We start from the raw sequence: 72,089 nt of genomic DNA, 5'->3' as shown, positions 1-72,089 counted from the left end.
TAGATATATGTAAGTCTTCAACTCAGGACTGAGCCCTCCTTGAAAGAACTTTAGGAGTTATGCTGATGAAACTTAGGAACTCTATACTTTAATTGAAATAATAGTGTGAAGATAGTTGTGAATAATTGAATTAATAGTGTGAAGATAATTGTGAATATATATGGATTATAGAAAGTTTAGTCTTTAATGGTGTCTTACAGAGATGAGAGTTAAATTTTGTTAGAAGGAAAGAATGGAAATTACTATCTAATGTGTTACAGGAGATTAAACAATCATAAGTGAAACACATTAGATAATAATTTCAATTCAACTGATGTGTAGAAAACATCAGTTGAATTGAAATCAGATGATATTTTATGAAAGTAAGAATTGATTATAACATGTATTATGTCTATTCAGTGTATTAAATGTTAATTTCTTTTGAAATGAAAATGAAGACTGGCCTCATTTCCATTTTTACTGAACCATTCATAAAAGTTCGAACCTAAGTGGGAGACAAGATTGACAAACATAAATTAAGGGGCTACGACTGCGAGATAAATCCTAACAGTGAGATTGTTTAAGAATTACAAGACAGTGTTTGGTTCCATTAATAAATATTCACCAAGTGAATTTTAGGGTGGTGCGGTATAAATATAAAAATTTTCTCTAAAATTAAGAAGTAACCAGTACTTGAATTGAAACAGAGGAATTGGCCAATTAATGACACTTCCTTTGTCTTCATAACTGATGTGCACATCTTGTAAGATTGCTTATCAGCTTAGATTGAAGGTTAGGACTTGAATCATTGATGATGGCTTAAGAAATTTCATAAAGGGGAAGTCAGAACAGAGTATAAATAAGAGAATAAAATTAGAAGATATATAATTGAAAACAAGTATTAAAAGTAAAATAAAATTAAAATAAAATTGTAACGAAGAAAGCAAAAACCCCAAGATATAAGAAAAGACGAAAATATAACAAACCAAGCTATAACACTATCCAAGTCAGTTAATATACAAAATAATTAGTCACAAATTTTGGGACATTGATTGTTCAGTGTGAACTAATAAATGGCTTTAAAATGGCAGTTTCAAAAACAGCTTACCACAAATATGTAAAACAATTATTTTTACTGATAATGAACTAATAAATGTATCTTCAGTGAAAATGCCTTTCCACAACTGTCAGTACAGAATCATTTTCTTGAGCATGAACTAATAAATGTCTCTTTAGGTTACTTGAGTGTGAAAATGCCTTCCCACATTTCTCACAAAAGAATGGTTTTTCTTGAGAGTGAACTAATAAATGTCTCTTCAATTTACTTGAGTCTGAAAACACCTTTCCACAGCTCTCACAACAGAATGGTTTTTGTTGTGTATGAACTATGAAATGGGTTTTCAAGCTACTTAACTGTGAAAATGCCTTTCCACAACTTTCACAAATGAACAGTTTTTCATGAGTATGAACTAACAAATGGGTTTTCAATTTACATGACTGTGAAAATACCTTCCCACATCTCTCACAGGAAAATGGTTTTTCTTGAGTATGAACTAACAAATGAGTCTTCAAGTTACTTGACTGTGAAAATACCTTCCCACAACTCTCACAACAGAATGGTTTTTCTCCTGTGTGAACTAATAAATGTCTCTTCATGTTACTTGAGTCTGAAAATGCCTTTCCACAACTCTCACAAGAGAATGGCTTTTGCTGCATATGAACTAATAAATGGGCTTTCAAGCTACTTGATTGCAAAAATGCCTTTCCACAACTATCACAAGAGAATGGTTTTCGCTGCATATGAACTAACAAATGGGATTTTAAGCTACTTGACTGTGAAAATGCCTTTCCACAACTTTCACAGGTGAATGGTTTCTCTTCAGAGTGAACTAATAAATGTCTCTTTAATTTACTTGAGTCTGAAAATACTTTTCCACAACTCTCACAACAGAATTGTTTTTCTTGTGTATGAAGTAGCAAATGGATTTTCAACTTACTTAACACTGAATATGCCTTTCCACAAATTTCACAAGAGAATGGTTTTTCTTGGGTATGAACTAGCAAATGAGTTTTCAAGTTATTTGACTGTGAAAATGCCTTTCCACAACTCTCACAAGAGAATGGCTTTTCTTTGGTGTGAACTAATAAATGTATCTTCAAGTTACTTGAGTGTAAAAATGCCTTTCCACAACTCTCACAAGAGAATCTTTTTTCTTGAGTGTGAACTAATAAATGTCTCTTCAGGTTACTTGAGTCTGAAAATGCCTTTCCACAATTCTCACAAGAGAATGGTTTTTGATGAGCTAACAAATGGGTTTTCATGCTGAAATTTTCTTCCTACCACTCATAAGAGAATGGTTTTCATTGAGTATGAACTAATGTTTCTTTAGGTTATTGAGTCTTGTAAATGCCTTTCAAGAAGTTTAATATCAGAATGGGTTTTGTTGAGTGTGCACACTAACAAATGTCTTCAATTTACTTGATATGAAGAAGTTAGTGCCACATATTGCACAAGAGAAAAACTTCTTACTGTGAACTATGAGTATGGACTAAGAAATGTCTTTTCAAGGTATCTGATTTCAAATCCTCTTTCCAGAAATATTACAAGACATCATTTTGAATGAGCATAAGCTATAGGTTTTCAGGTTTCTTGATTTCAAAATATGGTAGAGTAAAATTGAAAATAGAAAGCCTTTTCTTCTCTTTGATAAGGTTGTGTTTAGGTGCTCCTACTTCTAAAACTTTCCAATGTTTCATACTTTAAATATTCCCATTGCATGTAATAATAAAGTAATTCTTGAAAAATCAACTATTACTATATAATTTGCACTATGATATGTGTGTTTAAAAAAATATGACATATTTTTTTAGATACTTAGTTTTTCATAAGTGACTTTGAGTAGTTGTTTTAGTGAATTATGTGATGCTTTTTAATACTGTTTTTCAAAATAAGAGAACTATGTGAGGAATAATTTATAACTTTTGTTGACAGAAAGGATGCACCTTCAGCATTTCTTCTTTGCTTGCATCAGTTAACTTTGAATTTATTTCTTTTCCTAGAAAATTAAACATTAATTATAATAAACAGTTGCAGCAAACACATAATTTAGTTATAGCAAATTTTTTTTATAAAAATGTTAAACGAATGACTATGCAAAATTTTCTTTTTATATGAATTAATCAATGTATTTTTACAGGATTCCTTTTGCAACTGAAATTATTTTCATATTGATTTCTTTACTGTTATGTACAATGCCTTCATAATCATAACTTTTACACTTTTGGACATGTAATAGGGCAATACTGTATGATCTCTAACAAGTGTGAGGTAAAATACACCCCCTGTCCAAAGAGAAACCACTTTTCAAAAATAGAAGAAACTAATGGTGCCACCTGTTGTATCTTTTTGTTGAAAGCAGCGACCTTCATTAGTGCTGTTTCAACTGTTTATGTCATTTGTTTCATTAGAAGTCGAGTTATAGTGCCAAAACCAGTGTCTTTTCAGAAACAGTCAGAAAATTAGTTTCAAACAGAGAGCTGCAATTGACTTTAGTGTTAAACTAGGTAAAAGTTTTACCAAAATGCATGAAATGCTTCAAAAAGGATACGGCGATGAATGCTTATCCCGTATTCAATTTTACGAGTGGTCTAAGTGATTTCAAAGTGGTCATGAGATGCTTGAGGATGACGAAAATCCAGGCCATCCAAAAATCATCCGAGATTGATTGAAGAATTGGGGATTCCAAAATCAACTGTGCACATTTTGACAGAGAGCTTGGACCTTCATAAATTGAATTCATGATTTGTTCCCCAAAAGTCCGACAAAAAATGTATTGAATTGAACACTGCAAGGACCTCGTTAAAACTACTCATAAGGACTCAGACTCCCTTGAAACAATCGTTACTGGTGATAAAACATGGTATTTTTGAGAATGAGCCCAAAACAAAGCAACAGAGTGCTGAGTGGAGCCATCAAAAGAGGGGCATCTGGAAAAAAGTTGCTTGGAGAAGTCAAAAGTAAAGACAATGCTGATTTGATTCTATGATTCCAAGGGCATTATCCACAAAGAATTCGTTCCACCTGGCCAAATGGTTAATGGTGAGTTTTATCTCGAAGTTTTGAAGCGATTGATAGTGAGAATTCGTCGCATACGGCATGAATATCTAGGCAGCTGGTCACTTTTGCACAATAATGCACCATCTCATCATTCGAACATTGTGACAGTTTTTTTAGCGAAAACCAAGTTTGTGTGTTGGATTATTGGCTGTATTCACCTGATTTAGCACCCTGTGACATCCTTCTCTTCCCACGACTTCATTTGCCGATGAAAGGAAAGTGATACGATACCACTGAAAACGTTCCAACGGCAATAACCACGACCCTCAACAGTATCCCAAAAACCGATATAAAAAACTCATTTAAGAATTGACTGTGCCAAATGCTGTATCAAAGCAGAGGGGAGTATATTGATTGAAATAAATTATTTGAATAATTATAATTGGCCTGTATTTTATTTTCTATCAAATGTTTGGTTTCTTTTTGGACAAAGGGTGTAGCTCTCTGATATGTGCATTCCTATATCACAAAATTGGAAATCTCAAACCACTTCTCTCCAACGTGCTCAATTTGCTAATTTTTACTAATACTAGATGACATCTCTAGAGTCCAAGAAATCATCACAATAGGAATTTCCACTCTATGCAGTCTGCCCACACTACTTAACTTCCATCTAACCAGGCCAAATTCCAACAACTATACCATCTGCTGCCATTAATATTATTTACCACTAGGTATGAATCTCCCTGCATGCACATTTAAAAGAATATAGAAAAAAAAAAAATAATAATAAACACTACTTCTGTATAAGATTTGCAAAATCACATTCGTTTCAGAAACCCACTAAACTATTCTTCTGTTTACTAGAAAAATTGAAGCAAGTCTTTTCATCAAAGAATACAATATTGTAATAATTATTGTAAAATATTTTAAAATGCAAAATAAAAAATATTGGAAATATATTTCCAATATTTAGTACTCAAAACTAAGTACCAAAACTTGGTACTAAGTACTCAAAAGCTTTATGAAAAATTTGTTTGTTAACCTTGGGAACTATATTACTTACAAAGAAATGTTTCATATTATTCTTTCATATACTATACTATTATATAAATAGTTTCTATTGCAAAATGTTAAGAATGGGAAACAGGACACTAGTTGATTATGCAAAGAAATTAGTAATGGCTATAGATCTCATTATTCTATTTTGTGTTCACATGCAAGGACGAAGATCGTTGTAGTAATCTCCACTAACAGGTGTACCATACTGAATTAAAGAATTTACCCGTGAATAGTACTGCATCTTAATATAACCCATTAATTCCAAATTTCAACTGATTTATTAAAAATGAGATATGGGAGTTCTATTTTAGGTTGGCTGTAGATAAGGAAATCTAAATACTTTACTGATTTTTTATTTATTTTTTATTAGGATTTTTTTTTCTTCTTTTCTCAGGTGACTCACAATATATTCCTGTAAAGTTTCGCAGCATTCAGATCACTGGATGGCACTACACCCTAAACAGCGATATTTTTAATTTTCACCCTGTATACTGAAAATAGGTAGGTACTAGCACCTAACTTTGTCAGACTGAGTATTTTATTAGTTTTGTTGCACAATAGAAGATGGCATAGCTGGTATATTGTTTTATCTTATTGAAAGAGGATTTGAACAAATCATTAACTTCTCTAATACCATATCTACATATTTTCAGAAAGAATAAGAAGTGATGCCCAGCCTTGAATGCTTTAGATATATCAAGAAAAATGACTGTTGTGTACGTTCCTTTATTTATCCTGCTAAACTGTTTTATGGAACACCAAAAGCACTTTTTTCATATGAAATCTGGATCAGGAAACCAGTACTGATAAGCACATAAAAGGATATGTAATTTAGGTATACGTAATTAATCTCAAAGAAAAATAAATATACATTCTCAACATTTGCATTGTAGGCTGGAAAAATGTATTCATACAGTAACATAAAGGAACACTTTTTGAGTAGGAGATGGGGAAGTTAGAGAAAAGATTCAGAGGTGAGTGGCCAAGTTTGTGTAAGGAATGTTCTGTAAATTGATAGATGGAGAGTTTGTGGGTTACAGAAGTTTGATGATGATGGAGAAGAGGGGATATGATAGAAGCATTTAAGCTGTTTAAAGGTTTTATAGGATTGATGCAGGAGAAATATTTCAGCAGTGGACTAGTGGTGGAAGATTGAAGTAAATGTGTAGTTAACAAGCATATGAGGACAAGATTTTTCACTTGGAGTCCTGAATGAATGGAAAGAGTTGTCTGACTCAGTTGTGTGCTTCATCTGTCAATGAGTTCAAGATGTATGATAGATATTGTGTACAGGTTTGGGTCTCTGCGATGAGTCTACTCATTCCATGGAGATGCCCATATAATAATAATTTTTAATGTTTCTTAACACCTCCGAGGACTCAGCGTAAAGGTGCTCTACTCCACTCAGTGACACATCGTCTTCCCTACTACTTAATTCTCCCACTACACACACTACAAGCCATGCCATCTACTATCCATCACCACCAACAGAATTTATAATAATAATAATTTGTCTGTGTTTTTGGAGGATAAAATCCGGCTACCTGTATGACATCGGCGTCACCTTCAACTGAAAAAATATAATATATAAAATCCTCACATCACTACAAGTCGAACTTATGCTTTTTTCAATCTAAAGATGCAATGTATGGTCATTCTTCCATTTGCGTTACAGACATACACATTTTTATTATACGTTATATGGAATCAGAATACTAAGTGGACATGTTTGTTCATTAATCATAGATCCAATCAGGAAATGATTACTATTTTCTTGATTAGATTTGCATGCACACGTGCTCTCTCTCTCTCACTCACACATACACACACACACATACACACAGTGTATTCGAGAAATTAACATATATTGCTTTCATATTTAAACACATAGAACTTCCCTAGTTTCTCATTATAGTGCAACAATTTATATTCCTGACATCTGATATTCTAAAGAAATGGCAGATTCCTCCTATGATGAGTCCTTCAGCTTAGTGCCATGTAATAATAATTTATAAGAAACACACAGAATTATCTGAAATAATGACAGTAAAAATGAACCTCCATAGCTCAGTTGGTACAGACAAAGTCCTTTGGTCAGAAAGACCCGGGTTAAATTCCTGTCAGTGTGAGGAACTTTTATCTGGTCTCTTTCGACGAAAGGAGAGTTAGCAGGTCTCATATGGTGGTGAGGGTTTTTTCCGCCCAGAAACTCAGGTTGTTCTTCCCCTAGAACAGGCATACCGAACCAATGAATACAAACATCTACAGACATAGGACACTCCAGGAGACATAGGGCTAACCACCTTATCCTCGAGTTATGGTTGCAAAGTCCAAGATTTCTTGGAAAGGTCGTGGGCGCTTAAGTGCCTGTTAGGATCACTGATAGAAGAAAATGACAGTAAAAGTAGTATTCAGTGACAAAATCTTCCCAGTTGTAAAATAATTTATTTCATCCACTGATAACAAGTGCCACTGTAGTGCAATTGGATGAAACACAGTACATTTCATAGTTTGACTGGAAAAGAACTGAGTTCGATTCTTGTCACCACAACAGTATTCCTTATGTGGGATTGTTCAATTGTGTTGTTAGATGAGTTAGCATACTCCTATAGAGGTAGCAAGATTTTTTCTCCTAGAAATGTGGGTGTTTCATCCTGTATGTAGGGATATAGGCCTTTAGAACAAACACAATTAATATATACTGTAAGTGGTGGTAATGAGTTATAGATGGCGTTGAAGATAGTAATGTGTAGTATGGGAGACGGTGAGATGTGGAGTAGAGTGCCTTCTGCACAAGTTCTTGGAGGTATCACATAATATCATTCTTGAGTTTTATCTTTACTTCATCATCCTTAATTATTATTTTTTATTTATTTATTAAAACTGTAAATTTTAGTTTGAAGTTTAATTAATAAACAATTTCCTAACTATTTAAATCCTTCCATTGTATCAATAAAATTAATATAATTTTACACTATTTTTATATATTCTCATACACTGCGCAGTATTATACTGCACTCCACATTAAAGTTTATTTTTGGCTTAATATTTTTCTAAACTGCAAACACATGATGTTATAGCAGCACTGCAATATCCCAGACTACCACAAATAAACATTTCTCCAACTTATCCAAATCTTCCAACAGGTGATGCATATGTTGCCAAGGGGATATAAAAATATGTCTATAGAGTGTATTCTCTATAGAAATATTCGTACCATGTAGTATGCAGAGTGTAGGAAATGACAACCATTTCCAGGTAGTTAATGACTTTATGAGTTAATTTTGTTTCTAGCAATGCTGCTGAATTGAAGACTCATAATGTGGGAATTCATTTCCAATTGAAGTAATGTTAACCACAGGGATTACGATTCCCCACAATGGGCTTTGACCATAGTAATGTTTTAGGTGGTAGGTAGGTGAACAACATCAATGTTCCCGCAATTGGTGCGGGAACATCGCACTGTTTATTGAAGGCTTGAAGTGCCTTCAAAAAGTAAATGTTTAATGTCTAAAGCAAGAGTTCCAGATTATGTAAAAATAAACTTAAGAATACCAAAAAAAAAAAAAATATCCTTAGCTCAGCTATGAACTGAGAATTGGATTATATGAGTAGGTTTTTTGTACTCATGGTACAAATGTACTACAGGTAAAGCTATATAAAAATAAGAAATAAAGGTTAACCAAACAAGAATTATGCTTAAAGCATGATTTATTTATCCAAAGAAATGAAAACTTCGATTATTTTTCAGAAACATCACAGGCGCTCGCATTGGTGAGTACAGTTGGTGAGTGCTATTAGAGCAATTTGAGGGAAGGAGGTGACTCTTTCCTCTCAAACTGTAGTTTTTCCTATTTACTAAAAAAGGCAATCCAAGTTGCCTCAAGGTGGCAGTCCCACCACCAGGATACCTATCGTCATGGTAGTAACTTCACATAGGGAAATATTACTTTCAAGCCTCAACAAAATCTAAACCAAACAGAAAACTTGGGAAAGGTTAAGAAACTGAAAAATGCAGTGAAATATACTACACGGAACATTAGAATCATGGCATAAAGAATTAGATAAAATTTTAAATGAAGAAAATAGAGAAATTGCAGAAACCAAGAAAAAATCTCAAAGGAACAAAAGAAACAACTAATTATCATATCACATATAATGGAGTAACCAAAGAAATACGTGCAAAAGCTGGTGTAATGATTTGGATACAAAAATCAATTAATGTAAAAATCTCATTGTGCATACTGGAACGAAAGAATAGAAGTCTGATTAAAATTAAATAAAACAGACAATATAATAATAGCTGGAAATCTTAATGCCAGAACAGGAATGGAAAAAAATTAATATAGAAAAATTTGGAGAAGAGCCTGTGTAGCTCAGTAGAAGTGGTGTTTGCACTCTACAGCACTTGACTGCACGACGAAAGGCATTCGAATCTAGTCGCTGACTAGAGGAACTTTTTCTACGCCTTTTCGCGACTGGTTCCAGAGTTAGTTGATCTCTGGCATGGGCTAGCGGGTTTTTCGTCCCATAAACCAAAGAAAATCGGCTGTCGAACCCACACTATTTTCAGACATTAAATATATTGTTAGGGACCACCAGATGGCGGCACTTACTAGCCACCCTCTTCACTGCGTGCCGATTAATTAGTGATAGTCTTGGGCTAGCTATCTCTGATTGGCTACCAGTGGAGATTGAACTGTCCACTCAGTCTCCAAAAGTTAGATAGGGCGTAAAAACGGCCTTGCCTACTCCCTATATGGGAACAAAAAAAGCGTTAAAGGATTTTTTTTTTTTTGAAATTTCGAATTTTTTCATTGATTATATAATATATAACAATTCAAAAAATAATGAATACATTCTGTAAACATAAAAATATATGTCATGTTAAAGAGGATAAAAATCAATAATAGATCACTTTACAGCCAATGAATAAGCAGCAAACCTCTTCCTAGATATTAAAGTTGGGAGAAGACTAGAAACAGATACAGATCATTATTTAGTGCAGGCAAATTAAGCTTTCCACCAAATTGGATACAAAAAAAATACAAAATAAACAAAATCTAATTACAAAGTAAGACTACTACATGATTCAAGTATAAAAAATTTATATCAAATTCAGTAGATTAATAAATTAAAAACTACTTAGAAAAAATAACAGAAAAATCAAAACATCGAGAAAGAACGAAATACAAGTAGTCCTCGACTTACGACGGTCAAAAATTATTAAAAATTTTCTAATTTAACTTTGCCACCAAAGTTAAATTAGACTTTGCCACCAAAGTAGACTTTGGTGGCAAAGTCTACATATATCGTTGCTACATATATCACCTACATATATCATTGCTTTTGTATACATATAGCAGCGTCGCCATTAGTCGACAAGCAAAGCCTATCACCAATAGGCAATAGCTGCTGCTATGATTCACCCACTTCTAACTTATCATAGCCTTTGGTATATTAGTTGCTAATCAGCAGTCGAAGTGTTCGTTTCTCACCGTAACCCTATCATGTCCATTAAGAGAAGTAATACTACTGATGAAAATTCCAACATAAAAAAGAAGGCGAGGAAGGCTTTAAGTTCAGATGTTAAAATGAAGATCATTAAAGCACATGACAAAGGAAAGAAAGTCGGTGAAATAGCACGAGAAGAAAAACTATTGCATTCAACTTTTTCAACAAATATAAAAGATAAATCAAGAACAATGGAGGCAGCTAAAGGGGCAGTTAACATGAAATGTACAATTTTAACGAAAAAAAGAGAAGGGCCAATTCATGAAATGGAGAAGCTTTCAATGATATGGATAGACGATCAAATCAACAAGAATATTCCTCTGTTTGTTTATGATTCAAACAAAAGGACGCAGACTATTTGACAATTCAAGGAAACAACAAGAAGATAAATACAGCGAGCATACATTTAAATCTAGTAGTAAAGGTTTTATCGATTCAAAAGCCGATTTAACTTATATAACATACGGATAACAGGAGAATCTGATAGTTCCGATTTTGAAACTGCCAAAATTTTCAAGAAAAATCTGAAAGTGATGATAAAAGATGAAGGCTATTTGCTAGAGTAGATTTTTAACGTAGACGAAACCAGACTGTTCTGGAAAAGAATGCCAAAACAAACTTACATTCACAGAGAAGCAACATCGGTGACTGGTTTTAAGGCATTTAAAGATAGGATTACGTTTCTTCTTTGGAGGAAATGCTGCTGGTTTTCAATTAAACTCATTTCTTGTGTACCATTTATAAAACCACAGAGCTTTGAAAAACATTGACAAGAATAAGTTGCCGGTTTACTGCAGGAGTAATCCTACGGATTGGATGACAATTGTTTTAATCGAAGGCTGGTTCTTAAATTGTTTTATTCCAGAAGTACGTGCCTACTGTCTTGAAAAAAACATTTCTTTTAAAATTCTATTGTTGTTGACAATGCGCTCCACATCAGCAATTTGAATGAAAATATAAATGTGATGTATCTACTGCCCGTATCTATGGATCAAGATTCGATTGCTACATTCAAGAAAAATCTGAAAACTACATTTTCTCAAGAAGGAAGTATCGGAACAATGTATGCAAGGAATTTGGAAGAAGTTTCTACTGCAGGAGACACTCGAAGAGTACAATGCGCATAGTATGTTAGAACAAATTGGTGAAATCGCAAGAAAACTGGATCTAGAAATCAATATTACCAATATAGAAGGTGAACTGACTGATCAAGACTTGATTTTCCGAAACGAAAGAGTTGTAGAAGATGAAGAGAAATCATTAAAAATATTTATTGTAAAAGGATTAGCTGAAGTATTTTCTAAACTATAGCTACTCGAAAATATGGATCAAGACAGATCGCTTCGCCAAAGTCAAAAAGCAAATTCGAGAAGCAATCAGATGTTATCGCGAAATATACGAAGGAAAAATGAAAAAAAAAAAAACAACAGAAACATTATCCAATTTTCTGATTACTATTATTCCTGACACCTCCAAGGAGTCTGAAGACTCATCGCAGGACACCTACAACTGTCTCAACTGATACAACGGTATCAAAAACTCCACCGAACCTCTACTAAGAATCATCTCCATCAACTGCCCACCTCCACAACTAGTATTCTCTCTGTAAATTGCATGTGTTCTGAAGGGCCGCTTTGTCTGTATGCGGGATGAAAAACCCGAGTTTTCGGGAGAAAAAACCCTGCTACCTCCATATGAGATTGGCTAACTCACCTTCGATTGAAAATCGTCCAGATAAAGATTCCTCCCGTCACGATGAGAATCGAACTTAGGCCTATTCCAATCGAAGGGCACAACGTACCATCGTTCTTCCAATTGCGCTACGGAGGTGCTTAAAAAAGCAACTCCCGATTGTGTGAAATAACCATATCGTCCAAATGAGTGACAGTTACTCATCTGTTTAATTAAAGACACCATTAATAAGTTTTTTGTTTATGTCAACTAATATTTAAAGGAATTTTGAATTAAAGTAAGTGCACCATTTTTGATATGTGTATGATTTTTCTTTCTTAATTTTGTATTTATATGTATATGTGCTAATAAATAATTTATAAATGTTTATGAAAGTTTATACATTTTAACCATTTTAATTTCAATAGAAACCTAATTTATGAAATTATTATAACAGAAATTGAACAAATCAAGAATTAAAAAGTCCTTGACTTATGTCAGAATCTACTTAAGACGGAGACGTTGGAATGAAACCCCCATCGTAAGTCGAGGCCTACCTGTAATATAAAAGAAATTATTCCATCAAAAACATAATTGCTGGCATTTAAAAAATAAGTTAAATAGCAAAAAACGAGAAACTGAATATAAAAAAGACATGATAAACCAGAAAGAGAGACAGAGACAGCTGGGAAAAATTTGTATCATATCTATAAAATGATATATACAAAATAAAACTCAATGCATATAAAATACTAAACCACATGAATACTGATATAAAGGAAACTGCTAATATAAATTGTGAAATAGATTTAAAAGAATTCTTTGATTACTTCACAGATCTTTGGACAGATAATACTGTTATCAAAAAAAAAAAAAATACACCAAAAAGCCTATAAAATGCTTTAAATGATATAATAAATGAAAGAATTAAAGGACAACCTAATTAAAATAAAAAAAATGATGTCTTTGGACTCCTTGGAGGTGTCACATAAATGTAATAATATATTACAAAGAATAAAATTACTGAGATAAGAGTCAACAGGCTTCACTTCGGCAAAGTAAAAATGATTACAATTAAGTGGATATTGAATCCCAGATTATTTTTTAGCCGAATAAGAAACTCAAAGATAGGAAATCTAAGAGTATCATGCTGAATATAGAAAAGTATAAAAGTTCGGCGAGTCCAAGTGCAAGCCAACACCTGGTAGAATACTAGGGCAACTCGTAGTAAAGGTGGAGTAAGCTCCAATCACTGTCCTTAGTATTTTCCCATAATGTAAAACACAACTCCTAGGAGATGTATGCTGCTACACATTATGAGGTCACTACCCAGACCAGTATCGACCTTTTTTGAGGTCTCATCAGCGAGTAGGTAGACCCAGATGTAGATACTGAGGTTACAGTAGTGCAGAGCTTATTTCTTTACTGTACAAATTGCCAAGAGGTGCACTAATACAATTACTGAGATAAGAGCCAACAGGCTTCACTTCGGCAAAATAAAAATTATTCAAATTAAGTGGATATTGAATCCCACATTTTTCTTATTTACATCTGAGTCTACCTACTCACTGATGAGACCTCAAAAAAGGTTGAAACCAGTCTGGGAAGTGACCTTCTCTCATAATGTATGACAGCATACATCTCCTAGGAGTTGTTTTACATTATAGGAAAATATTATGGACACTGATCGGAGCTTACTCCACCTTTACTATGAGTTGCCCTAGCATTGTACCAGCTGTTGGCTTATGCTTGGACTTGCCAAACTTTTAGTTTTCTATATTCGGCATGAAACTCTTAGATTTCCTATCTTTGAGTTTATTTGGCTAAGAAATAATGTGGGATTCAATATCCACTTAATTTGAACAAAGAATAAATATACTTAATATTTTACTACACGCAAGATAGAATATTATTATCTGAGACCTGGGCTCATTGAGGGAGGCTATAAATCACTCGAACCAGCCATCATACCTCATACCTTCCCTTAAGTTCATTCACACTAGATGCACTCACTATCCCTAAAGGCAAACTAGTCCACTCACTGCTCTGTGAGATAAAAACCTAGCTCTTATCCCTTTCTTGACTATGAACAAACTCAACTTCCATGGATGCTCCCGTGTTCTCTCCCCACCTTCCATATAACAAAATTTCATCAGATGCTATCCAATAATACACATTTAAAAGTTTATAGACCTCTATCAAATTATCATCTTTATCCTGTTATTCAGAGTCTGTAATCTACATACTCGCAATCTGTCCTCATAGGTTAAATTCGTAGAGTATAATCTTTGCAACTCGTCTTTGCACCCTTTCCACACCTTATTTATCCCCTTGAAATCCAGGAGACCAAATCTGACCATATACATACAAAAATAATGATATAAAAATAAAAGCAAAAATATCTGAAAAACACTCTATAAACCAAGAAGCAAGACAGGATGACCTTCTTTCTCCAACACTTTTCAATGGATATATTAATGAAATATTAATACAATTGATGAACTTAAACAATCCAGGTATAGAAATTTCCTGAAATAATAACACTATTATTTGCAGGTGATCAGTAATAACATGATAAGGAAGACAATTTACAATTTAAAAACAATGCAGCAGAACAGCAGAGTCAGCAAAGGTTGGTCGATTGGTAGAGCCTCTGCTACTAATGGCTCACACAAAAAGTTAAGCAAGTTTGAGTGAGTAGTTGGGAGTTCAATCATTCGAAGCTGTTGGCACACTCTCCCTTGATGAGCCATTGGACTCATCAAGGGGACTCCCTGCAGGTGTTACATAATAATAATGGTTTGGAATGAAAATATCAACAGATAAAACTAAAGTAATGCCATTTTGTGGACAAACTCCAATTAGAAGTAAAATAGTTATTAATAATAAAATAATAGGAAACAAATAAATACTTTCTCAAATAAATAATTATCTCAGATGTGAAATATCATTAAGGAGAAAAAGACAACAAAACTATTCTATATTATTTTTGACCATCTAATGAATGTAAGAAATTAACATTAACTGGGGTGTATATTGGCTGAAGGATTTTAATAATTGACATACTAAGTAAAAAATACCAACAAGTTTCACCAACTTAGTTGTCTGGCTTCGTCAGGGTGTATAAGAGATACAAAACAACTTAAACTGTTCGTGAAAGAATGAACCGAATACAATTGTATTTTTTTACAAATATACAGATGAACACGTACATCAATCGCATGGATGCATGTATGATATCAACTGCTGTTATACAGGAATGTTCTGTGATTAGCAGCGAAATTTAACTCTGGCATGCTTAATGATCTTATGAGGTCTTCCAAAGTCTTCCTGTCTTCCAAATATCAGCTAGAATTAATCCTTGATTTCTATTGAGGTTGTGTTTAGAACGGATGACTGTTATAGCTTCTTTTATGTTTTGGGAGCGGAAATCTTCGAAACAGGACATGGAACTTTTGTCCCATTAGATGGTATGGTTTGGCCTCGAGAAATGAAGGGCTAACCCAGAGTTGTCTTCTCTGTTGTTGTTTACATCTCCGACATTTTCTCTTTTTTATTTCAAATCTTCTTGAGGTCTGACGAATGTAATTTAATCCACATGAACATGGGATGTTGTAGACACCAGCATATTTGAATCAGGCATAACTGTCTTTCGATCTTAAAAAGTGACGGATAGTCTTTAAAGGTTTAAGTCACTCGTATTTCATGAGGCTTGGAGGCATGTAGCAATATTTTTAGAAACTGTTCTAGCATAAGGAATGGCAATAGAGGATTGTAACATGTTTCCTCAGATTGTTGTTGTGGGGGTTGCAGAAAAGTATCTTATCGATCAGTTTTTTTTTTTTTTTTTTTGGATAACTATTCTCTATCAGGTTTTTGATATATGGGATAATTCATCTTTGAGATCTTTTTCTACTGTTGTGTGCGAGTGGCCCTATTTTTGAGCATGAGTACGATGCTCAGTTTTTGAGAAATGTGAAGTCAAATATCGACCTGTGTTGGTTGGTTTGCGACAGACTGCAAGGCTGATATGTCCATCCATTTCTTTTTTAATTAAGGTATCCAGGAACGGCAATTGTTTGTCCTTCTCAAGTTCCAAGGTGAACTTTATTTTGTGATGGAAGGAGTTAATCTTGGTTAGAAAAATCAAAAATATCTATTTCTGTTTTTCCATACAATAAAGATGACATCCACGTATCTCCAGCACACTGTGGTTTTAGGGCCTAATTGAGATTTTTCCAGTTTCTCATAAAAAAACTGCACAAGAGGGAAAAGAGGGCTGTTTATTGCAAGGCCTGTTAATTGTTTATAAATCGTTCCATTCCATAAGAAAAAATTAGATTTTAGGCAATAATGGAAAAGTGAAGCAATATCTTGAGGGAAAATGTTGTTCAAAATGCTGATTACTTCTTCTACTGGAACATTAGTAAATAAGGATAGTGCATGCAGGCTTGCAAGAATGTCTGTTTCAGAGATCGAGATGTTCTTCAATTTATCAACGAAATGTAGTGAATTTTTATGTAGGTATCCGAATTACGAATGTGTACCTGTAGGAGACTGGCGAAGTGTTTCGATAATTAGTATGTGTGAGAATTAATTCCATTTTTGTGCACTTTGGGAGATTCAGTAATAGTCCTGTCACTATGAACAAGATCAAGATAAGCATTCATGACGTCACTGGCTAAGATCAGTGACGTCATGAGTATGGAATGTTTGAAATTTTGCTGGGGGACACATGTCTGTGACATTACATTGTGTCTTTTGGTCCGAGTATGACATTCCAGGTAATTGGTCAAGAGTATGAAATGTTTGGAATTTCGCTGGGGGGGGGGGGGGGGACACATCTGTGACGTCACATTGTGTCTTTTGGTTCGAGTATGGCATTCTGGGTATTTGTTTGCATATGGAATTCGGGGCAATGTTTAGAGTACGGAAACCTTGAAACTTCCCAGGGTGACACATCCATCATTCCTGTCACGTTGTGTCTTGGGTTCGAGTATGGAATCCTGGGTAATGGTTAGAGTATGGAATTCTGACAAGTTTCAGATGTAGATAAGAATTAGATAAGTGGCATAACGCTGTGTGTTAAGTTGAGTGTTTGTGTGTAATGGTCAGAGCATGGAATTCTGGGATGTGGCTGTTTGTCATTGACACGAGATGAGCTTTTTGTTCGTGTGTGGCATTATGAGTAATGATTAGGGATTGGAATTCTGGGAGGATATTTGGTCAAGTGTTGGAGTCTTTGGCTCGATTGTGGAACTATGGGAAAATATTTGTCTATAGGTGGAAGCACGAATTTTCCAATATAAGTGTGGTATTTCGTTCCTGTTATTGACTATGGGGATTTTTAGTTTAGAGTCAAGAGATGGCTCCAGCAATGTTTATTTTTCTTTACATTCACGTTTCTTGTTATTAGGTACCAGTTAGACATTTTCTAAAATAATTAACTACTGGATATCAGTGAACCCACCTCAAAATCATTTTTTTTTTTTTTCATGTTCACATTTTCTAAAATAATTAATTACTGGTTATCAGTAGTGACCCCTCAAGCGTACACACATTGTTTTTTTTTTCATTAGGAAATTTTTCTGAATATTTTGATTAGTCTAAATTTTAAGATCTTAAAGTTCATTACTTTTTTTTAATTAAATGTTATCTTTATTACAAATTCTAAGCAGAATAACTGAGGGAAAAAAAATTGTGCGAATTCACTGAGTTCAAAAATAGACGTGATTTTCTTAATTATAGAGAACACGACACCAATTTGTGCATTTAAGTTTTCACATTTTAATTGACTGAACTATTATTTACAATATTGTATTTTCTGAATCTAACATACAGAAATAGGTTTTCCCTGACATCACCATTGCCTGTGGTGTTTTTTTTGTCATAACATTTCACTGATGAGACATGTCCTATTGGTTGTTTTTGATATGGCTTCCCATTCAAGAATAGATATTTCACAGTACACTAGCATTCGCAGTAGTGCTATAAAAACAACCAGCTGGCTGACACTTTTGTGATGGTTCTTGATTTTCACCTATAAAGAAAAAAAATCTTATTGTTGGTAATAGAAAAGTTAGCAGATTTTACTAGAATCATAATGCAGTAGGTGGTTTTGGCAGTATCAAAGCTTTACAGAAAAATACAAAATTGCCACATGAAATGGTGAAAAATTGGTTAGCAACACGGTGTACTTATGCGAGACAAAATCATTAGAAGAAAGTTTAAATGCAATCAAATCAAAGTCCCAACACTTTTCAATGAAATTTGGCAGATATGTCATTCCATGCAAAAGAGAATGGTGACAGGTTTCCTTCTTGTATACATTGATTGTTTTTCCCGATGTCTGAGAGTTCGAACACTGAAAAAGAAATCAGCAGACGATGTTGTTAATGATTTAAAGTCTATTTTTAAAGTGTCATGTTACATAAACACAGATCAAGGAAAGGAGTTTTGAAACAAGAAAGTACGTGCATTATTCAAGAACCATAATATTAATTTCTACACGACTAGGAGCAAAATAAAAGCACTTATTGCAGACAGATTTATCAGAACATTGAAAACAAAGATCTACAAATGGATGATGTATACTAAAAGTAATATGAATGTATTGCCAACCCTTTTACATACTTATAACCTCACACCACACCGCACAATCGGTATGGCTCTTTCGGAAGTTAACATTCACAATGAGGATAGTGTCTGGAAATATTTGTATGGAATGCAAGAAGAGTCTACCAAACCAAAATGTTTTCACTTAGTTGATAGTGTGGTTTTTAAGCAATGATACCCACAAATTTAGAAAAGTGTTTTGGGGTAACTGGACACGAGAACTGTTCACTATTTCACAGGTTACTAATAGAAACCCTGTAGTATATAGAGTTTGCGGTCGGGACGGAGAGATAGTGGAGGGAACTTTCTAATAACCCCAACTGCAAAAGGCTGATATACCCAATGAAAATTCAGGAAGACATGTAGTACTTAAGCAGCAAAAACAGAAAGGAAAGCTCCAGTATTTTGATAAGTGGCTCGGTTATAATGTTTTCGCAAAGTCTAAAAAAGGATTTTACAAAGTGCACAAGATTCCCTATGGCAGTTACAATTCAGCCTCTGAACTTCTTCAAGCAGTGTTTGATGCGAGTTCTGTAATTACTGGAAAAACGAACCCAAACAACATCATTTCTTTGACAGTCCCAAAAGATTATAACCTGTTGTTTCCCAAGGAGTCCCCAGAGTTGGGCCTTCTACTGGGTTTTAATCATATTAGTGTAAGACTGAAAGGCACATCACTGGGAAATATCAGATTCAGCTGCATATTTTGTTTATTCTGATTTAATCCAAGAGCTGGTGATACATTTGCATCACTGTTACGAGTTGTTCAGTGCAGCACCAAGTATTCCTATTCCTTCGTTTTTGCTCACCCTGATCATTACCTGTTATGAAAACAAACATTTCAGTCAATCAACATTGAAATTCGTTCTGACAGTGGCGAACTGTTTCACTTTCTTGGCAGCAAGACAATAGTTAAATTACAGTCCCCCCCCCAAGTGAAGGATGACTGATTATCTCAGATATTACACACTGCAGCTCAAGTATTTGCCGGGCCACCAAAACAGCGTGGATATAGATTAGATAGCATTTTCAGAAGTGCCATCTCCTTTTCAAGTCCACTTTTAAAACCTGCCGCTCAATCTGTCAGTTGACAAGCCTTAAACACTGATCAGCAAATGATAGGAGATGTATTGGAAGGGGTACCCATACATCGTGCCTTTATAAACAAGGCATCAGAAGCTGGGAAAACAATTGGTGATAAAGCTCAGAGCCGATTACTTCAGAGGTCAAGGAAGCAAGAAGACGAATGTTAAAAAGCATAAGCGAGATGATATCTTTTGCTGAGGATATGATGTCACAATTAGATCTTTTTTCTGCCCTCGTGTCAACTTGTGTGTGGAAAGAAGTTCTCATGTCACCTACCAAACCAATATTCAGTACTGACAGTGGAGGTCCTGAGGAATTTTGCATACCAGGTATGCTTGAATACTCAGATTTGGGGAAATCATACCTACGCATACGTGTGCACACCACTGACAATGATGGTAAACCTACTGAAGATTTTTTGGTGGGTGTTGTAAACAATTTTCTCCACCTGTCAGTTAAACTGACTTTTCCCTCCAAGACAAACTAGTGAATGTGGCATCGGACACCTATAGCGTTTATATTGAAAATCTGCTCAATTATGACAGAGATGCTAAATAAAATACAGTCAGCTCACATGGCTGATGTTAGTGATATGTTTACCAAAAGTCATGTGGGATGCGTAGACGACAAACTCGGATCGACCAATCGAAAAGTTTTGCGATGCTTTGGCGAATACACACTGACATCATGCTTCAAGACCGGTACTTGATCGACAATGTTTCTGTTCGTATTTCTCCAGAATTTTGTTTACTGACTGCAAGTGCTGATGCTAAGGCTAAAGTGCAAATTGAAGAGGCAACACTTTTTTTGTCCTCAAAGATTCAACTGGATTACCTGTCTGTGGTAGACAAGTCAAACATGGCATATCCCATCATTTGAGTGCAAGTGTCTTATTTTTTGGTTCCAAAGAGCATGTCAGATGCCACACGAGACCTGTATCTAGGTGAAAGACCATCTAGATTAATTATTGGGCTGGTCGCTAGTGATGGATTGAATGCCGCTTTCAACAGAAATCTATTTAATTATCACCATTTTAATCTGAATTTTCTTGTGGTGACAGCTGATGTTATTCAGTATCCATCACAATTTTCCATTGACTCTGAACTACAAAGAGTATTATAGCAGATGTTACGTCACTGTTCACATCGCTTGGTAAGTGGAACAGACTGTGGTAATATTTCTTATGAGGAATACAAAACGGAAACAATCTCTATGGATTTGACTTATCACCAGATCAAAATGCTGCCCCACTCCCCACATGTCAGCCTGTTAAGAAGAGGAAGTGTGCACCTTGAAGTTAAATTTGCTCAACCTCTTCCTGAAATCACAATGGTGCTTTATGCAGAATTTCAGTGTACGTTATCCATAACAAAGGATGGTTCTGTGTTACTAGACTATATACACTGAACAATTAGTAAGCATACTTGAGTTAGAACCCACCACAAGAAAAGTGGGTTTTGGAGTTTGTGCTCGTGACGAATTGCCATTTCATCCAATCAGACAACAAGTTGATGTTCGTCGTGAACAGAGATCAGACCTGGTTGCCAGGACAAAATTGGCAAGCTATAATGGGCTCGCACGTGCCCTTTGTTTAATTTTTCTCAAACTTCCGAGCCCCTTGTTCTTGTTGTTTAATAATCTCTTAGAACTCGAAAATACCACTGTGGAATGTATACACACTACTTTAAATTCATATGGATTTTCTGATAACTCTAAAAAATTATCTCATTGCATTTTGTTCTGATGGAACTAGTGTAATGTTAGGAAACAAATCAGGTGTTGCAATCAAACTTCTACAAAAATTTCCCAAGATTGTGATTTGACATTAAGTAGCTCATCGTTTACAATTAGCATTAGACGATTCGATAAAAAACATACAAGAAATAAATCATTTTGAAATATTTATGGATAAATTATATGCTTTTTATCATCAATCACCAAAAAATCAACGAGAATTAAATACGATTGCAAAAGACCTTGGTATTGAAATTTTAAAGATCAGCAGTGTGTTTGGACCACGATGGACAGCTTGCTGTGTGGAGAAATTACCCACCTTTATGCAAGCATTTTGCATCGAGCAATAAATATAAAAGCTTTTTAAACCGACTTTTCAATTTGGAATTTTTAAACGATCTAGCATTAATGATTGATATCTTACAGAAATTATATCTGTCAGAAGCTCTACAAAGTTGCAATATAAGTATTATAAGGGCTAAGTTAGCCCATCCCCTTTTTTTCTCCCTGGGATGCGAGCCCTTTGTTAAAATTTCCACAGCTCACCACTAGCTATCTATGTCAAAGACAAACAGCGATTTTTTCGATAGCTTTGGTCGTCCACCCGAATGCGGCATTGTTAACTTTCTGAATATCCACATTAATATATGGCATAATAGTGTACCTGTACAAGCTGGGGAATCTGTCGCATGTGGTTTGTACTGTGTATATTTTTTAATATTGAGATGTCGTAGTCTTTCTATTATTAATTATTGCAAAATATTATTAACAAATGTTATTCTAATGATTTGTGGTTAAATGACATTGTTGTCACCTATGCTGTAACAAATCATTTACTGAAAATAAAAAAATATTTAAAAAAAAATTTTTTTTTCACTTACCATTTTTTCCACACCAGTTTCTTATTCCAACGCAGTTTTCAAGGAGAAAAAAAGACGAATTTGGCATTGGTTCTCCGAGTTATCCTCCGGATGAGTGGAATGGAAACATTTTGCTCACTGGGAGTGACTGATGTTGATGCCTGAAGGGAAAAGGGCTGGATATTTTGTTTGCACACTGTAGGAGCCGGATGCTTTTTCCCTGAATGCGAGTGGCAATGCTCCTGTTGCTCTCCTTCTGTGTGAGCCAGTTGGTTTTTCAAAACCTAAATAGTTCTGCATAAAATTTAAATGCTTTTACTTTTTCATCTGGATTTTCATCAGACCTTTTTAAAATGGCACTCATTTCATCGCCTAGATTGTACAACTCAAGCTGCTATGGTGGTTGGAGAAGCGTAAATTTTATAAACACACGATTCATTTTCTAATAAGTGAACTCAATAAAGGAACAATGATACTGCCTAATAATGGGAACAGTGCTCCCCTGTGCTGTAAAATCAGTTTCCTTCTAGTAATGAATATAACCAATTTGTTGCTTAGTGCTCTTGTAAGTTTTTTTTTTTTTTTCATAGGTGTGCCTTCTGATGATTATTTAGTGGAATATTGCCAGATTTCACAGAACATTGTGATTTGGTGGGAGGTTCAGTGTTTTAGAGCATCATTTGTCTGTTTGGGAGAGGAATGAGATATACATATCATTTGAGTCGATCAACCGTTCTGGAATGTAGACAACATTGGGTTCTTCCTCAGACAAAATGCATGAGCGCAAGCATAAATTATCTGGTGTTTCCTGTCTAAAATTAAATGAGTGGGGTTCTCGTGTTGCATCTTTATAAATGTCTACCAACACACCCAACTCTCCTGGAAACACTTGAGCAGCAAGATGAGAAATTTGTAATGAGTCTCAGGGATTTTTAAATGCAATAACATAGTGGCTATCGAGAGAAATTGTCCGAAAATGTGTTCCTTAAATTTTGTCAGCAGAATTGACGCTGCGGTTAAGGTGATGTGAACCCTTCATGAAAACATCAGCTATTTCCATGATGTCCTTAGCCTGGTGAACCAAATCATCGATTATGAGTAAATTTCTCACATTTGAATCAAATTCAGGTAACTTCAAGCCATTCATGAACTCTATGTTGGTAATTTTTTAAAATTTATCCCGATTTCCACTGTAATAGTATATGATTTGCTCCAGTGGTGGGTTGATTAGATGTTCACAATGTTCTATGAGAGACAACATGAAGGTTGTTTTTCCTGAGTAGATACCCAAAATAATGCATGCAAATATACATGAACACAGCGAAAATTGTAACATAATTAGACTGGGATTATTTTTATGTAATCAGATATAAGAATAGATACGTACTTGTTCTTTTTAATGCCAGTTAAATCTTCCCATAAAGATTATTTTGTGTGTATCACAGTTACCATGTAATTATTCCAAAGTGAATTTTTTTTAATTCTAAAAAAAAAAAAAAAAAAAAAAGCTATCGTGGAATAATAGTAATAATAACAGTGATGTGTAAATTGAACAAGAGAAGGGCAACACTACAGATTATCATGTGGGAAACATGAATGGATTTTTTTTTTTTACCTACCAGGTAGAATGTTGTTCTGTTTTCTGTCCCATAGATCAGTGCTTCCCAAACTTCTAAATGTCAGGCCCTCTTTGCAAAAATTAAAATATTTCACAGCCCCCCGCCCTTGAAAAAAAAATCGTAATAGAGAGATATATTATAATATTTATCGTATTTATATTCAATACAAAACATACACAGCGAATATTGCAAAAATCAAATGCATATATTACATTTTTTGCCTTTTACTGTTTGGTTCTGAAGATGATGCAGGCTGTTCTAGTAAAATATGAACCACTGTCCCTTTTTTTTTGAGTGTTTCTGCTTCTTCTGATTGTTCATGGGAATTTTTTTTATATTTTTTTTTTATCAGCCACTTATCCATCTCAGGGTAAAATTTTTTCACGTAGAATAGATCAAATAATATCACCACTTACCGATACTGGCACACCACAGACTGATAACATGAAATTAGTGAATATTACCTGAATAAGGGAATCCCCAGACTAGGAACATTTTTCTCTTTTGTGACTTTTCTCCCTTTACGGTAATTAAGCCTAACGCGAAACAGACAGCAAAGGCAGGTTATTAAAACGTGCATATGATTGGTGTGGTATTAACAAAAGATCATGCAACTGAAAGATAAAAGCATAGCTGACAATTGAGTTGAAATGCTAACTCTCTTCAGCCGAATTCCATATGTGAAACTGCCATAACATTCATTATATATATATATATATATATTACTTAGTTTTAACATTTTTACGAATTTTAACACATTCGGTTGAATTTTATTGCTGCCCTGGGGGGAAATCGAACTCTCACACACATTTAATTAATAACAATAGTTTTTAGTTAGATACTGTGTTTGCCCATGCAACATATGGTTTTGTTTCAGTCTATACAGCATAATTTCTGTATGAGGGGAGATGTGATTCATTAATTAGTGAATTTGAAATTTTATCCCAGTTGTCTCTAATTGCACTATTTGTTGAGAAATATATTACACAGACTCCTCATACCTTATTTACTGGCATAATAAAAGTACTTGTTTTTATTGCCTCTGCAGTATAGTGGCTGTTAGAGGGGGCATGTTGTTTACCACTGCAAGCGAGTTACTATCTCCCCACATGAACTTGTTTAAGTTTTTTTTCATGTGTGAAGTATGTGCGAAACTTTTATTGGTAACAGAAAACTAGCTCGGATGACAGTGATAACATAAAATGAGTTTTGATATGTATATAAAGTCAATATCAACAGTTCCTGATTACGAACGTGTGATGAAAGGGACAGGAAGATTTGGAGCTTCCCTGGAGAGAGCATTCGAAGTAAATACAATTAATCACTGCTTTGAAATGAAACATATGAATAAGCAATATTCATTAAGCGCCGAAATACGCAGGAAGCAAAGTTTGTGAACCAACACCAATGTGTGAATTTTTCCATTAAAATATAAAAAATAACAAAAAGAAATAATAAATAATAAGTTAATTAAGTTTTTTAAAAAAAAAAATCTACTTAGTCTTAAAACATTTTTAATCCCCCCCCCCCAACAAAACTACGGCCCACAGTTTGGGAAGTGCTGCCATAGATGGCACCATTTGCTTATGAGGTATATGAGTGTAAGGAATTATCCTTTAAAATACCTATAGGCAGTGGTGAGCTAGGGAAATTTTAACAAAGGGCTTGCATTGTCAAGAAAAAAAAAAAGCCTAACTTAGCCCTTATAATACTTATATTCTCTGAAAGTACCCAAACACATAGATCATCAATGACTATGCGCTGTTAATTGAAGCTCAACACGCAAAAAAATGGTATGCCTTAACAGGCACCAAATACATAATACATACTGTTCCCAATCCTTCAGACACCATCACCTCACGACCCACACATGAAAACTCCATCAAAAATCTGTCGTCGCACCACATACTCACACCCAACGAAATCACCATCCTAAACGAAGGACTTAACTTCGCTATATCCCCTAAATATGTACCGAAAAAGGACATCATTATTGAAGTCCAAGCGAAACTTGAAAATGACCCAAACAGAGATACAATATTCCAAAAAATAAACATTATAAATAGCAAAATAATAGTGAAACCCAACATTACTCCCAACTTACAAAGAGTCCTATTATCTTTAAGAAAGAACCCAGATAACATGATCACAAAAGCTGATAAAGGAGATACTATAGTCATCATCAACAAAACTGATTACCACAACAAAATAACGGCCGTCTTAAACGACCCAAAAGACCTACCAAAAAATCCACAATGATCCTACCCCCGACCTCATAAAACAAATCAACACCCTACACACCTTAAAAAGTCAAAACAAAATAGATAAAGCCACAATGAGACACACAACCCCCCCCCCCACACACACACCCTATATGTTCGGGAACATCAACATCCACAGACGGCGATCTGATACGACCCATAGCTCCTACAAGAACACCACCACAGCTCCTTTATCAAAATTTGTTGCCAAACTCATCAAACCACTACTAACATCTATCTGTATGATCAAAAATACAGACGACCTATTCCTGAAAATAAATAACATTACTCCATCCCAAGATGACATCCTCACCTCACTAGATGCAACTTCATTATACACCAACATTGGATGTTGGTGTTTTATACACCAACATTGGATGTTGGTGTATAATGAAGTTGCAAACTCACAATATCCACCAACTTCTTTAAGTTGAACAACTCCTTACATATTCAAATTTTCGGTCTCCCAATGGGCCAAAACATCAGTGGACAACTAGCAGAATTATTCCTGGCACACACAGAATCACTTCTACTCCCCCCCCCGCGACATCACCTTTTATGGCAGATACGTAGACAATATTCTATGCATTGGTAAACCCTCGCACATCACCACCTTACAAACATCCCTCAAAGATTATAGCAACAGACTACAATTCACCATAGAACCAGAACAGAACAAATCCATCAATTTCGTAAACCTGACATTAATCAGAACCAATAACAAAATAGCTATGAAGATATTCCACAAACCCACATATATCGGAAACTACCTCCATTTCAATTCACGCCACCCATATTCCGTTAAAACAATCAGTCACCCTAATACAATTTATCAATGCTTACAAATTCTCAACCAACAGTAATTATCTTAACACGAATTAAAGTATTTAACACAGGTTTTCAAAAATCGGAACTATCCCACACATCTAATAAGTTACGTGAATAGTACGCCAAATTCCCATCATAACAATAATACAACCAAAACAGACTTCCCAATACATGTGGTTATCAAATTGCCATACATCCAAAACACATACAAAGCCTAAGATCTTTATGAACTAGACTACAAGCACTTCTGGGATTGCAATATTCCCATTCCGGAATATCTGAACACAAAAAAACATAGCAACATCAAAAAGAAAAATAAAACACTGAGTACAGGGAAGACAGAAATTGTAGCTCAAGGCCTTGAACTGAAACATATCCCCCAAATCGATGAGGCCATAATCATAGACAAACAAGACAACGAAACAATGCTTAGAATATCCAAAACTATTGCCATAAAATGCAATGAAAATTCAATCAACGTCCACCGCCCCTACCCAATTTCTAAATGTTGGACAATCCAGAACTTACAAATGAAGCCACACCTCCAGCCATTTAGCGACAACAAATGCCCTTATTTGGCAGATTCAACTTGCAGTCCTGACATAGCCCTACACTCATTCCAAAAATGTTACGATGATGGTTAGTCGACCGAAATGGTCCGCACCCCGTTAACACTCTCCCCTGCCTCAGTTTCCCCATAAGTAAATCCTTCCCCTTCTCTCCCCCACCCAAAAAAAAGCACCCTTAAACAGAACATATATTATTAATACAAAACCTGGGTTTCCCAAATTTATTTTTTCCACGTCAACTCCCCACACACACACACGCTCCCTTCCTCCTGTCCCCCCCTCATTATAAACAACCTTTAGCAGGATCATGATATTGGAAGATATCCTAGTATCAAAACAAGATACGTACATTTCCACCTCTTTTATTCTGCTATAATTGCCTTCTATACTCACCCATAATGCCCTAAAATATATACACCCTTTTTTGAGTAATTATAGCCAATGTATTTAAAATAAGGGACACTCCTAAACAAAAACAGGCTATAATAGCCTTAATTATAATAAGTGTTTAAGAGGAGTAGCATGGGAATTTTCCAAGAAACTATACAACTTATATTGCGACTTTGTAGAGCTTTGGACAGATATGATAATTCCTGCAGGAATATCAATAATTAATGCAAAATCTTTTAAAAATTCCAAATTGAGAAGTCTATTTAAAAAGCCTTCATATTTATCATTCGGTGCAAAATGCTGGCATAAAGCTGGGTAATTTCTTCACAAAGCAAGAGCCATTCGTAAACTGCAAGCTGCCCATCATGGTCCAAACACATGGCCGATCCTTAAAATTTCGATACCAAGGTCTTTTGCAATTGCATTTAATTCTCGTTGAGTTTTTGGTGATTGATGATAAAAAGCATAAAATTTATCCATAAATATTTCAAAATTATTTATTTCTTTAATGTTTTGTATCAAATGTCTAATGCTAATTGTAAACGATGAGCACAATGCCAAATAACGTTGGGAAAATTTTGTAGAAGTTTGATTGCAACCCAATTTGTTTCCTAAAATTACACTAGCTCCATCAGAACAAAATGCAACGAGATGATTTTTTAATAGTTATCAGAAAATCCATATGAATTTCATCATCATCATGCATATCAAAGATTTAATAGAATTCAACAGAATTCCATATGAATTTAAAGTAGCATGTATACATTCCAGTGGTATTTTAGTTCTACAAGATTATTAAACAAGAACAAGGGACTCGCAAATTTGAGAAAAATTTAACAAAGGGGTCGAGCAAGCCCCTTATAGCTCACCACTGCTCATAGGGAAAAGTGCATGTGTGTTGACACAATGTGCTTCGCAAAAGTGTAGCCAAATCTTTTTGTTACAGAGGTTGTTTTGAGTTGACAGCTTCACTTGTCTCTATGGACAGAAAATGGAACAGGAATCTGTGCCATTTTCTGTCCATAGAGACAAGAAAATGTGGCTCCTTGTGGCTCACACTAGTGCATCAGTAGTGTCTGGCACCTGTGTGCAAAACATTAGTTGGCACCCCTATACCCCTCTGCCCAATAAAAAATCACTTTATAAAAACGTATCAGTGAGTAAAAATGAAATACAAAATATATTAATTATAAGTTTATTGAACAAAAAACAGAAATTACAAAAAAATGTATAAAAAACAATAAACATGTAAGAAGGGTACAAAAACAACAAAAATAAAGTAATTGATGTTATTTGACAAGAAAATCATTTGCAAATTGCACCTTACAGTTTTACGTAAATTAACAGATAAACTTAGTTTTATAAAAAAAATATTAAATATTTTTTGGTAAAAAATTTAACTATATTTTAGTTTTTCTTATATATGTTTAGAGCGAATGCGAGTTTGAACCAGATTAAAAAAATCCAAACGTGTCATCCTGTAAACAGTAAACTCACACAAGTTCAAGTTTTTACTTGTTTACGCTAAACTACTTGTTAGAACTAGGATCAGAATAAAATAAGCTCTTAAGGAATAATAAATAAGTGATTATAAATAATTTGTTAAAGACAAATCTACAAAATATAATTAAAAATTTAAACAAAAATGTAATTTATTGATATAATTAATGAATAATATTTTTTTAAAGTATTTCCTCCTTGCCTTTACTATCCTGGCGCCTGTGTGCATCACACACTTGCACACTGTGCCGGCAAACTCCTCGTGGCTCACCGCTGCTATCATAGATTCCAGATTAATATCTGTGGCCACGCGAGAATTTAGAGTAATACCTGCATTTGGTCGCAACCCCCCCCCCACCACATTCTGTAGGAATAAGATTCAGGACCTGTCGTACAAACTCTACAATTCCATCACCGTGGACAGTGAATAATCGCACAGTTTTTCAGTGAAAATGACAGAATCCGTATCAGCATACAAAAGCTGCCTTTGCAAAGGTTCCATGACCTCATATAACTTTATCCCACTGTAGGCAGCTGCAAATGAAGAGATGACAACATATCCTTTCCTATATTCAGGCTCAGTGCCTTCAATAGGAGAGTAGGCAGCCATTTGGCATCTTGGATAACTTTACTGTTATCTAGGAATAGTTCTGTCTTCATAAGAGGAAAACCGTTTGGGTTTGATTTAACATTCTCATGCAAAGCCTTCCCCATAGGGAATTCAAACAAGCTTAGCAAGTGAAAGCTTACCAGGGTTTTTACTAATGTGTTCACTATCTAACATAATACCTTCCCTTAGTAAAAACTCATCCAGATAAGCTTGTTGGTTTTTACCCTCAGGCCATCTAGATGACTCCAGTTTCAGCTTCAGAAATGTATCAATATAATGAGCAAAGAAGTTTTCTTCACCTTCAAATTTTTTTAGAAAAATGCCACACCTCGTAAAATTCTAAAACTTTATAACCACAAGCATGGGCAAGATCTAATTCTGGAGTGCACCAAATGCCTGCAAACAATCGGTCATAACGAGATCAAGTTGGGGCCATTTCAGAAGCACACATTCCACACAAGGGTAATATTAAATTTTCGTTCACAGTGATGGGCAAAACCGGTAATAAGAGTTCGTCAGGTGCTTCTACTTTTGCATGGCAAATACCCAAGTAAACCCCAGGACTACAGTCAAAATTTTCGAGAATAACTTCAGGGTATCCCACAGGAAATACTTTGTATTTCATTACCCATGGATAAAGGGGCTCCTGAAGTCCAAATAGCTTCCCTTCTGATTGAGTTTTGTGATACATTTGGCAGCAGTCAATTCTGCCACCATGCAGAACACTACAAGGCAAAATGGGATCTGGAATTCTAGAGCAGCAATAAAGTTTTCATGGCTATGTTTTCCGAAATTTCGTATTTAGTTGGCATTTCCAAATTGAAATTACCTTAAATCCTTTGCTACAAAAATAGCTATCGCAATCCTTTGTTTCCTCAAAAAGGGTAATCATATCTGTGTCTGCATGGTTGGAAAGTATTTGGTCTGTAGCATTTTTGATAACCATGGTGGAAACAATCGTAGAACTCATATATAACGTTTCCACTTTTCCCATCGACAAAATAAGGCCCGATGAGAACTTGACCCACCACAGAACATGCATGTTGTATGGATATGTTGTTTTAGCCATTTGAGCCACGCCAAAGCCTTTTGCCTTTGCACGTTTGCTCCCCTGTAACCCTGAGCAGGAAGTATGGCCAAGCTGTTAGGTTTTAAAAGTACTGGAGAAATACTCTCAAATATACTATTGCAATTGTTATGTCATGAAGAAACAGGTCAATCTGTGTAAGCTGTATGAAGAGTGCGAAAAGTGTTGCAGCTGTCATGAAAAACATGCACACTGGCCTTCGTATAAGCCAACAGTTCCACTTTCAAACATTATTCAGTGTCTAACCGATTTTCGTACCAATTCTCAAACTCTGTACGAGTTTCTTTGTTCATAAATTCCGGCTTGGAAATGATTTTTTGGGGATGGCTTCATGATAATCCAGTGAATCGAATGTATGGAACTTATGAGGAAAGAAACCCTTACGAAGTTCTGGCAGATCGAACATGGCTGATAGTTTCCTTAGAGGTACACTGAGGTATGAAACACTGTCAAGAAATATGATGTTTAACTGGTCGTAATAGATAGCAAGTATCTTCAATCCATCAAACACTAGACAGGGGTGGAAATTTTTTGCATAAAGATATTCCAAAATAAAATACCCTTCAAAACCATGAAAATTGTGTGCAATCAAACAGACATTTCCGTATTTTGGTTTGATAGTCCGAAGGATCCTACCATCTTGACTCCGTTTCATGATATTCTTGACAGAAAACAATTCGTCTAGAAACTGACCCACACAGTTTTCACCACAGAACTCTCGTTCGTCACTACCAAAATTAGCTACACACAATACTGGAACATGATTCTCAGCAATAGTTTCTGTGTCAAAATAGATCATAGAAACTTGCTTATGTGACCACCGGTTTGAGCACATAACATTGTTGAGGGTGTTCAATCTTGCAGTGTAACAGTAATTTTCAGGTGGACAGACATGGTTTTCATCTGTAGAGAAAGTGGTAGCCAAACATTATATTTTAGGTGAAAATTCAAACATTCGTTGCTATAGAAAAATCTATTGCACGACTGGCACGAAAGAAGGTCCTGCACACTATGACTGGGGTTTGTGCAACAGTAGATACAAACATTTAAACATCTATGCATTTGCAATTCGATTGTTTTTTGGAATGTTTGAAACCAACTGGGACAATAATAGACACCCCCCAAACAGAGCTGGGACACAATGCAGTCATAATGGTGATTGTGATATAAAAGATAGATCTGTTTATTTGCATTTGGTCCCCGAAACACCACAGAAAAATCGTATCTGCCGAAAAAATTACGATTTGACATTCCAGAATCAAATGCCTCTGAAATAGAGCCACTTCTTGAACACTGCATGCAGTGAACTGAACCCTCAATTTTGTGCAGAGTTAAAGCCCACTTTGTCTGTATCTTTTTACAATCCAACTGCACTTGCCTGTATGTTTCTGGGTCATCACTGTGTGAAGAAACACCCAATACAAGTGCTCTCGGGACATGCAAAGATTGTCTTTGTTGTTAATTTCCACAACAGCTCTTTTGATTTTCAGAAATTCATCCAGGCTAAGCAGCATTCTTCGTTTCACAGTGGTTCTTCTACAACCTTGGTTACTAATATTGTTAAGAACATCTATTGTAAGATCATTTAGCAATAGGAAGTCACAATTTGATTGGACGACACCATAGAAGGCATCAATTATCCTTTGGATGGCTAATTCAGAGTAACATAAATGGTAAATTTATGTTGCTCTCTAAACTGCAGGCACCTGACACCCAACCGAACGTGAGAAAAATTTCCCAAGTTGATAAACCATGGATGATCTCATTAAGCAAATCTTGAAACATCTTGAAAAATGACATCGGTGGGAGGAGTTCGAGGTCGCGAAATCTTATTTGGTACTCCATTCGACGAGTTTCATATTTGAAAGAATCGTGACTGACCCACCGAAACTGTATAAAAATGCCAGTAGAGTGAGGTATCAGTACTAGAAGAGACAATAGTTTCACATCCAGAATGTGGATGTAAATTTTGTGGAGGGTCCCTGCTCCCTCCTGTCACACCAGCGTCAGTAACACGATTACTACATCATGGCCTGCGAGTTGTTCATTCTCTTCTTCCACTGTTTCTCTGAAATCTACTTCTACAATTAGGAGAGCTTGATTGTAGACAATCCCATCAGCAACATAACGAATTCCAGATGATCACTAATTAAAAAAAAAAAAAAAATTACATTCTAGATTTTGGAGATCTCTTTTAGAAAATAAATGTTACTCATCACAAGGTGTTTTTTTTTGCAATATTCTACACTACACAATCCATGTTACTTATTAAACATTGATCCGTTAAACACAATTTTACTATTCCCACCCCTTTCCCCAATCACCATAACAAGCAAAAATATGACTTATGGACACTTCAAGTTAACAATACAAAACATTTTGAAATATACATATATATATATATAACTAACAGACATTAAAACTCTCTAATATACCCTATGTAAAAGTCGCTAATCTACTCTAATGATTAAGCTTATGAAAACTTTATTATTAGAATTGCAGTTACAAAATCATACGAACAGTGGTCAGTTGAAATTACAAATATCATACTTACTTTCTCTCCTGAATGGCTCATCTTGGAACTAACAAACTGCTGAACGCAAATAGATATTCCAAACTAGTTGAAAATAAGAATGTTCCTAATCTCCGTAACTGTTTTTACACTATAAAGATAACGCTAGTGTAAATTTCTAAATGTTTGGAACTTTGTAAAAAAGTTAACATAAAGTATACTACCAGAGTTAATATTCAGTGAAATAATAATAATAATAATAAATAACTATTTATTTGTGTTGGCAAAAGAAGTAACGTAAGGATGAAGAAAAAGAAAACGACACGTCTAGAGGAGGGAAAATAGGAAATTTCAGATATCAGTAGTGTTATTGATGCTCAATTTCTTTGATATTGACTCAAAAGAAAATTTGTATTTCTGATAGAATTATTGTAAGACATGTCATGACAAAATCACCATCTAGGTGGGAGGAATTACCTGAAAGAGTTAAAAAACAGAATTCTTGGTTAATTAAATATAACTGAAACCATCACCTGCAATTCCATACACGAACCAAAAGACACAACGTGATGTCACAGACAGATGAGTACCCCCAGCAAAATTCCAAAGATTCCACATTCACGACATCACGAATCCTTATCTTATCTCGATTTTGTTGATAGTGACAGGACTACTACTAGAGACATATAGTTGAGGCATTAGTGGATGTAAAAACTTTAATCTTCGTTTTAGGCCTGTCCATATTATGTAACAAGTTGTGTGCTTCATTGTGATTTTTTCCTGTGGGATCTGAATCTATTGCACAATAGTTAGATGTGTCAGAGTGTAAGTCCATGATCTTTTTCATATAATTTCTGGTGCTTAAGACATCATGACCTGCGAGTTGTTCATTCTCTTCTTCCGGAGAATGAACTAGCTAACCCAGAGTTGTCTTCTCTGTAAGATGAAAATTTCCCTATTTTATTGGGTTGTATATTGGCCGAAGGATTTTAATAATTGATACTAAGTAAAAAAAAAAACACCAAGTTTCGACAACTTAGTAGTCTGGCTTCAGTTGTCAGGGTGTATAAAAGAAATACAAAACAACTTAAACTTTACGTGAAGGAATGAACCGAATACAATTGTAATTTTTTACAAATACAGAAGAACGCATATATCAAAACGCATGGAACATGTATGATATCAACTGTTGTTATACAGGAACGTTCTGTAATTAGCAGTGAAATTTAACTCTGGCATGCTTAACGATCATATGAGTCTTCCAAATATCAGCTAGAATTAATCCTTGATTTCTATTGAGGTTGTGTTTAGAATGGATGACTGTTATAGCTTCTTTATGTTTTGGGAGCGGAAATCTTCGAAACAGGACATGGAACTTTTGTCCCATTACATGGTGTGGTTTGGCCTCGAGAAATGAAGGGCTAACCCAGAGTTGTCTTCTCTGTTGTTGTTGTTTACATCTCTGATGTTCTCTTTTCTTATTTCCGGACTTCTTGAGGTCTGACCAATGTAATTTAATCCACATGAACAGAGGATGTTGTAGACACCGGCATATTTGAAGAAGGCATAACTGTCTTTCAGAGATCTTAAAAAGTGGTGGAGTCTTTAAAGGTTAAAAGTCAAATTTGCTATTGCCCGACCACATTCCTAACGAGGACATCATATGTAACATAGAAAAGGCAGTTTCGCCATACCAGAATTCACAGCAATGATTTCAGACTGAAAAGAACCATTATTCTCTCATCTTCAAGAGCTCCAAACCAAAATATCATGCATGCCTTTAGAAAGAAGAGCTATGTTTAGTTTGGAAGAAAAATAGGGAAAAAGCAGATAAAGGTAACTCTACAGAGATTTATATATAATCTCTTAAACACCAGAGATTATATGTAAAAGATCACGGACTTACTCTGACACAACTACCTATCGTGCACTAGATTCAGACCCCACAAGAAAAAATCACAATGAAGCACACAACTTATGTAATATGGACAGCTGGCCAATGGACCTAAAAAGAAGATTAAAGTCGTTACATCCACTAACGCCGCGACTATAAGGCTTTCCCAAAGTGTACAAAAATGGAATACCTCTATGACCTATACTGGATGGAATTAATTCTTACACATACTTATTATCAAAACACCTAGCGTCTCCTAAAGGCATCCATAATTCAGATACCTACATAAAAAATTCACAACACTCCATTGATAAATTGAAGAACATCTCAATCTCCGAAACAGACATTCTTGCAAGCCTGAGAGTGTAATATCCTTATTTACTAATGTTCCAGTAGAAAAAGTAATCAGCATTTTGAGCAACCTTTTCCCTCAAGATATTGCTTCTCTTTTCCATCATTGCCAAAAATCTAATTTTTTCTTATGGAATGGAAAAGATTTACAAACAATTAACAGGCCTCGCAATGGGCAGTCTTCTTTTCTTCCTTGTGCAGATCTTTTTGTGGAGAAATTGGAAAAGACATTCTGTCTCAATTAGACCCTAAATCCAGTGTGGTGGAGGAACATGGATGATATCTTTATTGTATGGAAAAACACAGAAAATGATCTTTGATTTTCTAACCAAGGTAACGCCTTCCATCACAAAATAAACTTCACCTTGGAACTTGAGAAGGACAAACAGTTGCCATTCCTGGATACCTTAATTAAGAAACAAATGGATGGACATATCAGCCCTTACAGTCTATCGCAAACCAACCAACACAGGTCGATATTTGCACTTCACATCTTCGCACCACATTTCTCAAAAACTGAGCATTGTACACATGCTCAAAAATAGTACCACTCGCTTCACAACAGAAGAAAAAGATCTCAAAGATGAATTATCCCATATATCAAAAACCCTGATAGAGAATAGTTATCAAAAAAAAAAAAAAAAACTGATCAATAAGATTCTTTTCTGCAACCCCACCCCACAACAACAATCTGAGGAAACACGTTACAAATTCACCAGTCATTCCTTATGATGGGACAGTTTCTAAAAAGATTGCTACACTGAAGCCACATGAAATACGAGTGACTTTTAAACCTTTAAAGACTATCCGCCACTTTTTAAGATATCCGAAAGACAGTTATGCCTTCTTCAAATAAGCCGGTGTCTACAACATTCCCTGTTCATGTGGATTAATTACATTGGTCAGACCTCAAGAAGTTTGGAAATAAAAAGAGAACATGCCAGAGATGTAAACTACAACAGAAAAGACAACTCTGGGTTAGCCCTTCATTTCGCGAGGACAAACCATACCATCAAATGGGACAAAAGCTCCATGCTCTATTTAGAGGAGGATTTCTGCTCCAAAACATAATAGAAGCTATAGCAGTCATCCGTTCTAAATGCAACCTAAATAGAAATCAAGGATTAAGAAACCAAATTCTAGTTGATATTTGGAAGACCCTCATAAGATCATTAAGCATGCCAGAGTTAAATTTCGCTGCTAATTAAACGTTCCTGCATAACAGTTGATATCATACATGCTCCATGTGTTTGATGTACATGTTCGTCTGTATTTGTAAAAAAAAAAAAAATTGTATTCGGTTCATTCCTTCACGAACAGTTTAAGTTGTTTTGTATCTCTTTTATACACCCTGACGAAGCTAGACACTAAGTTGGCAAAACTTGTTAGTGTTCTTTACTTAGTATCAATTATTAAAATCCTTCGGCCAACATACAACCCAGGTCATATTAATTTCTTGAATTACAAACAAAATTGGATGTTGCATGTAAACCAAATGACTAACACCCAATATACTAAACAATTAATAAAATATTATTACATGACACCTCCAAGGAGTCCAAAGACTCATTGAGGGAGGGCACCCATTCCACAACTCTCTGCCTCCATCAACTACAAATATAAACCAACTGGGTAGAACTCAAAAGAGATTAGATAGACAACAAGACCAGAATAGATCGATATGATGGATATCCCAAACTAGCATTATGATGGTGATGCTAAGCTGGTGCTGCATATCAACTTTTATTTTTTTAAAAGTAGCATTTATTTATAATAAAGTAAATCGACAACTCTCTGCCTCCATCAACTACAAATATAAACCAAATGGAAAGAGAAGACACGGTAGAACTCAAAAGAGATTAGATAGATAACGAGACCAGAATAGATCGATATGATGGATATCCAAAACTAGCATTATGATGGTGATGCTTAGCTTGTGCTGAATATCAATTTTTATTTTTATTTTTATTTTTTATTTTTAAAGTAGCATCTATTTATAATAAAAGTAAATCTGATTTTCATTGGTTAGATGTGTAAACAATCTGAGAGTTAAAATTTCACTTTTTCATTTTTCTCATCATTGGTAAATAGAATGAAAGATATTTGGATGTAAGTAATTCAGATATTTTTGGAGAATATGCTTGTTTTTATGACAGAATAATCTTCAGTTGACATGGTAGTCAGATCTGCACGTATTATTTGAATGTGTTGATTAATATCCTTTTTTTTTTTTTTTAATGTATGAGTTAACTCAGTGCTGCCCAATATTTACAGCCATGGACCAAGGAGTTTGAAACAGATGGGTGGCCACAATTATTTTTTTTTATGTATCTAATGATGTAAATATATAGATGTCCTGCTTAATTTATTAAGTGTTTAAGGTCTTTTTCTTAATATTACAACAATTAAAATTTAAAAATAAAATATTGACTGAGCTATGGGTGTTTAAACTCACTAACTTGTTGAAAACTGAATAACTGTTCAAAAGCAGAGTCAGTCATACTATACATGTGACTATGTCAGATAATGTGCTGTTGCATATATAAGTACTTCCAAACACTGAAATAATTTTTAATGCAAAGTCTCTTGTGTTTGGGTATTTCTCAGAGGAAAAGAGCTTAACAATTCTGTTCCATCTTTCGATCACTGAACAGATGTATGTTTTGTTTGATTTTATCAGACTGTTTATTCTTGTGATCAAATTTCTTAACAGCATTGAGGTAAGGAAAAATACTTTAAAATCTATAGATTAATCCAGTATTGTTATTTCATCAAAAAAGCTCTTTGCAGGATTGAAAGTAAGTTAAAATGTTTCTTTCTAGATTTGATTTTGACAATAGCTGTTATGATAACTATCTATATGACTGGGAATAATAATTATTTGGATCTTTTCCTTTGCACTGCAATATTTAATGCATTCAATTGCTATGTAATATTCACTGAGAAAAGAAAGAGATATAGAGAAGGCAATATCACTGAGCCTTTTAGTTAGATTAGCATCATATTTCTAATGAAAATATGAAACTGCTTTCTGAAGTTTGAAAAATATTCCTTAACATTTTCCAGAACTCAACTAATGAACCAGACTGTTTGCTGGTTCACCATCTTTGGGATTGAGTTCATCTACAAATGCTTTGAATTTTCTATACATATAAGAGCAAAGTTTCTTCTCCTAGTTAAATATATTATTGCTAGTAACTTTATTCCATTATATTAAATAGTCCCAGCAATGAGAGATACAATGCTTGTTGGTATATAATACACCATATCATTTGGGATTTGAATCCATCTCTTTTTAGCAAACCAGCAAGTCCAATATTTTCCCCAGTCATACAGAGCCTCCACAGCTCAATCAATACAGATGAAGCCTTTTAATTGGAAAGACCTGGGTTCGATTATCATTAATGACACGAGGAACCTTTATCTGGTCTCTTTCAACGAAAGGCAAGTTAGCCGGTCTCATACAGAGGTAGGGTTTTTTTTCACCTGGAAACTCTGGTTTTTTGTCCCCCAGAACAGGCAACAAGGCCCTATGAACACACACAGATTACAGTCATGAATATTGTCCTTAGAGGATGCAGTAGAGGCGTGACAAACTGGCTGTATTAATTCATCATTAGCCCTTTATCAGAGAGAGGGGCTCAACCCATCCTAAGGGACCGATGAGAAGGATAGGAGACAAATAGTTAATTCCATCAGTTAAAAATGGTGGTGTATTATTATTATTATTAACAGATCTCCATGGAGTCAAGACTCATCGTGAGATGTCCCACTCTGACATTCATTGCTCATCGTACCTCAACTCAAATGCACTCACCACACTCTCAGCCAGTGCATTCCAATCACCTACCACTCTCCATGCAAAATATCTAATCCTCACCCTCTTGCTCATACCCATCTTATACAGCTTCCAGAGATGGCCTCTCATTCTCCCCCATGTCCAGATATTCTATGAAAAATCTTATCCACACTAATCTGGTAATTACCTGTTGCAAGTTTTTCCACTTGGCTATACTATAAATTACAGATGCCAAGAAATTATATTCTTAGTTTAATCCTTTATCCAAGTGTAGGCAAACAAAGTTTGCATCTGAACTATTTTCAGGACTGAAGTAACTTGTATATAGAAGCTGATGGCTTCACATCTCTTGCCTTAGTATCCCATAATCCAAAGTGTTCCTTATGGACATGAATAATGCTATGCATTATGGGAAGGATCACTACCCAGACAGGTTTCGACCTTAATTGAGCTGGTCGAAATTCAGTGGGAGCCAAACTCGAAATGATACCAAAGTTAAAGTTGCAGAAGTCTTATTTCCATATGAGTAGCCAAAAGATGTCACTGAGCCCTAAAATACTCTGGATTAGAGATAGATCTTGGAAGTTTTTCCACTAGGTTATACTATAAATTAAAGATGCCAAGAAATCATATTCTTGGTTTAATCCTTTATCTAAGTGTAAGCAAACAAAGTTTGCACCTAAAGTATGAAAATACTTTAGGTGCAAACACCTCTGTCTTGCTTCAGTGGGAGCCAGACACCTCTGGATCTGGTTCCCACTGAAGAGACCTCAACAAAGGGCAAAACCAGTCTGGGTAGTGACCCTTCCCATAATGCATAGCATTATACACGTCTGCAAGGAGATGTGCTTTGCATTATGGGATACTAAGGCAAATGATGTGGTCATTAGCCTCTATATACGAGTTGTCCAGTCATGAAGTTACTTCATGCACAAACTTTGTTTGCTAAAACTTAAAGGATTAAACCAAAAATATAATTTATTGGTATCTTTAATTCATGGTAATTATCTGTTAAAATCTTACATGTCGTCATCATGACTTTCCTCTTCCTACTATCCATTAGGCTCTGTAATTTGCATTCTCACAATCTGTCCTCATATTCTTCATTCCAAAGACCAGAAACCAACTTAGTCCATCATCTCTGGACCCTTTGCAACATCTCATCATCCTTTTGAAAACCGGGCAACCAAATCTGTGCATTTGATGAAACTACCATATTCTGTTATTGTGGATTTAAATTTTTGTTAATGTTCTCTCTTCCATATGTCCATGTAATGAAGCCAATTTTAATGGCTCCTCAGAACAATTAGTCATCTACTGTATTAAATATATGCATTTGACTAATATCAGACACATCACTAGATTCATCTAATGGCACAGAAAATAAGATCAGCCCTGAATCATCTTTTCTGGTTTTCAACCTCTACCATATGCCACATAGTTTTTTTTTCTATTCCCCATCTTAGTCTCGGTTGCCATCCCTAAAATAATAGTTATTATTACAAATGACATTTCCGTTTTGGTTAGAAATATAAAATACTCTCTAAACTGATTTCTCAGTTTCTTTACTAAAGTGATCCTGCATTCTCCTGTATAACTGAAATCTTTGTTTTACGTAAAAAAAAAGTATAATGTCTCTTAAAATTATATAACAACATAGTTTTCCTTTAAACATCACAGACACACATTCCCATCATTGTTGAAATTCACTGTTTTCACTCTCAATGGTTTTTGTTAGATATTCTTGTTTGTCAGTGCACGATTTTATGTATTTTGAAGAAATTTGCCCAAACAAAAAACAATTTTCATTAATGGATAGAATGAAGTATGTAATGCATAAAGAGCAAGTTCTGTAGACAAGAGTTTCAAGAGAAATGACAAACCACGTATTTAATATAATTCATATGTCATTAACTTAAAATTCTTTACTTAAATTATGCAAATACATGTTAAATAAATTTATTGATAAAAACTTTTTCTTCAATATGTAGAATAGTTTTCATTTTGTTTAAAATGATTGCAGCATAAAAGAATATTATGTACAGCATTCAAAACATGATCATACCATATTTTTTTCATGAAACCTCCAAGGACTCATCAAAAAATGTACAAAGCTGCAGTCAAGGAGCATATAACTGACAGGATCACAATTATTTTGCAATGAATTGAATATGAATGCCTTTTTTTTTATACTACCAACTCTCAAGCAGAAATGATTTCTTTGATTGTTATGGTAAATTAAATAACTATGTTTGTATATATGCTCTACAAAATTTACACACACACACACACACACACACACACACATATATATATATATATATAATTTCCAACAACATGTTATTTATTTTATTTGTGCTTTGATCTCGTTAGTGGTAAGGATTTGGTTTCTTCTGATTATTTCAAATAATTCACTCCACATTGAGACACTAACCATTATTCACACAATACCTATCATACTTCTTAAGTTCATTAACAGACAAAGCATTCACAACCATCTCTGGCAATGCATTCCACACACTCACCACCCCACAAGCAAAAAAATGTGGCCCCAAAACACTCTTGTTAACAACACTGTTATACAATCTGCAGGGATGACTTCTCATTCTCTCCCTTCCTGCACTGTTCAGAAAAAAGTGAGCATCAATCCTACAAAATTCCTTTAATAACTTAAATTCTTCTATCATATGCCAATCAGCTAGTTTTTGGAGCACAGACTTTCAATCTTTCCTCATAGGAAACATTCCACAGACCAGCAACAATCTTTAATAAGTTTAGTTTAATCCTTTATCCAAGTGTAAGCAAACAAAGTTTGCGCCTGAAAGTATCTTCAGGACTGGAGTAAGGTAGTGCAACACCAGGCAACTCGTTGCAAAGGTGGAGAAAGCTCTCATCACTCCTATCTCAGTATCTCCCATAATGCAAAGCACATCTCCCTGTGGATATGTGTAATGCTATTAAGGCAAGGGCCACTACCCATACCGGTTTCGACCTTTATTGAGGTCTCATCAGTGGAAGCCAGGCCCAGCAGTGGAGATACAAAGGAAGAAGCAATGACAGGTCATCCTAACCTATAGGAGCTGCCAAAGGGTGTGCAACCTTGTTATTAAATTATTCCGGATTCAGAGAAAGATGTTGAGTTTATTTTTCAACTTGGTTAGACTATAATAAGTTTAGTTTAATCCTTTATCCAAGTGTGAGCAAACAAAGTTTGTGCCTGAAAGTATCTTCAGGACTGGGGTAAGGTAGTGCAACACCAGGCAACTCGTTGCAAAGGTGGAGAAAGCTCTCATCACTCCTATCTCAGTATCTCCGATAATGCAAAGCACATCTCCTTGCGGATATGTGTAATGCTATGCATTAAGGCAAGGGCCACTACCCATACCGGTTTCGACCTTTATTGAGGTCTCGTCAGTGGGAGCCAGGCCCAGGGAGATACTGAGATAGGAGTGATGAGAGCTTTCTCCACCTTTGCAATGAGTTGCACTACCTTACCCCAGTCCTGAAGATACTTTCAGGCACAAACTTTGTTTGCTTAACACTTGGATAAAGGATTAAACTAAACTTATTATAGTCTAACCAAGTGAAAAATAAACTCTCAACATCTTTCTCTGAATCTGGAGTAATTTAATAACAAGGTTGCACACCCTTTGGCAACTCCTATAGGTTAGGATGACCTGTCATTGCTTCTGCCTTTGTATCTCCACTGTCGGGCCTGGCACCCACTGACGAGACCTCAAAAAAGGTTGAAACCGGTATGGGTAGTAACCCTTGCCTTAATGCATAGCATTACACATATCCGCAAGGAGATGTGCTTTGCGTTATGAGAGATACTGAGATAGGAGTGATGAGCTTTCCCCACCTTGGCAACGAGTTGCCTGGTGTTGCACTACCTTACCCCAGTCCTGAAGATACTTTCAGGCACAAACTTTGTTTGCTCACACTTGGATAAAGGATTAAACTAAACTTATTATAGTCTAACCAAGTGAAAAATAAACTCTCAGCAACAATCTTTGTAACTTGCTTCTGGATCCACCCCAACATTTTTTCATTACCAAGAACTCCAGGTGACCAGATCTGTGCACAAGAGTCTACATGTGGTCTTAGTATAGCCTTATAAAGTGGAACAATAATTTCCCTATCCCTACTTGTTAATGTGTTCCTCAACAACCATGTAATTTGATGTAGTATTTGTGCAATATGGCCTCTAAGCTTAAGTTCTCTGTCCAAATAACCCTCCAAGTTCCCAGCCTCATCAACTTCTTACAGTTAAGTTCCATTAATATAGTACACAGCATGTGATCTCATCCTTCTGAAGTGCATCACCTTACACAGACAGCCATTTACCTTAGTTCATACCATCACTCTATTTAAATCATCCTGAAAGATATCTACAACATTTGAATTGACTATTGCTCTTCCAGTTATGCATCAACAAGTGCATATTTCTTTTAAAATTATTTCCAATATCATTAATGTACAAAATAAACAGAGGACCAAGAACCAAACCCTGAGGTATACCAGTCACCTGCTTTGTACTGAATTCAGCTCCTCCATAAACCACTCTTTGATATCTACCCACCAGCCACCCTCTAATCCAAATCACCAGCTTCAGATTCATGCCCATTTGCTCTGATTTATGCAACAGAATTCCATGTGGAATCCTGTCAAATGCCTTTGCAAAGTCCAGCAGTATAAACAAATAAGGATTACCTTTATCCAACTCTGTTACTTTATTATAGAAAGTCAGTTAAAAAAGGCAAGACCTACCCTTCCCAAAAACATGTTGCCTCATAAAATATCTTTCTGTGCACCCAGTCCTGAATTCTAATTTTTATCATTTCTCCAAAACCTTAAGCACCACTCCTGATATACAAATTGGCTTATAAGTTGCTACTTCTGTCTTAGAGCCTCCATTATGCAATGAAATTATTTTCACCTCTTCCCATTCTATTGGAACGTTACTAGAACTGAGGCTTAAATTAAACAGCTTTGTCTGAGGATGTGTTAATTCTCTTGCACTCTGTTATAACATACAGACGAATATGCCATCTAACCATATGGCAGTATTAGCATTAAGGTTCTGTAATATACTAAATGCCTCTACCTCTTTCATCAATAAGTACATTTGACACTGCAATATTACAACCAAGATGGAACACTTTTGCAAAATGATCACTAATAACTCAACTATCTGATTTCATTCTGTTACTTCCCTACCATCAACATTTTTAAAAGTCATCATTCAATACTTATTCCTCCTTTTGCTTGCCACATAGCAAAAGGAGGAATCCAAAAGAAATCCTGATGAGTCCAAAAGAACTCCTCAGGATTTCTTTTGGACTCATCAGGTAGCTTCCTCTCATAATTAGCTTTGGACTTCCTTACCATACAAGGTCATCCTCTTTGCTTGTACTTCTAATGGGTATGCTAATCACCTTTTTCTTTATACTTCCTTCACACCCTTTTCTTTATCCGCATTTCCAGCTGAATAATACCATTCTTCCATCCATCTTATTGCTACTTGATTTCTCCTGCTGACTCCAGGAATACAGTCTGATACTGCTTTCCTTAAACACTCTTTAACAATCTACCATGCACGATCTCTCTCCTTCACATTCGCATACCATAGTGCAGCTGAAAGCTAACTTCTCAGCTTTTCATAATACCCAGCTTTGTACAATATAATTTTTCTGGTTTTATGACCACATGTTTATTAAAGAAAACTGTTTTTTAAACTAAACAAGTTTCCTTAGTCATCACACTAACATCTTCAGTGGTAAAAAGAACTAAAAGTTTAAAGCAGAAACTACTAGAAATTACGAAAATTAGTTCATTTGTTGGTTCATTAAAAATCCGAATAACAGATCTTTACAACCGTTAAGGTGTGTTAGCTGGAGACAATGCTATTTGTTGTCGCGTTCTATGGTTCACGCTCACTCTGTCCGAAGTTGGTAAATTTTTAATAAACAATGACCAAACTTGATTTAAAATCAAACCTTGGTTTTTGTTGCATTGCTTAGGAATTTTAATCATATTTGCTTCTTTGAATTTTTTTGTGAAACGATTCTTATCTATATAGGACATGCTTGTTCTATCCCAGAGTACATCATGACCAGTAGAGGTTGTGTGAAATGCCAAACCCGATTTATGTTCTCTCTTATTTTGTACGTCCTTTTGATGTTCGCTTATGTGTATTTCTCCTGATCTCCCCATCTAGCCCACATAGCAGATGCCACAGGAACAATGAATATTATAAACTCTTGGTTTTTTCATTGGGTGATGTGGAGGTTTTGGAGGATGAAGAGATCTTGATATTTTTTCAAGTGGCAGGAAAGTCACTTTTATGTTGTATTTGTAGAGAAGTTTGGATAATTTGTGTGTTACATTCTTGATATAAGGGTGACTGCGTTCTTGAAATCTTCGGTTTTTAAACGAAATGTTTTGATGTTCACAATACCAACAAATGAACTAATTTTCGTAATTTCTAGTAGTTCGTGCTTTAAACTTTGAGTTCTCTTTATCCATGAAAATGTTAGTCTGACGACTAACGAAACTTGTTGGGTGTTGTTTTTAGTATTTGTTTAGTTTTAAAAATAATTTTCTTTAACCTCCCAAACGGCCAGGACGTCTATAGACATCGAGCTAAATCTGGATATGATTCAGCCCACCTGTTTAAAGAACCAGAATAAGAAGTGCAATTTGACCGTCCAGTCCATTAGAAGGTGTGATAAACCCTCACGCTGAAGAGAACAGTTAATCGGATTATCTCATTACTTAAATTAAGGGGATATTAAATCCCACATAGTTTTAAAACCGAATAAGAAACTCAAAGATTGGAATCAGAGTTTCTTGCCGAATATAGTAAACTATAAAGTATCGGCGACACTAGCGTTAGCCAATGCAAGTGACCCTAGTACGTAGTACAATACCGGACGACTCGTTGCAAAGGTGGAGGAAGTTCAGATCGCTATTCTTAGGTATTTTCCATAATGTAAAAACACATTTCCTAGGAAATGTATGCTGTTATTACATTATGGAGGGAGGTCACTACCCAGACCGGTTTCAGCCTTTTTTGAGGCTTCATCAGTGAGTAGCCCCTTAATTTAAGTAATGTTTTCATTGCCGAAATGAAGCTTATTAGCTCTTTATACTTAAGTAACTTAATGGTTGCACCTGTTTGGAAAACTCGTTCGCAGAGTATATAAGTTCTTTTCGCTATACACTTTGGTATTAGGTCTAGCTACTCACTGATGAAGCCTCAAAAAAGGCTGAAACCAGTCTGGGTAGTGACCTCCCTCCATAATGTAATAACAGCATACATTTCCTAGGAAATGTGATTTTTACCACACTCGTTACCCTTCTGGCCTGCACTTTATACCGTTCATGTGCCTGCAGGTCACCCCTTTCTTTAAATTCCCTCCACAGTTGTTTCTTTTTTTGCAGCTCAAGCTTAATGGTGTTATTCATCCATTTAACCCCTACTTGTTTTACTATTCGGACCCTGGGTATACAATCAGCCATAACCTCCTTGACCACTTCCCATGCTCTATTGATGTCCAGCCCTTGCAGCTGTACATGCCATGGCACTGATCCAAGCAATCTCCTAAACTTGTCATACTTGGCAGCATGGTAATTCCACATATACCCTGTCTTAATCAAAAATTCCACACCTTTAGCCACCTCCCAGGTCAAGACCTTATGATCACTCTCACCAATAGGTGGCAACATGGTCATATTCATTACAGTCAAATTGTGAGATGCTATTACCAGGTCAAGCACTCTCACACCCCTAGTATTTTCAATTACATGCTGTCTCAGATAGTTATCCCTAAATAATTGAATAAAATCCATTTCCTTCCTCACGTGTCTTCTCCTCCTTCCAATTAATGTTACCATAATTAAAATCCCCCATAATAATTACCCTCCTTCCACTCATTTCATCAATTTTTTTATGCATACTATCTCCACCATCTATTCCATCACCTGGTCTATAGCAGCACCCAACTGTATATTTTATTCTGCCAGTCTCAATCTCACACTAAATAGTCTCAAATGAGCTCCTTTCACTATCCTGCAATACAACTTCAATTTTCCTTGGTTGCAGTTCATCAGCTATCATCAATAACACCCCTCCCCCCATTTTATTCTCTCTGTCCCTCCTAAACACACTATAACCTACACATTCTATTCCACTAACTATATCATCTTTCGTCAGCCATGTTTCACTAATGCCAATAACCTGTAGCCAGGAAGAGCCAATCAAGGCCAAAAATTCTTCCTTCTTGTTCCTAATACTCCTGGCATTAGTATACATGAAATGCAGTGATCCCTTTGTTCCACCCCTATCTTGATGCGTTATTCTAAATGTCCCATTCCCATTTTTGTCCTTAGTGCTGGCTCAGGTACATTATATACATTTTTACACTCGACTGTCTCACTGATGTCTGCATATCCACTCCCCCCCCCATCCTTGGTAGTTCTAGTTTCCCTGGTTCTGCACATCCATTTTCACTTCATTCAGCAACACTTTTTCCAGTCTTCGCACACCAAGTCCATTCAAATACAGGCCATCCATCTTGTATAAGTCCTTTCGCCCATCAAACTCATTCCACACCACACCGTTTGCATAACCTGCGCATATCATTTGCGATTATGGCCCTCCTTCTAAACTCCTCTCTGTCATACCGCGGCAACAGACTGACCATTCTAACTCTGTCACTCATTTCTTTCGCTACCTTTAACAATACTTTCAAGTCCTCTCTCATAAAAAATTTATCACCTTTCAATTCATTCGTACCCGCCACAATTATTAATTCTTTCACCCTCTGTTTTTGCACTCTAATACTCTCACTAAATACATACTCTCTAATACTCTCACTAAATACATACACTAAATATTAATATCGAAATACTTACACCTTACGTTCCACTGGAATTCATACCACCAATACAAATTGTAGAAACTGAAATTAGGCCATAAGATATCCTTTCCAACGATTTGCGCTTCGCTAAACTTGAAATAAAAACAACACCATTACCAGATAACAAGAAATCACACTGCGCCACCTGCTAAGGTAAAATTGAAGAATAAATTTATTACAATAAACTGAGAAAGGGCAAAAACCGGTAGACTTGTATTGCATTACGGAAATTATAATACGACTTACACTATTCTCTTTTGTTACATTCATTCCAATATTAACATTTTTATTTTTAAAATAAAGAGTATTGTAGTATATAATTATAACAAAATAATTATTTAATAAAGTCGTAGCTTTGCTATAAAATTATGACCAATTGGTCGTCTTGAGTAGAGGACGTGTTGCTCAGCTAAGTTATTATTATTATTTTATTTTATTTTTATTTTTGTAGATAGTAGTTATGTCGTGTTGTTTTATTCATATATTATATTAAGAGATATTCTCATTATTCGTTATGGCACCGATTCCACAAGAAAAATGGGACCAAGACTTCGTTGTTGGCCGATATAAACCTGCGCAATTCAGTGCATTGTAGCGTGTGTTTAATGTATTCATTGCCAAGATTGAATGGTTTGTGGTATGAAAGCGAGAATGGTGAAAATATTTGTCGAAAATCCTTTGTTAACGAGTTTAAGAAATGCGAGTCGCAAGAATCAAGTGACTGATAATAAGGATATAAGGCGTTCAAGAGTCGTGAAGAATTCAGTAGCGAAAGCATTGAGTGATACTGCACAAACTTTTGCTGAAAGTTTGAAGGAAGTGGTTGAAAGTAATGTGGATGATGTGATGTGATGCTAGCGCGAAAAGAAGTTGCACGCATAGGTGAAGTCCTTTATAGGACAATACGTGAGCTCGAGCGACTGGAGAAACGATGGCGACTGATAAGGAAGGACGAAGCATGAAAGAAATAGTGAATGGGAAAAGCATAAAAGTGTGAGAAACTGGGAAAAAGAAATAGCATTGTATGGGGGATTCAATAATAAGATGTGTATTTCATGAAAAAGTGACGAAAGCATGTTTTCCAGGTGCGAAGATAAAGGATGTTATTGATGCTCTAAGTATGCAGAAGAATGGAACGAACGAGTTGATTGTATTCGCTGGCACAAATGATTTGAAAGGTGAGAAAAATGCAATGAGAAAACATATGAAAGAGTAGTTAGTGGAAGCGAAAATGAAGAGCAAGAAAGTAAGGATTGTAAGTCTGTTGCATTATATTGAATATATCTTGTATATACCATCTGTATATACCTGACGGACTGCATTTGAATGATCTCGGAGTTAGATGTTTGGAGAAATTGTTTAGTGAGAGTGTGTGTGCAAAACCAGTGAAGCTGGAGATATCAGGGAGGATGGAATCAAGTATGTGTTTGGCTACCCCTGCATAAATAATGTGTATAGTAATGATTATGCAATGCCGAACGGGATTTGACAGGTGTCCAATTTAAATGGGTCAGTAATGATATTACACAAGGGTAACTATTAGTACAAAGAGATGTTTAAATTAATGTACACGAATGCAAGAGGTATCAGGAATCAGGGTAAAACGTTTTTGCCATTCTGAAGCATGACTTGGCCAAAAATTATATGCAGAATTGAGACTTGGTTGACTGAAAATGATATACATACAAGGATAGAATGTAAAGGGTAATATTTTCAGGGAGGATAGAAGAAACGGGACAAGAGGTGGGATATTACTGATAATAGTTGCAGAATTACAACCAACAAAATTAGAATTTAAAGCAGATATTAGGTCAGAGGGAGATGACACATTTGAGGCCAACAGCCTCAAATGAGCCATCTCCCTCAAATGTGAGATAAAGACAAATTGGAGAAAACACGTTGTTGGGTGCTGCTTTAGACTTTTCGGGGGGGGGGTGTCATAGGAAAATGTATATGCCATGTATCTCCAAATCAGCACCGCAAATGTACCAAACAAATATTATGGGAGAATTTAACTATGGGGCATCGATTGGATGGAGAAAGGGGGGGAATAGCAAGATGACAGTTGGATTTATACAGTTGCTGGGGGATAATTACATAAAACAACATGGTATGGAGGGGACAAGGAGTTTTGAGGGTGTTAGATCTGATAATACTAACAGATGTATTTATAAACGATGTAAACACTGCCTCCAATTGGGAAGAGTGACCATGCTGTCTTATTCTCAGGGACTTGTCAAACATGTGGAGTTCTCTCTCTCTCTCTCAAGAAGGGGGTTTATGTTCAGCTATAAGGCTAGTGATTATGAGCGACTCAGGAGTCATCTTGGAACAGTGCTATGGCTTGAGAAGCTACAAGGAAAGAATTCCAGTAGTGGTTGGCAAGTGTTCAGAGATTGCTTGATGGTAGCAGTATCAGACTCCATAGCCTAGATCAAAAGTAAAATCCAAATTGGAATTAAGTAGACGAGTAGGTATATAAAGCAAGAGCTGCAAAAAAAAAAGAAGAAAAGAAAAGAAAACATCGTGGTGTAGATATAAAGAAAACAAGTGATCAGCATACTCATGAGCAGTACAAAGTGCAAGCAAGAAGGGTGTCTGGTATAGTAAGAAAGTCCAAATCAGACTGTGAGAGAGAATAAGACGAAAAAGCCAAAGTAGATCCAAAAGTTATTTTTGTTATGTAACAAGTAACAGGGGAAAATGACTATGGTGGAATGACTTTAAACAAAATTCATGGTAGGAAGGTCACTGGAACAAAAAGAAATAGCTAACTTGCTGAGGGATCATTTTGCAAAGGTATATAATCCAGGTTGTGATTTTCCAGTGGCTGAATATGAATATGAACAGAGCAGTGGGATTGAATGACATATCAGCCCGTGTACAACGTGAATGTGGAAGAGATTAGACACTGCCTCTGACGAAGTTGTTTAATCTGTCTCATCTCTGGCAGGGTTCCAAGGAAAAGGAAAGGTTAAGATAGTAGCATTGCATGAAGTTGGCTCTACGACAGACGTAGCAAACTGGAGACCAATTCATACATTAGGAGTGGTTCTTAAAATATCTGATAAGTTGGTGGAAGGTAAAATTCAACAGTAGATGGATAGTGATGTGATACCCTATATTCCACAGCATGGCTTTGAAAAGGGTAGGACCTGTATTAGTAATTTATTCACATTTTATAATAACGTGAATGTAGAATAAGATAAAATAATGGTAATACTGCAATACTGTTTGACTTTTCCAAGGCATTTGACAGAATGCCACATAGAAACCTATTACAAAAACAGGAGCAAATGGTAATGTATATGAGGATAGTAGCATGGATAGGGGAATAGCTGACAGACAAACACCAGAGAATAGCATATGGTGGAGTGGAATATAGGGGAATGGGGGGTGATTAGTAATGTACCCGAGGATTCGGTACTAGAGCCACTACTCTTTAATTTGTAAATCAATGACACAGAGAAAGATTTAAGATGGATATTCAATTGTTTTCTGATGCTACAAAACTGGGGAGAGTAATATTTGATAAAGGTGATGTAGATGTCCTGCAGGATAATTTAAATAAATTTCCATTCTGGACAATAATAACGATTATCAGTTTAATGTTGCAAAATAAGGTTGAAATAGTGTTGAAATCGTTGCATATGGCGTTTGGTGTATCATATTTGTGGTATTAATTTGAAGGAAATTGATGAAGCTAGAGATTTGGGGATAATGGTTGACAAAGAGATAAAGTTCAGAAAACGTAAAAGTTGGTAAAGTAGCTCAACGAATTACTTGGATGTTGAAAAACTCATTAACAATAAAGATAAGAAAGTTATTATCCCTCTTTATAAGGCGATGATTCGGAAAATTTTGACTACTGCATACAGATTTGTCACCTGAGATTTTTTGGAGACCGTGAGTTGGTCGAAAACATTCAGAGACGAGTGTACAAGATTGTGAAAGGTCTGCGAAGTACTCCATATGAGAATAGGTTGAAGGTTTGTGGGTTAAAGTTTAGTTGAGAGGCAGTAAAAAGGGGACATGATAGAAAAAAATTTTAAGATATTAAAGGGGTTTTATAATATTGATGCATATCAAACTTTTCAATATATGATAAATAGTCAGAGAAGTAAGAGCAATCTGTTGAAGTCGATTAAGAGTGTGGTAAGTAGAGTGTGCAGACCAGATTTTTTTGAGTGGAGAGTGGTGAATGAGTAGAATAGATTGCCAGAATTGGTTATGAGTTCTCTAATGATGAATGGATTCAAGGATTGGTATGTTAGGATTTTTATGTGCATGAAGGTTAACTTGGTTCTCATACAATGAGTCTCTGGACTGCATTGAGATGCTGTAAATAATTATAATAATAAAAATAGCACTATATGAAATATTCTAGGGAGTTTCTCCATGGAAGGTCAGCTCTGCCTGTATAGTCCGACCACATAAGTAAGAACTGTCGTTGGCAGACTGCCAAGAAGAGTCAATTCATGTTGAAGGGGGAAAAGAAATAAGCCGATGTACGAATTGTTCACCAACACACGAAATCACTTGCTTAAACAGTGCTTAAATTTCCTAAATTATAATTGGATAAGTCCTTCGTAATATTGTTCTGAGTAATAACATTATTACTTTTGCGGATAAGAGATAAAAACCTTTATGCGAATAGCGGCAACCCTTTGAAGGTAATTTCAAACTGGTATCCTTCATTTTACTCAATTTGATCTACATATATATTGTTTTTCTCCTCCGTCCAAATAACAAGCAGGCACCACTTGATTTAAATGAAGTAGCGTAGCCAGATGTGAGTGATATTTATATCCACCTTAGCTTCTGTTACATATCCTTCAACGACATATCTTGAATATCTCGTGAACCAGAAACGCTGTACACACTAAACACTCACGAAAGTTGCGAAAAATTATCACTAAGTAGTAGGGGAGCCTCTTCTGACAAGATCAAGATCAAGATAAGATAAGGAATCGTGACGTGATTGGTTGATGACGTCATTGTGTGCATGGCTTCATGGGTGTGGAATGTTTGGAATTTCCGTGTGGGCAACTGTGTCATGGGGGGGGGTGGGGGGGGGGGGGGGTGGGGGGGGGGGGGGGTGGGGGGGGGGGGGGGTGGGGGGGGGGGGGGGTGGGGGGGGGGGGGGGTGGGGGGGGGGGGGGGTGGGGGGGGGGGGGGGTGGGGGGGGGGGGGGGTGGGGGGGGGGGGGGGTGGGGGGGGGGGGGGGTGGGGGGGGGGGGGGGTGGGGGGGGGGGGGGGTGGGGGGGGGGGGGGGTGGGGGGGGGGGGGGGTGGGGGGGGGGGGGGGTGGGGGGGGGGGGGGGTGGGGGGGGGGGGGGGTGGGGGGGGGGGGGGGTGGGGGGGGGGGGGGGTGGGGGGGGGGGGGGGTGGGGGGGGGGGGGGGTGGGGGGGGGGGGGGGTGGGGGGGGGGGGGGGTGGGGGGGGGGGGGGGTGGGGGGGGGGGGGGGTGGGGGGGGGGGGGGGTGGGGGGGGGGGGGGGTGGGGGGGGGGGGGGGTGGGGGGGGGGGGGGGTGGGGGGGGGGGGGGGTGGGGGGGGGAACTGTCAAATTTATCCCGAACACCCTGTATAATATCATCATAATTTACGTGTACTATTGTTAAAGTTAATATTGCAATGTAAAACTGGAACATTGCATGTTAAAATTTAAAGGTTTTTAAAAAAAAAAAAAAAAAATCAGCTAACGCCTTTTTATTCCCGTATATACGGGAGTAGGCGAGGCCATTTAGCCCTATCTAACTTTTGGAGACTGAGTGGGCAGTTCAATCTCCACTGGTACCCAATCAGAGACAGATGGCCCAAGGCTATCACTAATTAAGCGGTACGCAGTGAAGAGAGACAGCTCAAATGTGCCGCCATCTCGTGGTCTCTAACCCTAACAATATATTTAATGTCTGAAATAATGTGGGTTCTACGGTCGATTTTCTTGAGTTTACAGGACGAAAAACCCGAGTTTCCGGGAGGAAAAACCTGCTTGCCCGTGCCAGAGATCGACTAACTCGGGAACCGGTCGAAAAAAGGCTTAGAAAAATTTCCTCTAGTCGCCGACTAGACTCGAAACCAAGACTTCCTTCGTGCGGCCTAGCGCGGTGGTGTGCAAACGCCACATCCACTGAGCTACACAGGCTCTTTTTTTTTTTGTTAAAAATACGATCATATTTTTGACAAAATATGATCGTATACATACATACATAATACGATCATTCATGTGAATAATATATTAATATGTTTAATTTCAATATTTTTTTTGTTAACTGTAATAACATTTTGTTTATCATAATACAGGGTATTATGATATATATATATACAATAAAGCATACTATTACAATTTCTGTTCCGTATAAACTGTAAAGTTCAGTGATTTTTTTTTATACAGTCTATATACACTTACAAAATTTATAATAATAATAATAATATAATAACTGTTTCTTTGGGAGGCTTTGCTGATTACTTCCTCAAAGCTTTACAGAACTTATCTGAGGAAGATAATAAATGGCGGTGATTTCATTGTTATGTTTCTATACCGGTCGTAAGCCAGGTGTTGATGTCGACTGGGTTGTTCGTGGACCTAGTGGAGAATGTTTGTTTGTGTAAGGAAAGGTTTTTTCTTTTAGTTTTTGTACAGAGTTCACGAGGTGCTGATTAAAGTCGTTTGAGGAATTTGGGGTCTCAAGCAAAGCTGTGTTTTATTGTATCTGAAGCAGTGGTTCTGTGTATATTGACTAGCATTTCATTAACCAGGTGCCAGGTTTCCTTTATGTCATTCTGAGCTGTTGTTAATTTGTTGCTGTAGTAGTTTCTTTTTGCCGTTGTAATCTGTGTTGTTAGGAGATTCCGTTTTCTTTTGTATTCTGCTTGTAAAGCGATATTGTTTCGCAATTCTTGAGTTGTTTCCATAGGGCATCTTTTCTTTGTATGTCCGTTAATGTTGTCTGTTATCCATGGATTCTGTTTCGTTTTATAATATATTATAATATTATTATAATATAATAATAATATTATTATTACCCAAGACCTCATGGAATCAAAGACTCATCTGGGAATAATAATAATAATAATAATAATAATAATAATAATAATAATAATAATAATAATAATAATAATAATAATAATAATAATAATAATAATTTTTATTATTATTATTATTATTTCTGAAATAATTACATGAATATACTAATATTTAGGCAACAATGCATCTTTTTCGTGCAAAATGGTTCAGTAATAATTATAATTACTCTTAATATCATTATCATTTGCAGAATTTCTCATTGACACAAGAGTAAAAAGTGTGTATTATTACCATTAATAATAATCATAGTAATCGTGTTTATTATTAATGACTTAAAACAATATTACTTATGTTGCAGTTTACATAATAATAATTTTTATATTTAAGTTTAAAATTATATATTTAATTTACAATTTAAATTTAATTGTAAATTAAATTTAAATTGTAAATTAATTTAATATATAACCAGTATCACCCTCGAAGCTTTGTAATTAGCTTATCTGAGGGTGATACTGGTTATATATACATATATTTGTTAATGATTTGGTTGCTGTATTGGAAGTAGGCAGATCTTTGGGAGGTCAAATGAATGATCTGAAAGGTCGGATCAAAGTGAAATTGCCGATATATCCTATGTTATTGCATCTGTCTTGATGGATCATGTTCTTTTTTTATTGTAGGCTTCTTTTTGAACTATTTAGGAGGCTTTTTTCTTCACAGTGGCAGCCTATCTATGTCTTCTGTGCTTTTAATTTGTATCGGCTTTGAAGTTTGTGACTTCCTTATGAATATCTTGGCATCTCTGGTCCACCAAAATTGGTAATTTTTTTCCATTTTTGCTTTTCTTGTTTGGTACAACAGATTCTGGTTGAATGGTGTTAAATATTCGGATAGGAAGATTGGTGTATTGTCTTGCTGTGCATTCAAGTCCTTGGCAACTGGTTTTTTCTGCCTGCTGGCTTTTATGAGATTGTCTCTTGTGGACTTGCTCTTAAGACGAATTATGACTGATGCAGGTCGTGGGAAGCCTTGGTTTTTGCTCTTCCTAGGAATCCGATTTACGGTCTGAATGTCGTTAAGCTGTAGGGGGATATCAATTACATGGCCTAATTTTAAAACCACGTCTCTGAGGTTTTCTGTAGGTGCAGTTTCAGGAAGACCGTTTATGACAAGATCTTTTTTATGTTGTTGCTGATTTAAATATTCGTATTGTAGTTTTAGAGAATGAAGTTCTTGACGGAGTTCGGATGTCTCTTTCATGAAATTGTGTTGCCTGTCTTTTAGTGCGTTAATGCTCATTTTAATGTCTTTTACCGTTTGCAACACTTCTATAACTGCTAAATTATTATGTTTTACCAAATCTTCATATTCGCTAGATTTTTTTGTTATTTGTTCGTTCTGTTTCTTAAAGAGTTCTTGCACAAGATCTACTAAGCTGGCTTTTATAGTCACTAGACCGTTTTCTATTAGTATACTTAAAGAGTTTAAATTATAAGACTCACCTGCGTTTTTTTTGTCTGTTCAATTCGTCATCTGATTTTGCCTCCGGTATAATCGGCTGCATCGTAGGTGGCTGCCTTACGTGCGTTTCTTTGTTCCTCCTGCAGATTACACACTTCCATTCCTCACGTGTTACATCGGGTTCATACTTATGTTGCCCGGTTGTTTCTGAAAAGCCGGCACATTTTAAGTGTAGAATCCTACTGCATTTCGTACAAGTTATATTATTTCCGTTGGACGATAACTCCTCCAGGTATTTGATACACTTCATGACTCACCTTTCTTCCCTTAGGCAGTGAGGCGTGATTATAAAGATGGCGGCGTCCTTTGTTCTTCGCTGGTTGTTGACCACGGTCCTCTCTGTTCCCTTTTCAACACTTCAAAATTTGGTTTCTTCTTAGCCGATCTCGTTGAATTTTATATCACTGTCTTCGGCGTGATAAGTAGGGTTACTTGGGAGCACTTTAAACTTAAAACAGGAGTTGGAACCACTTTAAAACTATAAAAAACTGGAGCAGCGATAACACCGTGCGACCGGTCGTATGCCTACACAGCGCCCTCTCTTTGTAATAATAATAATAATAATAATAATAATATCTTGCTTCCGTCATGATATTTATTTTCTATGTTCTTACCGAAGAACTCTATATTGACTCTGTATTCTCTAAGAGCATACACTCACTTATTCGCCATGAACTTTCGATATGCTTTCTTCTTTTATTTCACTGTCTCTTTAACTTCCTCTGTCAACCATGGAGTTCTAATTTTTCTATCCTTACAGACAACCTCACCATATGCCTCTCTGGCTGAATTAGTCAATGATTTCTTCAGGGTATGCAACTGAATTTCTATGACTTGTTTTCAAACTTTCATTTCTTCTTTTATGATGTTTGTGTATTTCAGTGTACAGTTCACCTCTGAAAGATGCTGAACCCTGATTCGTCATAAAACTTTCTGATCCACTTTTCTTTTTTCAGTATGAAATTTAATTTTATCCTGCTCAATCGTAAATAGTGATCACTTCCTGCTTCAAATCCTCTGTATATATTCTTGAACCAGTGGAAAAATATCTCTAGCAACTATAAAATAATCAATGAGACTCTTCTTATTTCTTGCATCTTCTTTGGATGTTAATTTTTGTGCACATTATTATGTTGAACATTGTGTTAGTAACAACTAGTCCATGTCCCGGGGCAGAAATCTAGAAACTACTTACCATTATTAGCTTTTTCCCAAAAACATTCTCATATGTGCGGAAATCATTTCCATCTCTGCTGGTTAGATCTCAAAGAAGGTTCAAATTTTCCTTTTTGGTTATGTCAGTTGCGTTCTCTAATTTTTCAAAAAAATCCCCCATTTCTTCCTTTGTGAAACATTTGGTTGACCAAAAGCACAAATAAGCGTCATTGTCCAGTTTCCCATTCTAATGTTTGACCATATCACTCTACTTGATATTGTTTGTAATTCAAGAAGATTATCTTCATAATTACTGTTGCATACCATGGCTAGTCCCTCTTTTCTCTGATTGTTATTGCCAGAATATGCCATTTTTTATTTATCGCTTAGAAATATTTTTCCTGTTTTTCTCTTCTTTGTTTCAGTCACCCCTGATCTGATGCTTATCCAATTTTTTAGTCATTTCGAATTCATTTCCATTAATGCTTCTTACGTTGGTAGTAACAATGTTGAACTGTGTTGTTCTTGAGTTGGACGTGTGTGGGATTTTGTCCAGTAGCTGACCTTTCTCTGTTCGCCCTGATTCACTGACAAAAACAACGAGGTCCTTGTTTAACCGGACAACGTTCCAGCCCGAATGAAGTTCTTACATGTTTTACCATCATTTACGTTATGGTTTTTAGTCAATAAGAAAAAAAAAACTTGGTCGGTAAATCCCAAATTGTCAACCATCTTTTTTCGTTGAGTATACCTAACAGAGTATACCACGAGTGAGATTGGCATTCGGTCAGAAGCCCCAGCCGGTTTCCTCATTCCTTAGAGCTCTACATGGGAGGTCTCCTCCCAGTTATTCAGCTTTGACCCTTAAGCACCCCATATAATATAGCTACGAGGGTGGTCTAAAATTTTCTCAGCCTCGACCATAAATGGCAACACTATCGGCACGAAATTGGAAGTCTTTCTATCAAGTAGTTTGTTTTATACAGCTGTCCGAAGCAAAATAGTTGTCTGTATCCCTTGAAATGGATAAAACTGAGTATCATTCGGTTAGGAAATTCTTTGTAAAAGAAGGTTTAACGCCAAAAGAAATTCATTCAAAGTTCATAAAAGTTCATAGGCACTCCTCTCCTCCGCTTTCGACAATTAAGAAATAGGCTGGCGAGTTTAAACGTGGCCGTACCACCCTTATAGACGATCTACGTGAAGGACGTCCAAAAAGTGTAACAACACCAAAAATCATTGATCAAGTGCACGGTATCCGAAGAGTTCACCGAAAAACAGTTAACCGAAAGAGAAATCATTGAATGCATTCATCGAACGGCAATATATCGAAAAGGCAATTCACCGAATAAACAATTCATCGAAAATGAGTTCATCGAATGATAGTTAATCGAAAAAGCAATTCCTCGAAAGACAATTCCGCGAAAAAGCAATTCGCATTTAGTAGTTAATAGAAAACACAATTCATCGAAACGCAATTGATCGAAAAACAACAATTCATCGAAAAATCACAATTCATCGAAAATACAGTTCACCGAAAAATGAATTATAAGGCATGTGTGGTGAAGATATCTTTGACTGAAAGATATCTCTCAGAGATATTTGACCCAAAACTATCGCTGATTTCAGCAGCCAGTTATGGACCACGAGTGCCGCCATCTAGTGGTCCATAACCTTAACATGATATATTTAATATCTGATAATAGTGCGGGTTCTAAGGTCGATGTTCTTGAGTTTAATAATAATAAATTGGTAGATTTAATAAATTTCTATTATGTTATAGAAATCATTACGTCATCCTTTTGGGAGATTTCTGTGCATGGCTTTACAATCTTTGCGACATACTGTATACTGTCGATATAAAAATGGTTCCTCTTTCCCGTGAAAATATCTCCAATAATATACGTTTATTACAAGACTTAATTCCTTCTCAGTGTCATATTCCAGTCTACTTAAACACATATATACAACCGGAGATTTGTAAAATGTTAGGAAATAAAGAATTAAAAATCTAGCCTTGCAGTAGAGTATATTGTAAGTGTACTAAAGAAATATTGTTTCACCTGAATATTAGTGATGCCGCATTTCAAAACAAGGTTATTTATTAATTACCTGTAACAAGATATATCAATAGAGCTTTACCGAAACATGTTTCTGAAAACAAATTAACTGTCTTCGCAAACTCAAAATATATATATATACATAATTAATAATCATAAGGTTCAACAGTAAATTTCTGAGAATTATAAAAAAAAAACATCAGCTAATGACTTTTTTATTCCTATATAGGAAGTAAGCGAGGCAGTTTTAGCCCTATTTAACTTTTGGAGACTGAGTGGGCGGTTCCGTCTCCACTGGTAGTCAGTCAGAGATATCTGACTCAAAGCTATCACAGATTTAAGCAGCCAGCAGTGAAGAGACAGTTCCACTTACCAAGCGATGTGAACAGTGACGTAACATCTGCTATAATACTCTTCTTTGTAGTTCGGAGTCAATGGAAAATTGTGATGGATACTGAATAACATCAGTTGTCACCACAAGAAAATTCAGATTAAAATGGTGATAATTAAATAGATTTCTATTGAAAGCGGCATTCAATCCATCACTAGCGACCAGTCCAATATTTAATCTAGATGGTCTTTCACCTAGATACAGGTCTCGTGTGGCATCAGACATGCTCTTTGGAACCAAAAAATAAGACACTTGCACTCAAATGATGAGATATGCCATGTTTGACTTATCTAACACAGACAGGTAATCCAGTTGAATCTTTGAGGACAAAAAAAGTGTTGCCTCTTGAATTTGCACTTTAGCCTTAGCATCAGCACTTGCAGTCAGTAAACAAAATTCTGGAGAACTACGAACAGAAACATTGTCGATCAAGTACCGGTCTTGAAGCATGATGTCAATGTGTATTCGCCAAAGCATCGCAAAACTTTTCGATTGGTCGATCCGAGTTTGTCGTCTACGCATCCCACATGACTTTTGGTAAACATATCACTAACATCAGCCATGTGCGCTGACTGTATTTTATTTAGCATCTCTGTCATAATTGAGCAGATTTTCAATATAAACGCTATAGGGATACGTGTCCGATGCCACATTCACTAGTTTGTCTTGGAGGGAAAAGTCAATTTGACTGACAGGTGGAGAAAATTGTTTACAACACCCACCAAAAAATCTTCATTAGGTTTACCATCATTGTCAGTGGTGCGCACACGTATGCGTAGGTATGATTTTCCCAAATCTGAGTATTCTTCAAGCATACCTGGTATGCAAAATTCCTCAGGACCTACACTGTCAGTACTGAATATTGGTTTGGTAGGTGACATGAGAACTTCTTTCCACACACAAGTTGACACGAGGACAGGAAAAAAGATCTAATTGTGACATCATATCCTCAGCAAAAGATATCATCACGCTTACGCTTTTTAACATTCGTCTTCTTGCTTCCTTGACCTCTCTGAAGTAATCGGCTCTGAGCTTTATCACCAATTGTTTTCCCAGCTTCTGATGCCTTGTTTATAAAGGCACGATGTACGGGTACCCCTTCCAATACATCTCCTATCATTTGCTGATCAATGTTTAACGCTTGACAACCGACAGATTGAGCGGCAGGTTTTAAAAGTGGACTTGAAAAGGAGAAGGCACTTCTGAAAATGCTATCTAATCTATACCCATGCTGTATTGGTGGCCTGGCCAATACTTGAGCTGCAGTGTGTAATATCTGAGATAAATCAGTCATCCTTCACTTGGGGGGGGGGGGGACTGTAATTTAACTATTGTCTTGCTGCCAAGAAAGTGAAACAGTTCGCCACTGTCAGAACGAATTTCAATGCTGATTGACTGAAATATTTGTTTTCATAACAGGTAATGATCAGGGTGAGCAAAAACGAAGGAATACTTGGTGCTGCACTGAACAACTTGTAACAGTGGTGCACATGTATCACCAGCTCTTGGATTAAATCAGAATAAACAAAATATGCAGCTGAATCCCTTTTTATATGAATCTGATATTTCCAGTCTTACACTAATCTGATTAAAACCCAGTAGAAGGACCAACTCTGGGGACTCCTTGGGAAACAAAGGTTATAATCTTTTGGGACTGTCAGAGAAATGATGTTTGGGTTCGTTTTTCCAGTAATTACAGAACTCACATCAAACACTGCTTGAAGAAGTTCAGAGGCTGAATTGTAACTGCCATAGGGAATCTTGTACACTTTGTAAAATCCTTGTTTAGACTTTGCGAAAACATTATTTCCTGTGATGTTGTTGTTGATATTGACTGCTCCTTCTACTCCACATATCATATGAAACTCATCGTAACCAGAATCGATGTTATTAAATTGTCCCGGAAGATGAATTTCGGCAAGAGCAACTTCCCATTTACCATTAAGTCTGATCTCAATGGTAATTACACTTGAAATTTCATTGCGTGTTAGTAGGAGATATTTTCATACTGGCGTTACTGGGAAGGGTTAAGTAAAACATCTTCGCTACAAACCAAAAAGAATTATACGATGATGGATAACCGAGCCACTTATCAAATACTGGAGCTTTCCTTTCTGTTTTTGCTGCTTAAGTACTACATGTCTTCCTGAATTTTCATTGGGTATATCAGCCTTTTGCAGTTGGGGTTCTTAGAAAGTTCCCTCCACTATCTCTCCGTCCCGACCGCAAACTCTATATACTACAGGGTTTCTATTAGTAACCTGTGCAATAGTGAACAGTTCTCATGTCCAGTTACCCCAAAACCCTTTTCTAAATTTGTGGGTATCATTGCTGAAAAACCACACTATCAACTAAGTGAAAACATTTTGGTTTGGTAGACTCCTCTTGCATTCCATACAAATATTTCCAGATACTATCCTCAATGTGAACGTTAACTTCCGAAGGAGCCATACCGATTGTGCGGTGTGGTGTGAGGTTATAAGTATGTAAAAGGGTCGGCAATACATTCATATTACTTTTACTTTTAGTATACGTCATCCATTTGTAGATCTTTGTTTTCAATGTTCTGATAAATCTGTCTGCAATAAGTGCTTTTATTTTGCTCCTAGTCGTGTAGAAATTAATATTATGGTTCTTGAATAATGCACGTACTTTCTTGTTTCAGAACTCCTTTCCTTGATCTGCGTTTATGTAACATGACACTTTAAAAATAGACTTTAAATCATTAACAACATCGTCTGCTGATTTCTTTTTCAGTGTTCGAACTCTCACAAATCGGGAAAAACAATCAACGTATACAAGAAGGAAACGTGTTACCATTCTCTTTTGCATGGAATGACATATCTGCTAAATTGCATTGAAAAGTGTATAACAGTGTTGGGACTTTGATTTGATTGCGTTTAAACTTTCTTCTAATGACTTTGTCTCGCATAAGTACACTGTGTTGCTAACAAATTTTTCACTGTTTCATGTGGCAATTTTGTATTTTTCTGTAATTTTTCTGGTTCCTACCCCAACACAATATTTTAATGTCTGAAATAGTGTGGGTTCTATGGTCGATTTTCTTGAGTTTACGGGATGAAAATCCCGAGTTTCCAGGAGAAAAAACCCTTTTGTCCATTATATAAACTCGAGAACTGTCTGAAAAAAAAGAACTTAGATAAAGTTCCTCTGGTTGGCGACTTAATCGAACTGACGATGCTCTATCTTCGGACGGTTTAGTGCTGAGAAATGCAAACACCACTTCTACTGAGCTACACAGGCTCATATATTAAGTAAAAATTAACCTTAAAATACTATTAATAATGAGCTAACAAGAAAAAGTGATACCCGCATATATCTACCATCTGCTTTTAGCTAAATACAAAAGGAATGATAAAGTAAATTGCAAACCATAACAAGATTTGTTCAATCAATTAATAAACTCATAAAATGCTATACGAAATATTAACAATCACAGCAACAAATTAGGAACTCAATTTATTCATTGTTTGAAAGCTAAGATGTTTACCAAATATTTTACGATTATATTACTATTTTCAATATATGAACGTTTTATTTAGGAAACTATTTTAGAAAAATTATTCAGTTTAGAACAAAATCAAAAGCATCTATCGTTTGATTCACATTAACATCCGGAAACAACATACTCATAGGTAAAATATATTAAAACATTTCTTAGAATAAAAAGGCATTTATTTAAGCTTAATAAAGGGGTGATAACGCTTATCACCACCGTTTATAAAACGGCACAATTTGGCCACCTTTCCACTCCTCTGGTAACTGGACTAATCTAACGCTCATGTTAAAGTGTTTATAAACACCCTGGAACATTTCCTCAAGACGAGCAATAATATACCATCACGTCCCATGTCCTAGTAGACATCATGTTTACTCAGTTACGTCACATACCACCTGTTCATTTACCATCATTAGTTTCTCCTCTCCCCATTTCCACTGCTCTCAAGTTCTGCATTATGCTACAGTCACAAGGATGGAATGCTTTACAAAACTGCTCATTAAATACCTCTACTATGTCCTTCTCAATGTTTATCATAATCCCATAATCATTCTTGCTTTTATTTGCCAAATACTGAAACTGGAGGATTTCTCTTGCTAACTACTGTTCATACCGCACTGTTGCTACCCTTACTAAGTGCGTCACCTTTCTTGCTTGCTCTTTGTACTCCTCATGTAACTTATCATCTCCAATCATCTTGTGCCAACACCACAAAGCTTATTTTTCTAGATTACATGCCTCACATCTTCAGTCGTTCAATTTACAACCACCTTATTTATATTATAACACACCCATGAAGTTATATTTTAAACGGACAGGCTAAACTAATCTATAAGGGCCAAGCATTGAGAGCACACAGTTTAATTCAGTTCAATTCTTTTCATATTAGATCGTATTTTGTGCCCGGGAAAGTAATATAATGGGTGAGCCACAAAAGCCATTGAAAGTTTCTTTTTTTCAGGAAAATATCGCAAGACAAAATACTCCACATAACTTTAAAAGAATGGAAACTGGTTGTTATTTTGGAAGATGCATACATTGTGATGTGATTATCGAGAAGCAATTGGGAAAATCTGCAACAACGATGGAAGGATATCCTAGATTATCTGCAACATAGGAGAGATTGTGAAGTTGACATCAGAGATTGTATTGTTCACAAACGCAAGTTGGTGGACATATTTTCGATGCAACAAGAAATAAGTTAAATTTTCTTGTTGAGCTGTGAAGAAGCTGAGTGATTTTTACTTAAAATGCATGATAATGGCAGTCATCTACTGTTCAGAGAGCTGAATTGCCGGCTGCCAATTTTATTATGGGATGGGTTATAGCACATATGGGCAACCCCCGGCCCGCGGACCGGATCCGCCCCTCTACTTCTTTTGATCCGGCCCTACTCTATTTCAGCGAAGTTTGTCTGTTTCATGGTGGGAGAAAACATAGTGTGTTCTACTAACTCACATTAAGCTGACGTCATATGACTTGCGCAAAACACACTATGTTTTCTCCCATCAAGGTCTCACTTTGACTAGCGGCGTGTGTGAACGTGTTAGTTCGGTACTTGCGTTGGTGTTGTGCTTTGTTCAGTGCCTGCATTGATGTTATGTTCTGTTCGGTGCATGCGTTGATGGAACAATGTCAGGGGTTATTGCAAAAAAAGAAAACAAAAGTAGATGAAGAGAATCGTCAATTTCAAGACAACTGGACAGAGGATTATTATTTTATTCTGAATAAAGGTTTGCCTGTATGTTTGCTGTGCAACGAATACGTATCCGTCAACAAAGAATACAACTTGAAGAGACACTTTACTTCGAGACATGCGGATCACCCAAAAATTGATGGACAACTACGAAAAGATGAAATACAGAAGTTGAAGAAGAACTTGGATAACCAGCAGCAAATGTTCAACAAGCAAAGAACGCAGCACCACAGCATTGTCAAAGCCAGCTTTGTGGTAAGCGAAAAAATCGATAAGCATTCTAAGTCATTTGGTGAAGGAGAATTTATCAAAAAATGTCTGTTGGATGCTGCAAGTATAATATGTCCTGAAAAGAAAAAGACTTCGATAATATTCGTTTGTCGAGACGTACTGTTGTCCGATGGATTGAAATTATGGCTGGTGATATCAAAAAAAGTTTAAAAGAGAATATTGCTAGATTGGAAGCATTTTCAATTGCTTTGGATGACAACACCGACGCCTCCGATACAGCACAACTAGCAATATTTATTCGAGGAGTTGATGCGGATTTCAACATCTCAGAAGAATTATTGGCGCCTCGGCCATTAAAAGGAATAACTACCGTTGAAGATATATTTCAAACAGTCAACACAGTCTTCGAGAGATTTGGGCTTAAATGGAGTTCACTATCTGGCATATGCACTGATGGAGCCCCTGCAATGGTTGGTGCACAGAAGGGATTTATTGGAATAGTTCATGAAAGAACAATAGAACTACAGATCCATCCGGAAAATTTAACAAATTTTCACTGCATTATCCACCAACAAAATCTGTGTGCAAAATCGATTAAATTCACAAATGTTAAGGAAGTTGTAGTAGCCAGTATTAACTTTATTAAGTCACGTGCACTTAATCACCACCAATTTAAGGAGTATTTGGCAGACCTATTTTCGGATTATGAAGATGTGTCTTATTATTGTGAAGTGAGATGGCTGAGTACAGGTAAAATGTTAAAACAATTTTATGATCTGAGACAAGACATTGCAGATTTTATGGACATAAAAGGAAACACAATTAACCAAGTAAAAGATGATGAGTGTGATTTAGCATTCCTTGTTGATGTCACTGGATACCTAAACGAACTGAATCTTAAATTGCAAAAACAAGGACAATTGGTTCATGAACTACATGGACATGTCAAAGTTTTTTGTAATAAATTAAGATTGTTGGAAAGTCAGATAAGAGCTAAAAAATGTTATCATTTTCCTATTCTAGCATAAAAAATATCCCTTATAATTGTTATGGAGATGAACTGAAGCCACTAATAGAGCAATTTGATACAAGGTTTGCCGACTTCTGAAACAAAGACTCCACATTCGCTATATTTGCTCGTCCGATGGATGCTGATGTAAATAATATGCCAAAAAACTTACAGATGGAACTTATTGAGCTTCAGGCGGATTTAGTGCTAAAATCACAAATTTTGCTTTGACGAATTTTTATAAATTTTATTTGGATGAAGAAAAATATACAAATTTACACGGCGTTTTAAGAAAATCGTTTATCTTTCGGCAGCACATATATGTGTGAACAGTTTTTTTCGAGGATGAAATAAAATAAATCAAAAATTCGGACAAGAATAAAGAAAGAAAACCTCGAAAATTCTATGCGATTATCCTTAAGTAATATTAACATCAATATTGATAGTAACGTAGTTGAAGTACAAGACCAATCTTCACATTAAATTGTTATGTCGTTCATTATATTATAAAATTTATGTAGAGCTTTTTACCAAAGCATTATATTATAAATAAATGAAATATGAAGTAGCAACTTGTTTTAATTCATTTAATATTAATTTATTTTATTTAATATTTTGGTCTGGCCCTTGACTCGGAGACAGAATGATAATTTGTCCCCCCGAACTAGGAAAGGTTGCCCATGCATAGGTTATATCAACTCATCTCAATTGTTCAATGGAAATATTAGCCATTCAAAACTTATTCAGTTCGACAAAGATTCTTTATTTCGGGACATTTATGGACACTATACGAAGACCACTTGTGTATATTTCGTGACACATGAGTACTCTAAATCTTTAGCTGGACATTGTGTAATTCTGCAACTAATGGTCATATCAGATGTAAGGAACCATTCTTCCCATGGTCTTGGATCTAATGATGGTTTTGTGGGATCAGCTATTTTGATGTACTCTAATCAAACACAGTGAGTAATGAACAATTTTATTATTTTACTCATGAAGGCATGCTTTTTATAATTGGAAATGTGCAGTGTGCAAACTAAATCATTGTTATTAGTAATAGTATTAATATACGGGCATCTCCACAGTGTCAGAAGACTCATCATGGGAAACCCAACCTATCCGTGCAATATTTCTAGGTAATTACATGTTTGAATTATTCTCCGTGAATATGTTTGTAAATAATATTTTAAACGACCCAATTTTGGTGTCCTTAACGTGTTCTCCATATTTAATTTACACCATGCCTATTTGTAAGTGACAGTGAATTCACACACAAAATTGTTTGCTCAGTTATTCTGCATAGAATTTGATATACAAATTTGATATAAAAATTATTTAAAATGGCATCAAAGTATTTGTTGATTAAACACGGATTAAAATATTCAGATGAGTTATAAAAGATTATTTGAAACACATATTTTGGCTTAATTATACATACAAAAAAATTTACGATTGCACATTAGGAAATAGTACTGCCATCTGTGAACAGATGGCAGTACTACTATTTCCTAATGTGAAATTAATTCAGAGGAAAAAAGGGAGAATACTGATATCTAGTAATTAATTATTTTAGAAAAATGTTTGTTGCTACCTGTTGGCAAAAATGTTAATATATAAGACTGGTCATCTCTTGACACTAAACTAACAATTCTTGAAGTGAAAATTAGGGATGAAATACTACACATTTAAATTATTTTAATACTCATGCTGCACCTGTAGACAAACATCCTCACCCATAATTCCGTGCTCAACTCATTAGCCAGAATTCCTCATTTAAACCAGACCTGACACAATATGACGTCATTAAGATCTCGTTTCACTGGGTATTTCCATAATTCCACACTCGAACCAAAGATGCCTATTGCCATCGACAGCTGAGCCCCTCAGGGCACTTTTCAGAATTCAACTCTCGAAAGAAAGAGAGAACATGATGTCATAGAAACTGGGCCCCACAAGACATTGCTAATTCCCACCTGATAGTCTTGGGCAGCAACGTCACAGAACCCCTACTCCTTCCCCTACCTTTATTTAGTTCCAAGTGACCTATAATATTCTGTCACATTCTCCAGTCTACTTAAATGCAAAAAGAGCTGTCTCTGTACTAAAGTAGACTTTAAGTAGATTTAACTTAAATGTACACACACTTTTATGCACGAGCTTCATTTAAGTAGACACAGTCCATACATAGTTGAATGGTAGGGAAAAGAAGTAAAATATAACATTTTCGTAACGAGTCTCATATATTTTGTACTGAAATTTTTTGCGATGTATATGATAGTTATTCTAGCCGATTTTGATAAATAGTTCACTGAATAACAACAAGACAAGTCACATTTCAAAGTAAGATTATTTATTAATCACATATAAGATATATCAAGACCAGATTAACAGAAATACGTTTACAATAACAACCGTCTTTACACACCTCTCAAGAATACATATATAAATAATAGCTTCAAGGTGCATCTTAGTTTTCTGAAATTGTTACTAAATTATATTGAACATTAAATTACTAATAAACATGACCAAACGAAAAAAATAGAAACGAGTACATGAATGACTAGTTATTAGAAAGAGAATTACAAATTCAAAAACTTAACATGAAATATTCAACCATTTATTAAACTCAAAATGATAAGCGAGATTAATAATCACAGCAACAAATTGGAAAGCTCAACTTCTCAGTTGTTCAAAAGATCAAATGTTTATCAAATATTTTTCTATTCTACTAATATTTTTAAGTATGAAGCTTTTATTAAGAAAATTCTTCAAGAAAATGACCCAATTTATGAAAGATGAAAAATCATCTTTCAATGCTTCCTAGTAAGTTGTGGAAAGAATTTACCCACAATTAAAATGCATTAAACAATAACATTCATTGGATAAAAAAGGCTTCAATTTATTGATTACACAAAACGTTAATGACGTATAATTTCCAAAGACGTTGAGTTTTGTGAGACTATGAAGTGATTCGAAACCGCCTGTTGATTTTTAATGATGATTTAGATGGCTTCTGAACATATACACGCAAATAACTTTTGCAAAGTATAGCACGACATTCAGTCGTAAACGTTCTCGCTTGAAAATCTACAAAAAAATACTCCTCATCAAAATGAGTTCTTCGATATTTTAGAGCATTAAGGAATAATGCTTTAAAATATGGCCATTTTTTCATAAATCTTGTATGGAACGATTTTTCCTGAGTATAAATTAAGAAATGTGATTTCTAGTTATTCAGCCATGAAAACATTGCAACAGTATGCAAAAGCGAAAACAATTTATCTGATGGGTAAATTACTGTTTTCAATTTTAAATAGCTTGGAAAAGATGTGTGCAATTAAAGTTCACAAAAAGGTTCTCGTCCTGTAAACTCAAGAAAATCGACCGTAGAACCCACATTATTTCAGACATTAAATATATTGTGTTAGGGTTAGGGAGACCACGAGATGGCGGCACATTTGAGCCGTCTCTCTTCACTGAGTACCACTTAATTAGTGATAGCCTTGGGCCATCTATCTCCGATTGGTACCAGTGGAGATTGAACTGCCCACTCAGTCTCCAAAAAAGTTAGATAGGGCTAAATGGCCTCGCCTACTCCCGTATACGGGAATAAAAAGGCGTTAGCTGATAAAAAAAAAAAAAAAAAGGTTCTCCAAATTTTTAACTCTTGAATTCCATTCCAAGTGATTTGATCCTGAAAACGTTTTCAAAATGAAGCGCTTTCTTGTTTGAATCAATGAAAAAATGGTCTTTCCTCACTGTGTGTTTGAAATAATCAATATATATATAAGCCACCTGCTTGAGTAAACAGTACATCTCATATTTTACAGGAAAATTGGTTTTTCACAGTGTGAACCAAGAAATGTCTGAATGTTGAACATAATTTGCTGCAAATTTCACAACAAAGTTATTTCTTTAAAGTATTCGCTAATAAATAGCTTTAAGATCTTCGAGTTTCCAAGATAGCTTGTCCCAAATTTTACGAGTTAATTTTACTAATTATGAACTAATAAATGTTACCAGTGTGAAAATACCTTTCCACATCTCTCACAAGAGAATGGTGTTTTGTTGCGTATGTACTAACAAATGGGTTTTCAAGTAACTGGAGTGTGAATATGCCTTTCCACACCTCTCACAAGTGAATGGTTTTAACTGAGTATGAACTAACAAATGTCTCTTCAGGATACTTGACTGCGAAAATGCCTTTCCACAACACTCACAAGTGAATGGTTTTTCTTGAGTATGAACTAACAAATGGGTTTTCAAGTTACCTGACTGTGAAAATGCCTTTCCACAACACTCACAAGTGAAGTTTTTCCTGAGTATGAACTAACAAATGTCTCTTCAGGATACTTGACTGCGAAAATGCCTTTCCACAACACTCACAAGTGAATGGTTTTTCTTGAGTATGAACTAACAAATGGGTTTTCAAGTCACATCTCTGTGAAAAGGCCTTTCCACAACTTTCACAAGCGAATGGCTTTTCTTGAGTATGAACTAACAAATGGGTTTTCAAGTTACCTGACTGCGAAAATGCCTTTCCACAACACTCAC

The 72,089-nt window shown here is 35.7% G+C and overlaps 1 long non-coding RNA gene across 1 annotated transcript; it reads right to left on the bottom strand.

The window, feature by feature from the left end:
* Positions 1–18,061: 18,061 nt before the first annotated feature.
* LOC150099287 (uncharacterized) lies at positions 18,062–49,025 on the bottom strand. Its single transcript, XR_016549335.1, has 3 exons — positions 48,918–49,025; positions 33,997–34,105; positions 18,062–18,323 (listed from the first exon to the last, which is right to left on the bottom strand). It is a non-coding gene; the product is annotated as an uncharacterized LOC150099287 (long non-coding RNA).
* Positions 49,026–72,089: the final 23,064 nt, after the last annotated feature.

This window comes from Typopeltis vanoorti, chromosome 14 (genome assembly GCF_054136105.1).
Source record: "Typopeltis vanoorti isolate ZY-2024b chromosome 14, IOZ_Tvanoo_1.0, whole genome shotgun sequence".
Lineage (NCBI taxonomy): Eukaryota > Metazoa > Arthropoda > Arachnida > Uropygi > Thelyphonidae > Typopeltis > Typopeltis vanoorti.
This window is presented reverse-complemented; position numbering and strand designations above follow the sequence as displayed.